Genomic DNA, 72,089 nt, shown 5'->3' with positions numbered 1-72,089 from the left:
CACTGCTACACCACATGGATTATAGTTTACTGCGGTCACCCCTCGGGCTGAAGCGTGGTTTGCTGGCCTGGCGGGGGAGCGGCCACGGTAGGCCAAGCCGCTGCCCCCATAATAGGGTGGCTGGTCGAACTCACCGCCACCCCTGAAGGAAGCTCGGCATGGGCGCAGAGTGCCCTCGGGTCTCCCCTTCTCGGCAGCCATGCTTCCGCGGCCGCCCCTCCTCCCGGATGGCGCCACACGATGCCTTCTTTCTCCCTGCGCAGGCGCAGGGCGGAAAATTCCAGTATGCCCTTTTCCCCTCCCCCGACAGCAACAACAGCCAGGCGTGGGCGGAAAAATCCAGTCTGCCCTTTTCCCCTCCCCCGACAGCAGCAACAGCCAGGCGTGGGCGGAAAAATCCAGTCTGCCCTTTTCCCCTCCCCCGACAGCAGCAACAGCCAGGCGTGGGCGGGAAACTCAAGTCTGCCCTCCACCCCAGCAACAGCAGCCACCAATCCCTAAACCCTGCCCCTTCCCCCAGCAACAGCGACAGCCAATCCCTAACCACCACCCCTCCCCCATCCGGTACCGCCCACTGAGCTTTCGCCGGCAACCAATCAGAACAGGGCATGGCTTCGACCAATCAGCCTTCCCCAGCCCCTATAAAACTGTTGCCTCTCCCTCAGTAAAGTGGACTTGCATGTTTACCTTGTCTCCGCGGTAGTTCTTCTGCCGTGCGCCCTCCAGTCCTGAGAGCCCCCAACAAGGGCTTGGCCTCCCTTGTCCCCAGTTCGTCGCCTGCTTCTCCGGGCGACCCCTTCGTCGCCGGCTTCGCCGGACAACCCCGTCAGCCGAACCGCGCAACCCCTTGTGAGACCGATCCCTCGTCTGCTGCCGGACCGACCCCTCGTCCCAGGTGGGACCGACCCTTCATCCCAAGTGGGACCGACCCCTCGTCCAGAGCTGGACCGACCCCTCGTCCGCAGCCAGACCCCACCTCTACTGACCGAGCAAGCCGCCGCAGTTGGCGCCCAACGTGGGGCAGAGCACCCCCACCGCCACCGACTGAGCAAGCCGCCGCAGTTTACATTGTAGTTTACACTCTCCCCCAGTCCATTCAGTGGGTTATGGCAGAATATATGATTTCCAGGATCTGTCCCTGCAATATCATTTAGGACAACTCCAAGTCCCAAAAATTCCCCCACATCACATCTATTCTTCCCTCTCCCTGCCCTCAGCAACTACTGTGGCCACTGTCTCCACATGAATGATACAATTTCTTCAATGCTAGAGTCACAATAGTCCTATAGTAGAATACTAATAAGTTCATTCTGATCCATATTTTATTCCTCCATCCTGTAAATCCTGGGATGGCAATGCCCACTCCACCTCTAAATTGAGAGGGGGCTCAGATACCATATGTTTGATGGATGTGATTCTCTTACTTACACTTGTAGGCACTCTCAGTAACCTGGTATGGTGGTTGAACATCTTCACTTCCTTGATAACTGACTTGGGTAAGTTCAATGAACCATAGAGTAGTGGTTCATGGGCAGTCCAGAGATTCAAGTCTCCTGAATATACACCAACCCAAGCGCCAACCACAGGTTCAGTAAATGTGACAGAAGGGGCATGTGTAGAAAGGTCAAATCTGAGGACAACTCCACACTGAGGAACAGAAATTACAAAGTTGGGCATAGTGATAAGGCACAGAACTCCAGAATCATTTGCCAAGACCATAGAACCTGTGTGTCTCCATAGCCCTCAGAAGCACCAGTACCTAGGGTTGTAGCTATTTTGGCTGTCTGTGGGATCCTGTGGAGACGTCCATAAGCACAACCCCTCTGATGACTTCCCAACTCTTTTTTGAAGACTATTAGCCATATAAACTCATTGGTCTTTACCATTATATCCCTTTTATTCAAGGTCTTTTTCTAGCTGCATCACCAGCTAGTGATTGGTAGTAATCCCTTGGCACCAAGGAGGCTCATCCCTGAGAGTCATGTCCCATGCTGTGGGGAAGGTAATGCATTTACAGACTGAGTTTGACTTAGAGAGTGGCCATGTTTGAGCAACATGGAGGCTCTCCAGTATTAACTCTGAGGCACCCTGCAGTTCTAGGAGAAGTTGAAATTTCAGCCACATAGTCTTATAAGCATAGTCATCAGTATCAAAGGCTCATCATAGAACCATCATTCTTTGCTGGTCTTTGACCTTGCACACGAGGATTGTTGCTGTTCCATTGGGGAATGTGACAGAACTACCCTGGCTAGGAACTCAGCATTCCATTAGCTGTTATTTGTAACTGTAACTACTATGTAAATAATCAATATCCAAGCAGTTTTTCTTTCTTTGTTTTTTTTTAAAGATACATAGATCACAAAAAAATGTTACATTAAAAAATATAAGTTCTCACAAACTCCACACACCACCCACCCAATCCTTCCAGATCAAAAATCTCTTTCCTCATTGTGGCAAATTTATTGCATTTGGACATACATTTTGGAACACTGCTGCACTGCATTGATTATAGTTTACGTAGTAGTTTAGTCTCTTCTACAGTACATTCAGTGGGTTATGGCAGGATATATACTCTTCAGCATTTGTCCCTGCAAAATCATTTAGGGCAACACCAAGTCCCAAAAATGCCCCCACATCTCATCTCTTCTTCCCTCTCCCAGGCTTCAGGAAATACCATGGCCACTTTCTACAGATCAGTGCTACAGTTTCTTCCATTATTAATCACAATAGTTCTACAGTAGGATAACAGTAAGTTCACTCTAATCCATAGTTTTTCCTCCATCCTGTGGACCCTGGGTTGGTGATGTCCACTCCACCTCTATATCAAGAAGGGACTTAGGTCACATATGGTTGATGGATGGGATTCTCCTGTTTGCAGTTATAGGCACTCTTAGCTCCCTGGTGTGTTGGTTGATCATTTACACTTCTCTGTTAACTGACCTGGCTAAGTCCAACAAAGAGGAGAGTAGGAGTTGCAACTCTGCTGAGGCTCAGGCCCAGTGGGCACATGGCCAGGCCAAAGATGCAAGTCTCCTGAATATACACCAAGCCAAGTGCCAACCACAGGTTCAGTAAAAGTGACAGACGGAACATGTGTAGAAAGGTCACATCTGAGTTCAACTCCATCACACTCAGGGACACAAATTACAAATTCAAGGCCACTCACAAGGCACTGAACATCAGAGCCATTTGCTATGACTGTAGAACCTGTCTGTCTCCATAGCCCTCAGGAACACCAGTACCTGAGTGAGGTTGTATCTACTTTGACTCTATCTGGGATCGGCTGAGATGTGCATAAGCATGACCACTCTGATGACCACCCAACTCTTTTCTGAAGACTCTTAGTCATATAAACTCCTTTGACTTCACCATTACACCACTTTTATTCCAGGTCTTTTTCTAGTTGCATCGCCATCACCATCTAGTCATTGGTGATCCCTCGGCACCAGTGAAGCTTATCCCCAGGAGTCATGTTCCATACTGGGGGTGAAGGTAACATATTTACAGGCTGAGTTTGGCATAGAGAGCGGCCACATTTGAGCAACACGGAGGTTCTCTGGAGGTAACTCTAAAGCACCCTACAGCTCTAGGTCAAGTTGAAATTTCAGGCACATAGGCACATAAGCATAGTCATCAGTACCAAGGACTCATCATTTGACCATCCTTCTTCACTGATCTTTTCCCTTTCACTTGGGGGATTGCTGCTGTTCCATTGGAGAAAGCAACAGAACTCCCTTGGCTAGGAACTCAGCACTCCCTCCGTTGTTGTTTGTAACTGTAACTACTATGAAAATACCCAATGAATATCTGAGCATCTTTGTACACCCTGTATACATGCCCTCAAGAACTCCCTCACAACCATGTGTCGCCCATCAATAGCACCCCACAAGAACATTCCTCTCCTGCCACAGTTGAATCCCTTTTAGGTCGAAAACTTTTTCAAAAGTGAAGCCTATATATTACCAAATTCAATTAGTAAGATAATGAAAGAGTATTATAGATTTAAAGATTAGAAATAGGATATATATTAATTTATAAAAACTAAAATAAAGTAAAAAATAAATTGAGATATTAATGAATGAAAACTATCTTAAATCTTTGTTTTTTATTTTTGACTTTCATCACTGTAATAGGTGTTGCACTGTATGTACAGCAGCAAGTCAATTTCTTCCATTCTTGCTTCAGTGTCTACCTCCTTTTTATTTTAATTTTTAATTTTGTCTTCGAAAAAGTTTTAGATGCCAGTAAAGTCACCTATACAATATAGGGAACTCCCATGTATCCAACATCAAACCCTTTTCCCCCTTTCCCATCAATGATCTGTTTACATGTTCATGTTATATTTGCTGCAGCTGATGTACAGATATTCAAACATAGCTACCAAACATGGTTCCTTTTTGGTTGACATTATGGTTTATATTTTAGACTGCACAACTTTGTAAACTTTAGTTATGTTACAGTTTAAAATTTAGTCTATAAACTTTTATACATTTTTTATGAAATTTAACATGTCCTACATCCACCATTGCACGATCTTCTGGAACACTTCCATTGCCTCCCAGTTACCCCTGCGTCCATCTCTTCTATTCCTCTCTCCTATTACCCTCAGGATGTACAGAGACAACCAATCTTCACTTCTTGAAGGACCTGATTCACAGATACTTGCAACAATGCTCAGGGCTTGCACAAGACTGTCCTCCCCCAATTAGGACCCACTAATTTGATTGAAAGACACAATTCCTTATGCTTGAGAACATCAGTCCCTCCCCGCCCAGGATGTGGGTATACATATCTACTCATTTTAAGGGTCTCCACCCAATGATATAACATACTATGACAAGTTGAGCACTCACACAGTCCCTAGAAGCCTGTCCCTGTGCCAGATGTCCACCATTAACCATCTTAAACAGGTAACATTTCATTATTATATTTTCTAAGGAGTTATCTCAACATTACAGTTCAACCACATACCAAACAATCTCCCATGTTCATCTGTTCCCCCCAACATTCCAGCCAATTCCTTGGGCCATCTGACTCATCATCCCAAACCAAGCCCCCCTCAAGCCTGCAAAGACCCACCCGATAGAATTCCTATGTCCCCATCTTATCCCTTCCCTCTACAACTACTTACCTCCATTTCATCATAGATTTCACCCATGTAGTCATCAGCTCACAACGTTACTCTCTCCCCTCATTTCCCTGTAAGCCTATCCTCCAGTTTCTAGCTCTCTGAGAAAGTTTGGTTTGCTCATTTCATACCAGAGAGGTCATGTAGAGTCTGTCCTTCAATGCCTGGCTTGCTTCACTCACCATAGGTGCTCAAGATTCATCCATGTTATCCCTTGTGTTAGCACTGTATTCCTTCTTATAGCTGAGTAATATTTCGTTGTATGTATATACCACATTTTGTTTATCCATTCATTTGTTGGTGGATCTTTGGGTTGATTCCAACTTTTGGCAATAATGAATAATGCTGATATGAACATTGGTGTGCATATATTGTTTTGTCTCCTTGTTTTCAGGTCTTCTGGGTTTATACCTAGCAGTGGAATTGCTGGGTCATATGACAAATCTATACCTAGTTTTTTGGTTTTTGGTTTTTTAATACATAAAAAAAACTTTATTTAAAAGTTGTTTGAATTGCTTTCAGGGTTATAAAGCATGAAAATATCAGAGTCTGGGTATAAAATATTTTTTGTCTTTATTTTTTAATGTTACATTCAAAAAATATGAGGTTCCCATATACCCCCCCCCTCACCCCACTCCTCCCCCCATAACAACAACCTCCTTCATCATCATGAGGCATTCATTGCACTTGGTGAATACATCTCTGAGCACCGCTGTATCTCATGGTCAATGGTCCACACTATAGCCCACACTCTCCCACAGTCCATCCAATGGGCTATGGGAGAACATACAATGTCCATAGACCTAGTTTTTTGAGAAACTGCCCAAGTGTCCTCCAGAATGGCTGTATCCTTCTGCCTTCCCACCAGCAGTGGATGAGTGTTCCCATTCCTCCACATCCTCTTCAACCCTTGTAATCTTCAGGTTTTTTTTAATAGCTGCCAATCTAATGGAAGTAAGATGGTATCTCACTTTAGTTTTAATTTGCATTTCCCTAATAGCTAGTGATTTTGAGTATCTTTTCATGTGCTTTTTAGGATTTGTATTTCCTCTCTGGAGAAGTGTCTGTTCAAATCTCTTTGCCATTTTTTAAATGGGTTGTTTGACTTTTATTTTTAAGATATAAGATTTATTTCTATATGTAGGATATTAGTCTCCTATCAGATATATGGTTACCAAATATTTTCTCCCATCGAGTGGGTTGTCATTTCATTTTCTTGACAAACTCCTTTGAGGTGCAAAAGAATTTAATTTTGAGGAGGTCCTATTTCTCTATTTGTTCATTTTCTGCTCGTGCTTTGGGTGTGAAGTTCATGAAGCCATTTCCTATTACAAGGCCCTGTCAATGCTTCCCTACATTGTTTTCCAAGGTCTTTAAAGTCTTGGCTCTTATATTAGGTCTTTGATCCATCTTGAGTTGATTTTTGTATATGGTATGAGATGGCAATCTTCTTTCATTGTTTTGTATTTGATATCCAGTTCTCCAATCACCATCTATTGAAGAGGCCATTCTCTCCCAGTGGAGTGGACTTGGTGCCCTTGACAAATATCAGATGAGTGTATATGTGAGGATCTATATCGGGACTCTCAATTCAGTTCCACTGGTCAGTATGTCTGTCCTTGTGCCAATACCATGCCACTTTCACCACTGTAGCTTTGTACTATGTTTTGAAATCAGGTAATGTGATTCCTCCACTTTCATTTTTCTGTTTTAATATGTGTTCGGCTCTTGAAAGCCTCTTTCCTTTCCAAAGAAATTTCATAGTTAGTTTTTCTAGTTCATTTAAAAATGCTGTGTTGATTATAATTAAGATTGTATTGCATTTGTTGATCAGTTTTGGTAGGATAGACATCTTAATAATATTTACTCTTCCTCTCCATGAACAGGGAATATTCTTCCATTTATGTAGGTCTTCTTTGATTTCCTTGAACAGTGTTATGCAGTTTTCTGTTTATAAGTCTTTTACATCTTCAGTTAAATTTATTCCTAAATAATTGACTTTTTAATTTACTGTTGTAAATGGTATTTGTTTTTCGATTTCCTCCTCAGACTGCTCATTATTGGTGGAGAGAAATGCTGCTGATTTTTGCACTTTGATCTTATAACTTGCGACTTAACTCATTTATAAGTTCTAAAAACTTTGTTGTAGATTTCTCAGTACTTCTAGGTATAAGATCATGTTCTCTGCAACCACAGTCTCTTTTACCTACTTGCCCTCTCAGGGGAAAGAGGATGCAACATGCAAATCATTGCCCAATCTCTTAGTGCCTCCCATCTCTGGAATCTCCCTCAGTCTTCTTGCCTATTTAAGATTGTGTTAAAAGTACTTGCTAAAGCACTGTTGCAAGAACCAGATATAAAGGAATCCAAATTGGAAAGGAAGAAGTCAAAATTTCACTATTTGCAGACGACATGATCCTATACATAGAACGCCCTGAGAAATCTACAACAAAGCAATCAATAAAACTCACCCTGTATTGTACCAAATATGAAATGTACTCATAAAGATGCAACAGCAGTAAATTTACACTTTTAGATTGATATGTTAACGTATTTAAGAAGATAAATAAGTAAAGCCTACAAGAAAATTTGATAGAGAATGGAGTGCTCAGAGGGCAGAAATGCCATCTAGAAGACCCAGCTTGAATCATATAGAATTATTAGTAAATGCGTATATCCTCTCTTTGAGTTTCTCTGACTTCTGGGATTTTTACCTCAACTATAATTCATCTCACTCCATAAATTTAGATCAGTATTTTTCAACATTTCTTGCATTACTGTTGCATAATTAGGATTTTAGGAATTATAAATTGTATTTATATTATACAATAAAACTATTTTTGAAAGTAAATCTTATTGCTATTACTTCCATTTTATATTTTAATCTTAAATTTCAGTCAATAACATGCTTCCTTGAGTTGGCTAAGGGGTTGCATGTCTCCTCCAAGCTCACCCAGGGAGCTGTGGGCAGGAGGCCTCAGATTCTCAGGTCCTCACCACATGGGCCTTTCCCTAGGGATGTTCCACATGGTCACTGGCTTTCATCAAGCTTTGATCAGAAAGAGATGGGGCAATTATTGAAAGAGAAAGAGATAGAGAGCCACAGAGCTACCCAGATAGACACCACGGTGTCTCGTAGAACCTACCTAGGAAGGGTGCATGATCCCCTCACCACTTGCCTCTGGCCATGAACTCCTGGAAGCAGATACAACATCCAAGCCCTTGGATAGGAGACTTACATGAGGGCATGGCTCTTCTGAGATGCCCTCTGGAGACTCTCTTGCACCCTGGAATGCCTGTCCCAGCTCTATCTGAGCTTAACATCTGTTTCAAGACAGACCACATCCAGGAATCTCTGCTGTCTGTTCTCATGTAAAATGGTAGCTAATGGAGTTTGGCATGATCATTCCTGTTTTCTTTAGAATTGGGACCCAAGGAGTCAGCTCCAAAGTTAGGCTTTCTGACTGGTGCCTTTCAATATAATTTATCTCTATCATCCTCCTATCACAAAACAGGGATGGAGGGAGCATCAAGCTTAGAAGAACTCCCTTGTCTTGGAGGGAATGAGGAGAGGGATCCGTGACTGCTTTCCTTGCCTCAAGTGGAGGGAGTGTTGGATGCCATAGGTTAACTCATAAGGTTTCAGGGCATGTTGTTGAGTTATAGTGAATCAAGAGAAGAGAATTTGGGAAATAACAGTTGGAAAGAAATGACATGGCAATGAGACAGGCAGAGAGGGGCAAGGACTGCTGCTTCAAGGTCCCATATCTAAGACGTAGAAAGTGGATTTTACACTGTATGTGTAACCAGTATCAACAGAAGCCTCCACGTAAGGGAGACTAGGCTATAGGCTGTGACAGTAGAATGACACCAGGCCAGGGGCCACTTACCTGTGTGTCTGAAGCCCTGTGTGTGTTAGAATTATCATGCCATGCACAGCAGTGATAGGCAGCCATGTCCTTGGCCAAAAGCCCAGAGTTGAGCAAAAACCCTGCATTGAACAATTCACCTTTGGCTCCAGAGAAGTGACAGGAGACCCCATAGCCTTAGTGCTGGTCTTAGGCTGACTTGAATCTTAGAAGATACTGAGGAGGGCTCCCTGGTTTCTGCTGGAACAGCAAGTTATGTAGTAGCCACTGACATGAAGCTCAGGGTGCAGATGAGTCTCCTAGATGTTCCCAGAGATGCAGAGAGTGAGGGAGGCTGCATCAACACAAGCTGGGAGAGAGAACATGCAGACACAGACAGGGATGGGTACTGGGACAGGGGACAGGGGACAGGTCTAAGTTATTTGGAGTTGGGAGTAAGTTTGGCTGATTAAGGCCCATAATATCTGCCCTGGGGAGCTGAAGCCTGTCCCTACCCGAGAGGTGAGAGAGGAGCACAAAGAAGAAGAGTCCAGGCCATGGTGAGCACAGCCCCTGATCCACAGAGTGGAGCTGGGCTGCCCCAGGCCTCCTTTTCTCTCCCACTTTCTGCCAGAGGAGGGGTTCATTATGCAAATTTGCTTACATCCACTGCCTGCCCAGGCCCTCCCTGAGCCCTGATGCTGGAGCTCACCTCCCACTAGACCCAGAAGGATGAAAGTTTATTTGCTCTTTGAGAGAGCCCAGGGAGGAACCAACTGCTGAGACAACACCAAGGTCCATGCTCAGTAGACTCTACCAGGACAGAGGTACCCATATAGACTCACATGCACACCCACGTATCTGGAAGGTCCCACAGGAGCCTGGTGATGGCAGTTGAGTTAAGATCCTGGGAGGAAGCTACATACTCTTAAGGGCAATTGGTCTTAAACGTAATTAAAAAGCAATATTTCCTTTTTTTGGTATTTAGGCCTCTGTTTTCAGATATTTCTCTATTTTCTTTTAAAATCGTCAAAGTAATCACTGACAATGATATCTATTTCTCATGTTTCTTCGAAGTTTCACTTCTGTAGTGAGCTGCTAAGTTTACATTTACATGTAGAATCATAGTTTTTAAGTTAAAACTGCCTATTGTATCAGTAAAATATCAGATTATTTCAACAGATTATTAAACTGTGGCTACTCCAAATTCAGACTTGAAAATAACACACACATTCTCTTGCTAAGGAAATGATGGCTAGTCTGAATTCTCATGTGAAACACACACTCCCACACACATATAGGCATTTGTCATATAATTTTAGATTGACACTTTTTTTGAGGTACCAGGTACTGGGTACTTGTCCCAGGACCACACGTATGGGAAACCAGTTCTAAATCACTGAACATTATCTTCCCTGAGTTGGCTTAATTATTTTGTTTTGCCTGTACTTTTGTTTGTTTGTATTTTTCAGTAGGCACTGGGACCAAAGCTGCAATGTTCTATGTAGGAGGTAGGTGCTCAACTGCTTGACCCACATCCACTCCAGTTGGTCATTTTTGTCCATTTTTTTCAATTGTTGGGAAGGCAATGTACTGATTAAGAATAGCACATTGTTATCTTAAAACTATTACTAAATAAAACTTTTCTGATATGAGAATGAGTGTGTCTGACCCTCTTCCCTGGGTCATGGGGTACAAGTCTGCTGAGCACACACTAGGTTGGATCCAGCCACTGAGATAAAGAGGAGGAAGATATCAGAGCTAGGGGCCGAGGCTGAGTGGGGGGCTTGATTCATTTCCCCACCAACATTTCTCACTGTTGAAATGGCTGCTGTACCACAGAGCACAGTAATATTCAGCCTCATATTTGGGCTGGGCACCCATGAGGGTGAGGGTGGCTTTGTCCCCAAATAGGGAGCTGGGGAATCAGGCATGGACCCCTGTGACCCAATTGATGGGATTAACTATCTGACTCAGGGGAGCCTGGTAAGGCTTCTGTTGAACTCAGCTGGCATAGTTACTGGTGGTGATGGGCCCAGCACTGGAGCCACAGGTGAGTGTGACTGTCCTTCCATAAGACATGGGCATTGAAGGGTGCTGAGCCACCACAGCCTGGGAAATATCTCCTGAAACTGGTGAGAGTTCCCATGGTTGAGAGGAGATGGTGCAGGAAGTTTCCATATTTCCTGTCCACTCCAAGCCCAGAGTATGTCCCGTGACCTGTGCAGTGAGCCAGAGGGTGAGCAGCAGAGGGGTACAGGCCAGGGTGGAATGACCCCAGGACTTTTCTTCTCAAGAGGACTCAGCCCAGGTACAGATCCCCAGCTCCCCTTGTACTGCCCAAGTCCAAGTGAAGGGCTCAACATACATGCAAATAAGCTCCCTCCTTGGAGGACTCAGCTGTTTGTCAGTTTACAGTTTACAGTGTGGTTTCACACCTGTGGTCCTGTGTGAATGGATCCTCAAAACCATCTCCCAGCAGTGCTTGCTTCACCAGGGCCTGGCCCACACTGCCATCTGGTGTCCTTTGAGGGAATAGCACTGAGAGTAGGAATCTCTCCTTGTTTCTCCTCACCTGTTCCTCAGACCTTTAGTTTATAGTTCAAATACAGTCCCTCTCATTGCCCAGGCAGGAAACCTGATGGAGTAACGTTATGACCAGTTGGTTTGAGTGCTCCATAGTCTCCCTCTCAATTGCACACCACACTCACTTGAGTCAACCATGAGCTGTCCTGGTGCATTAACTCAGTTTCCCCCAAGAACCCAGTCAATCTTCTTCCTATCTAGTGTCAGAAACTTGGTCTCTCCCAGGGCCTAGTAGCATACAGATTTTATTTTAGAAATTGAGAAATAATTAATGTACCATACAGTCCACCCTTTTAAAATGAACCATTATTTGGATTTTAGTATATTCACATGGTTGTACAATCAACACATCTCTCATTCCAGAAGATAATGTCCTATCAGTTCTAATTTCTTAGTCCCACTTCTCTATGAAACTGGACAAACATTGGAATAATTTCTGTCTTGTTAGGTTTGTTTCTATGGAACCAGAGAATATAGAGCTCATTTTGTGTGGCTTCCTTAAGTTATAATATTTTCAGTATTTATCTAGATCAGAGGATCTATCAGTAAACCTTTCCTTTTTATGACTGAATAACCTCCTGTTTGTGGATATACTGATATTTGTTTTCCATTGATCATTTGAAGGACATGTGGATCATTTCAACATTAGGGCTATTATAAAAGATACTGCTAGGAACTCTCTTGGGCAAATTTTTATGTGGTCACATGTTTTATATCCTCTTCGGATGTATGCTTTGCCCTGGAATTGCTGGTTTTTATGGTAATTCCATACTTAGCTTTTTTGAGGAAGACTTAAACTCTTTTCCTAAGTAATAACATTTTTTAATCCAATCAACAACAGATGGGGCTTCAACATCCCCACAGCCTAGGGATATGGACTACCAATAATGGAAACACTCCTCTTTTCACCTATATGGTTTTTATTTGCATTTCCCTAATGACAAATGCAGTTGAGCATCTTTTCACTTGCTTATTGTGAAAACATGTGCTCCTGGTGACAAAAGAACTGTTCCACAGTGGCCAAGAGCATGCCCCCTGGACTTCTGGTCCCCTTAGGACCATCCATACTGTGAGGGGGAGGGTCTCTCCATGCAAATGCCTCCTGGTGCTGATTCTCTAAGGCTCCCAAAGGCTAGGTAGATAATGGAGTCCAGTGTGTCCCCAAATCATTCCACTAATCCAGGCCTACAGGCTGATTTGGAGATTAAAACAGCCCTGTCATGATTCCATTTCATCTGGATTCTATATGTAGAAAATCTGACCTGGGAGTGGGAGAGTCATCTCAATTGTCTTCCCTTCAGACCAGGATGTATCATGGAGCAAGGACTTGCTGCCAGACATGCATAGAGACCAATAATATAACTTTTTTTTTTAAGATTCTCTACTTTTTTAAATAAGGGAAGCAGATTAAACAATTTAATCATATGCATTTAAAAAATGCTATGGTACTAGGAAACTCTAAGAATCTTCACAAAATAAAATACAAAGGTGCACTATTAGGCCAATATTCATTTGAAAACATGTGGAAATTGTGGCCTTCTTTCTGTATATAGTGCGTCCTCTTACAATATCATTCTTTTAAAAACAAATTAATTTTATTGGTACATATTAACAAAGCATATAATTCATCCAAAGCTTACAATCAGAAGTGTTTGCTATAATCACATTGCTGTTCCTTCATCATTTCAATCATTATTAGAGCAGTTTCATTTATTTCAATAATATTAATAATAAACAAAAAACAAGCAAACAAATAAGAAAATTCATCACTTCTCGATCTCTCTATGCTTCCCCTCCTGTACAGAGCTGTTATTTCTGGCTATTCTTGCAAATTTTTTAATGTATTTTTAAACAATTTTATTTATATATATTCACTACCATACAATCTATTCAAATTATATAATCAACAGGTTTTAGTATAATCACAATGTTGTGCATTCATCAACACCAAAAATTTTAGAAAAATTTCATTACTCCAAGAATTAAATCTCCACACCCCTTAGCAATCACATGTGAATCCCTGAATCCTTTCTTCACTATACATAATCACTAATCTAATTTCATTTTTAATAAATTATTATGTATTTACATTTTATAAGAATGAGATGATGTAATAAGTAGTATTTTGTGTCTGTTTTTTTCATTTAGCATAATGTGATTTTCTCTGATGTTAATATCTTGTTGTATTAATATTCATTAGTTGATCTTTAAAGAAAAATGGTCATATATATGAATTTTACCCATATTCATATTTCACATTTAGTTTTACAATGCTATACAGTACCATATTACATTTTTAGCTTTCCTTTAAGTAGTAAACATGACAAGCCCAACCCTGTGAAACACAACTACTGGGGTGTTCTCTCCAAGATTTGGAGATTTTGAGAAAAGAGTTTTATTGCAAGGTTGAACAGCAAGTAGATAGGAAGCAGGGCCTCAATCTATCTTCCAGATCTGAGAATTTATGGGAGGATTATAGCATGAGCACTGTAGCAGTTTGATATTATTGATGAATTCCAAAAAGAAATATTGGATTAGGTTTGTAAACTGATCTTTCCTCTGAACATATTAGATTATATTGGATTCATAGGTTTACTTGATTAAGCAATTATGTAAACCTTTGTGCAAGTAGGGTATTGAGTCCTCACCCTTTGGTGAGTTGGGACTCACAGATAAGAGGCATGGTAAAGGACAGAGTTAAGATTTTTGATGTTGGAGTTTGATGCTGAAGCCTTAAGCTAGAGCTCTGGGAAGAGAGGAACCCTAAGCCTGGGAAGAAGAAAGCCCTGGAAAGAGAGGAAACCAGGAAGCCTGAACCCTCACAGATGTTGGCAGCCATCCCTGCTCCAACACGTGAAAATAGCCTTTGGTGAGGGAAGAACTTCTGCTTTATTGCCTGGTGTATGTAAGCTCCTACCCTAAATAAACACCTTTTATAAAAACTAACCAATTTCTGGTATTTTGCATCAGAACCTCTTTCGCTGACTAATACAAGCACTAAGGGAGGTGGGAGAGTGACTTATAGCCCAAAGGGTGAGGAGTTTCTTTGTGAGGTAAGAAAAATGTAGGCACAATGAATGTCAGTTAGGGTCACACAATACTGAGACTACAATGTCTGCGGCTGAACTGTACAATTGACTGTGGTAAAATGTCAAGTTGTGTGCTATACATTTGTTACTACAATGAAAATATAAAGGAAGAGGGTAAACAAACAAATGAAAAAATAAAAAATAAGAGAGAAAATTCAAATCTCCCTGGTGGAATTTCAAATCATTCCATTACTACCTCATCCACAGGAGTAGGGGTGTAACTGCAGGTTGTGCACAGAGAATTTCTCCAAAAATGTGACAGTAGAAAAATTTGACTTGAGATAGGCTTGTGTGGGGTAGCCCCCAGAATGCCCAACCTGCTATTTTCAGAAATTTCAAGGTCATCAAAACCAAGGAGAGCATGAGAAACTGACAAAGACCAGAGGAGCCTAAAGCAACTTGATGATGAAATGTCACATTGTGTTGGCTATGGAACCCTGGAATTAAGGATATCTCAATATGGATTTCAATTCACAATAATGGACCAACAATGGCTCATTATTTATAAGAAACGTTATTTGTTAATAATATGGAAACCTGGGTTCAGTGAATTTACGAATTATCCATACTAATTTCTCAATGTTCTCTAAATCTTAAGGTGTCCTAAAAGTAAATGTTATTTTGTAAAAAATCTAATATTGTTACGTGACAATATTGATACATCTCAAAAACATGTGATGAAAAAACTAGTGAAAAAGCCAGACAGAAAGGATCACATATTACCTGAATCTATCTATAAGAAATACCCAGAATAGGTAAATGTCCAGAAAGTAGAATATTAGCTACCTAGGAATGGGAAGATAGGAATGGGGACTGGGACAAATGGAAATGAGTTCTCTTTATGGGCTGATCAAAATCTTCTAACATTCCATTAGGATGATCATTGAACAAATCCATAAAATTCCTAAAAATCATTTCACAGTCCACTTTCAACTGGAGAACTTTATGCTATGTTAATCACATGTCAATAAATATTCGTTTTGAAAATTAAGAAGATGCTATTGTCACCGACCTTTTAATATTGTCCTGTGCTCTGAGTGTCAGACCCTGGAATGGGGATGCTAAGGGGCAACCACAGTCATTTTCCAATGGTGTCTGCCATATGTCATCAGAGGAAGGGCAAGCCAAAAGGGTAGGGTAGGTTTTTGTATCAGTTCCCCATGTGTCTGGAGCACTTGTTACCCTGATGCTTTTGTCCCATGTTGATCTGTAATAATGAGCCTTGTCCTCTAGCTGGAAGCCCGAGATGCTCAGAGAGGCTGTGTTCCTTAAATGGAGCCTGAGAACAGAGGTGAGATCCCTGACATTCTAGATGATCTGAGCATCCCAGTCTTGGCAGTGCTCCCAGGAGGCTGTTATATCCACTGCAATTGAGAGTGACCTTCCGACCAGCAGACCCTTACCATGAGGCCTCCTGGGCCAGCCCTGACCCTGCCCAGGACTATGGAGAGGGGAGATGGGGACACAGAGGGTGAGTCTGGGGCTACTGACCATATCATGTTCCCAAATGAAGGGGAGAAGTGGAGTCCCAGGTGCCTACCTACTGTCAACTCTCCTCTCCCAACAGCTGGTCACCCAGGAGGAGGTGAGAAGAGGAGTCCAGGCTATAGTGAAGACACCACCAGAGCTCTGCTTCCTGAGGCCCACACCTGGGCAGCATGAACCAAATTCTCTCTTATCCCTCATATGGGTGGTGAGAGGACCCCCGCATGCCCATTATTTCTTCTCCACCTGGATGTCCCTGGGCCTGAATTCGTTGCAAACCGAGTATGGTTGTGACTTTGGAACCTACCCTGGAATCCCAAGTGCTCATAGCTGGTGGGCCCCTGAGAAGGACAGGTCACCAGACAGACTGCCAAGCCTATTTCTCAGCTGAGATTCCCTTGGCACCCCAAGGGATGGGCTTCAAGTGCTCCTGCTATCTCAGCATTCAGGTTCCTTCATGACTGAGTGACCTGGAGCTGATAGAGAGAAAAAGAACGTGAAGACTCGCTCCCCCTTGCTCACCACCCTGATCCCCATAGCTGAGTGAAGGGGCTGCCCATCACACAGTGTCTCCTCATTGGCCTCTGTGGAGGCCACAACTCTGTCCTCTAAAGAAGGGGCTTGCTCAGCCTGAAGACATTCCCTCTCCTCCCACCATTTATGTGGTTTTTGGGGAGGGGGCAGAGGGCACTGACCCCTCAGAGGGGATTTGTCCTGCCCACAAGCAGCAGAAGGGCAGAGGGCATGAACAAACTGTCTACAGCCTCTATTTGGGAGCCGAAGGTCAAAACTCCTCTCTTCCCTCACACACCTCTTTCTACCATGGTGGATACAGTCTCCATAAACATCTCCAATTGTCCCCAACCTCAGCTTTGCTGGGACAGGGGTTCCCTAATCAAACTGTACAGGAAATTCAGGATACTATCTATGATGGCATTTTATAGGAACTGATACTATTTTTAAAAATATTTCATACAAATGTATAATAATCATGACATTCTTTCAAATTTCTTGATCTCTCTATGTAGAAAAATATACTTCATAACACTGCATACATTTTTAAAAAATGATAAAATAATATCAAACAATAATATGACATAAAGATATGAGCACTGTTAACTTTAATATTCCTGACAGATAAAATGCTGTTCAAAATTATTAAAGGATTATTTTATCTCATTTGAGAAGATCTCCCTTCATACTTGATATGGTCTTGACTTGATTCTGAAGCTCTGAGGTCTGGAAAGGGCATGGGACTGGATATTCTTCTGGGACCTCAGGGTGGGCAGCTGAGGGGGCTGTGAGGAGAGCTAAAAAGGGTGTTCTGGGCCTGGAGATGGGAGGCCCTCAGAAAGGCTTGCAGACCTGCTGTGTGGGAGAAAATTCCTCATTGCATGTGGTATAACCCTCTAGGGTTAATAAAATTCTCCATCCAGAATAAGGAGATAGGATCTGCTGCTGATAGAGGAGCAGTATCAGGTGAGCTCAGGTTAGGGCAGTGGGTCAGAGAAGGAAAAGCGGGGAGCCTTAAAGAATCAGATTTGGAAAGAACATGACAGAACTGGGAGGGGGAGACCAGGGACCCGCATGCAAATGCTGGCCTTCTCTGATGGCCTCTCATTGTTCATAGGGTCATGGCCAGGAAGACCCCAAAGGGGGCTTTGACATGACATATTCCACCTAATTCTCAGAACAGCTTTGGGAGTGTCCAGAAGAGAGAAAGACAGAAATTATGATGTGAATATGCTCTGAGGCTTCCCTTTTCAAACAGATCATGCTTCTATCTTTTTAAAGAGTTTAAAATGTGGGAAGTGGATGTGGGTCAAGCATTTGGGTTCTTGTCTACCATATAAGAGTTCCAGGATTTGATGCCCAGTGCCTCCTGGTGAACACAAATTGGCCGTTATGGTGAGCTGGCTTTGTTGGGGTGCTGGCCTGCACAGAGTACTGCCCCACACAGGAGTGTGGCCCCATGCAGGAGTGCTGATCTGCTCAGGAGGGCTGGCACATGTGGAGAGAAGGTACAGCAAAACAATGCAACAAGAAGAGACACAGAATAAGAGATGCAGCAGATCAGGGAGCTAAGGTGGCACAAGAGAATAAACACAGAGCAGACAATGGGGGATGGGGAAAGTGGAAAATAAAATAAATAAATCTTTATAAAAAAGAGTTTAAATTTGTCCCTCTGAATTCAATGTGCACATTTTAGAGGGCACTTCCTAGTTTATCAATGGGCTAATGCTGACATGTGCAACAATTCATTATCTTTTGGGAGAATGAGCAGGAGGAAGGCCTCTACCCCAAGGCCCTGTGCCCAAGGGAGGTCCCTCTGCTGGGGTCTGAAGCTACAGGGCACCTGGTGCTTATCCCCAGGGGTCCCTAAACAACTGGCAGGCAGATGGAGGGGACTCCTGGGCAGGTATGGGCCTCATTGTTCCTTGACCAGGAGTCCTGTGTGAGACCCGAGGCTGCTGTCAAGAAGGAGCATGGTCTCTGGTCATCCCTGGCCCATGAGCTGAGTGTGGCTGGGGCCATCCTCCTCCACCCCCTCCATCATCTCCCTGAGGGTCTCTGTGCCCTCAGCACAGGTTACCCAGGTGGGAAGATGAGAGCTCTGAGGATGCATTCATGGTCACGGCTCCCTTGAGTGATTACAGGGAAGCAATCCTAGCAGTTGCGCAGGGGAGAGGCTCAGACCCTCATGTGAGAGGGAGTCAGAATGAGTCTGGGCTGAGAGCCTCACCCCATTATATGGGCTTTGAGTCAGACCCTGAGAAGAGACAGCCAAAGTCTCCTGAGCTAGTCATGGTCCAAGGCACAAGGAGGGCACAAGGGGCCAGGCAGAGGCAGAGAGAGGTTTTTGTCTCACTTCTCCATGTGTCTGGAACACTGTGTGAATACCAGTGCCAATAATTTCTGCTGAACAGTAATAGGCAGCCTCGTCCTCAGGCAGGAGACCCCTGATGGTCAGGGAGGCCATGTTACCTGACTTGGATCCTGAGAACTTATCAGGGATTCCCGAGGGCCGAGTATCTCCAAGCATCACAGGCTTGGGGGCACCCCCAGGGTGCTGTTGGTACCAGGTTGCACCAACTATTGGAATGTCGGTGCTGCCACTGCTGTCCTGGCAAGTGATGGTGACTCTCCCTCCCAGGGACCCTGACACCGAGGCTTCCTGAGTCAGCACAGACTGTGTCCAGGACCCTGCAATGAAGGAAAGGGACACAAGGATAGTCAGACTGGAATCATGGCCAACTTACATCCCCAGAACAAGAGCAATGTGGCAGAGCCTGAGTGTTCTTTCTCTGTCCCTTCTCCTGACCCTCTGACAGCTGGTCACCTGGGCAGAGAGTGAGGAGGGTGAGGAGGAGGGGAGTCCAGGCCACGGTGGAGGTGCCCCCAGAGCTCTGCTTTCTCAGTCCCACAGTGGCCTCTAATCTGCCAACATCTCTCTTTTATCTACTGCCCCACTCGGGGAAGAAAGGATGCCACATGCAAATCATTGCCTGTCCCCTGGGAACCTTATGTCCTGTGCTCTCCCTCAGTCCTCTCTCCTTGGGTGGATAGAGCTTGGCCTGAGCTTCCTCAGGGGACAAGAGCATTTGGCTGCCCTGCTCCAGGGACTCTGAGCAGCAGGCCCCCCACAAGGAGCCAGGTGGCTGGTGCACAGGTGGACAGGCCCACAGCACCATCTGCTGCCTGAGTGCAGATTCACTCAGGTCTGGGAGGAAGAGCAGGGAACCTGGACAGACAAGACTGGCCATTGCCTTCCTGCCTGCTGCACCCTTCTCACAGGGAGGGGCATCTGCATGGCCCAGGAGCCTCCTCTTCCTGCTGCAGCCTTTTCACAAAGATTAAGCCCTAAGCTCAGTGTGGTGGCCTCCCCAGCAGGGAATATCTGAGGTTGTGTGTCCACCACGGAGCTCAAAGAAACAATTTGCTGTGAATTCAGCCACTCGAAGGACAAAGTACAGCAATGGACCAACTAGAACCTAGCAGGTTGGAAGCCTAGAATCCTGACCATCCTTTCTCTGATGCCCAACTCCCTCTGGGGTAGGGGTGCTCCCTTACAATCCAGGGAGGGTTCAGAGGAGCGGTCATCAGGAATAGTGAGAGAGAGCTCTCTTTGCCCTGTGGCTGCTCCACCAGGAGGAGGGGGGATGCACAACCCTCCCTAAGTTGAGTAGGGTCTCCTTGATTTGAGATCAGGCCTAGAGCTGAGTGAGTCCATGGTTCGGGGGTTCACAAATACAATCGGGAGACTGGGAAAGCAGCAGTTGAGAGTGGAGAAAAGAGAATCCAGACAGAACGGACACTTGGATGTTCAACTGGATTAAATCGGCCACAGTGGGAGGAAAAATAACCTTTTACGTGAAAATCTAGACCAGTTTTGAATAAACAAGACTCTCATATCATGTGACTGCCCCTGCCTATGCTTGTAAATAGAATTTATTGAAATACACCCACATGAATTCCCTTATATGTTATCTGTAATTGTTTTCTCATCTCATCAGTTGAGAGCCATGGCTACTAGAGGTCATTTGTCTTGAAAAAGGGGAAATACTTGCCAAATGACCTTTACTTAAAAAGTTTGCCTCCATCTGCAGCAGATCTGCTCTTCAAATAAGGGAGCCAATGGCTACATCTAACTGAAGTCACTTGAGCTGAGGCCTGTCTGAATTCAGATATCCTGGAAGTGTAAAATACTTCTGTTGCTAACTCTGTCTCAGGCACACACCCTCACAGGGGAGCTTTCTCAGTCTGTCTTGCACCCTTTAATTCTCTTCTTACAACTCCATACAGGGACTGGTAGGAAGAGGTGGAGATGTGGATCTAGAGGAACAATTGAGGAGCCAGAGTTCCTGAAACATCAAGAAGGTTTAATAAAGTTTGGCTGGTGCATCACCATCTCATTGCTAGTGAGCCAAGAAATGTGGCCTGTCTCCAATGAGATGGCAGATTAACCACTGCATTAGTCCTGGCAGGGAGGAGATCCTACATTCAAATATGTCCCTGCTCATTAACCTCCCCAAGGACCCATGACCTGGGGAGGGTCTTCGTGGCAGGGAGATGAAGAGGATTAAGAGAAAGTCAACTGAAAGGAGTAATTGGGTGAGTCCTATGCATCCTGGGTGACACTGACAGCTGTGGCACATTCACAACTCAGTGAACTCACTGCTTTCAACTCCCCTGCAACTCTTGAGGGTTTCCCAGTTGCCCAGTGCCCTCACCTTAAGATAGTCCCACAGAGCTCCCTGCTGTTCACATGACTCTAGGCACCACTAGGTCAGGGATCCACTTAATCACATGAGGAGATCAGACCTCCATCCTCAATTGACTGGTGGCTCCTCTGATGCCAGTACTCAAATGAGTGTCTGGGATTGTGGGTTATGTGGAAAGAGCCACAGGAAATGAATCAGCTGTGACAGGGAAGGGGCTCCATAAATCAGCAAGCATCACACTCTTCTTCGTTATGCTCTATTTTATAAATGAAAACAAATGATTGACATTTTACCAACTGGGGACATAATATGCCTCTCCTATGGATCAGGTGGTGCCCCAAAGCCTATGTTCAGGTAGAAGCCTTATGTTCCTTTATGTATTCAAGGAACTCTTTCTGTGGGCCCACAATCATCAGAGTTTGAAGATAACCCTTAAGTTCTCAAATCTCATGTCTAGTTATTTCATATTATGCTTATCTCTGACAAACTTAAACTCTGGTTTTCTGAGTGTGTATATACTCATGGCAGATGAATTTGGAGCTCTGTGCCATGTCAGAGGGCCCTACTTTGGCATTTGGGCTCCTGAGTGTGATGGAGCTGGACTCAGATGTGACTTTTCTATACATGCCTCTTCTGTCACTTTTACTGAACCTGTGATTGGTGCAGGGGATGGTCCATACTCAGGAGACTTGAATCTCTGGACTGCCCATGTGCCAGCTGGACCCTGAGCCTCAGCAGAGTGGTGACTCCTACTCTCTGGTTCATTGGTCTTACCCAGGTCAGCTAACAGGGAGGTGAAGATTGTCAACCACCACACCAGGTAACCAAGAGTGCCGACACCTGCAAGCAGAGGAATTGCATCCATCGTCATGTGGAACCTAAGCTCCCTTCTTCATCTAGAGGTGGCGAGGGCATTATCATGCCAGGAATAAAATATGGACTAGAGGGGCTTACTGATATTCTACTATAAAACTATTGCGACGAGTAATAGAAGAAATTTTAGTATCAAGGTGTAGAAAGTGGCCTCAGTAGTTGTTGAGGGCAGGGAGAGGGCAGAAGAGATATGTGATGTGGGGGCATTTTTGGGATTTTGAGATGTCTTAAATGATAATGCAGGGTCAGATGCTGGACATTACATATCCTGCCATAACCCACTGAATGTACTGGGGGAGAGTAAACTACAGAGTAAACTGTTATCTATGTAGTGCAGCAGTGCCCCAAAATGTGTTCTTCAAGTGCGATGAGTGTGTCTCAATGATGAGGGAGGTTGTTGGTGTAGGAGGAGTGGGGTAGGGGGGTGGGGGGTAAACAGCAACCTCATATTTTTTAATGTAACGTTTTATTTGTGATGTATATATATCTTCAAAAAAATACAATTTACAAAAATGATGTGAGGGTGGGGAGTGGGTTTTATGGGAACCTTTTATGTATTATATTTTTTTATGTTTTTTAATATAACATTCCTTGTGATCTATTCACTTTAATTTTAAAAGTTTAAAAATAAAAATTAATAAATCAATAGATAAATAAATAAAATAATTGTACACAAATACATTCTTTCTGACTTAGTCATATTTTCTTTTTTTATTTTTTAACAACACTTTGATTTGGGTATTTATCCATGCTACACTATGAAAATTTATTTATGTACTCCCAACTGCTGGGTGGATATTTATTGTGGAAATGAACTGGGTGTAACTAATTAATTTTTAAATTTGCCTCTTAGCCCTTCATATGTCATATTTTCTTCATCATTTTGGGTTTTTTCTCTTTTAACCTTGTATTTTAGAACTTGCTTATAATTTCAAGATATAAGTCTTTTAGCCTTTCATCCTTCTCTGTGGCTTTTGTATTTATTTCCCATAGGTCCCTTTTGATGAGAATACATTCCAAGTCTGATGAAGTTTTAATTATTTACATGCTTAATGCTTTCTGGTTTCTGTTTAAGAAATCTTTGCAAAACACCAGGTAACAAGGATAGTTCTTAAGTTACTTCTAAAACACAGTAGTTTTAGGGTGAACATTTTGGTCTCTTATACAACTCAAATTTAGTTTATGTGTGTGGAGTAAAGTAAAGGTCAAGATTCCTTTTTGTGTCTCAGTGCAACGCTCCAATTGTTTCAACACTGTTTGTTAAAAAAACAAACAAACATGACTTTCTCCTACTGAATTACTTCTTGCCTTTCCAGAAATCAAGCAGCAATTAAGCTATGGATCAACTACTGGGCTTTATTTTGAGGCTTTGTGTCTCATAACAATGTTTCTTGGCTATTTTCCATTTTTGGTATTTCCATTGAAAATCAAGAATCAGTATTTCAATCTCAATTCATAAAATCCTATAGGTGTGATATCTGAGAGCCTCTTCAATCAATGTTGGAGAAGGACATCTTAAAATATTGGGTGTTCCAGGTCGTGAATGTGGCAGATCTCTCCTTTCATGTAGACATTTTCAGTTTATCTCTTGATTCAGATTCTATTTCTTTCATATCTGTTATATCTCTTAATTCAGGTTATACTTCTCACATGTCTAATCTAGTTCTCAGGCCCTTGCAGACTTCCAGCTTCATTCCACTGTGGTCAGAGATATTATTTTGCATGATTTCCATCTTTCTGAATTCAATAAGACTTTCTCTGTGGCCTAGCATGTGGTCTATCTTGGACAATAATCCATGTGTGCTTTAGAAGAATTTATATCCTGCTGGTTTTGGGTGTAATGTTCTGCATATGTCTATTAGGTCCAAAACCACTAATATATTGTTCAAAGTCTTTGGTTCTTTACTGACTCTCTGTCGAGGTGTTCTGTCCAATGGTGATAATGGTGTATTAAAGTCTCACACTATAATTGTGAAGGCATCTATCCCTTCACTTACTTTTTCCAGTGTTTGCCTCATGTATTTGGAGGTGCCCTGGTTAGAAGCAAAAATGTTTATGATTGTTCTTTCTTCTTGAAAGATTATCTCTTTTACAAATATGTAATGTCCATCTTTGTCTCTCACAGTAGTTTTGCATTTAAATTCTCTTTTGTTTGATATTAATGTAGTTACTCCTGCCCTTTTTTGCTTAATGTTTCTGGTAAGATTATTTTCCTGCCAATCACTTTCAGTCTCCTTAAATCCCTGGGTCTCAGATGGGTTTCTTGTAGACAGCATATAGATGGGTCATATTTCCTTATCCATTCTACCAATCTGTGTCTCTTGACAGGTGAGTTCCATTCATTTTCATTCAGGGTTATTACTCTCAAGAAATTATTTACATTATCATATTTTTTTTGGATTTGTGTATCTCATATGCTCTTTTCATTTCACTTTTTGTCATAGTAGTTGTTTTTATACTCTCCTCTAACTCTGTCTCTCCTGTTTTTTTCTTTCCTCCTGCAGAATACCCTTTAGTATTTCATGAAGAGCAGGTTTGTTGTTGGCATACTCTCCTAGTTTCTGATTATCTGTGAATAGTTTTATATCTCTGTCATTTTTAAATGTCAGATTTGCTGGATAGAATCTTCTTGGCTGGAAATTTTTTTCTTTTAGTACCTTGACTAGAGCACACCTCTGCCTTCTTGCCTCCATGGTTTCAGATGAGAAATCATCACAAGCTTATTGAGCCTCCCTTTTTAGATATAAGAAGCCAGAATAATTGAGGTTTAACAGAGGTGGAATGTGAGAGCAACAAGAGAAGATGGAAGATAGAAAGATGTTAAGGAAAGCGATAGGATGGTTAGCCAAAATCAGTACACACAGAAAAGTGGAAATCGAGGATGAGGCATCACAGCAAAAAAGAAACACTGCCTGCAGCACCTAATAAAAAAAGAAAAAGGAAAAAAAAAAGTGTGGTTGGGATAAAGAGGAAGGAAAGACAAGAAACAAAAGAATACAAAACAAAAACAGACAAGCCCTCAAGCAAGGACTTCTGTTTACAACTGAATAAACTGCTTAGGAATCTGTCTTTCTCCCTTTCTCCCTTCCTCACTTCTCTTTCTCCCAGGGCAGCAGGAAGGCCCTGCGACAGCTCCCCTCTGAGATTCAAATGGGACCCTGGTGAACCAAATCACCACAGAAACTAGCACCCACACCTTACCCGGAACTCCAAAAAAAACAGTATTGGAAGCCTACCAAGCATGTCCTACTGTCCCTTAGGTGTGTTGCTCAGGACTGGTTAATTGCCTGACTCCACCTTCTCACAGACCAATTTTCCCATGTCCCAGGGCATTGAGGTAAATCAGGCTGCCTTAGCAGATTCACCTCTCTTCTCCTCCTAGCCCCTCCCCAAGCCAGCTGAAGTGCTCCTCCAAGCTCAAAAAGGGAGGGATGAGAGAATTGAACCTGCACTCCTCAGGCCCCTCTGCACCCCTCACCAGAACCCTCCCACTCTCGGATTTTGTCTGAGACCAGCAAGCTAGGGAAGTGCTGGGGTTCAGGGAATGCTGGGTTCAGGGAAAGCAGGCTTAGGACATGTGGGCTTGGAGAACACTGGTTGGGGAATATGGGGTGTGGGCAACACGGGTTCAGGGAACACGGGTTTCGGGGAAGGTGGCATTTGGGGATCGCAGTTTTGGTGAACAAGAAAGTCAGAAAAACTGCTGTGTGAACAAGGGTGTTCAGGGAATGCTGTGACCACCAGCCCTAAGGGAAGGGTGTAGCCTTCCCACAGCTTTGGGCACAATTGCCAAAAACCTGCAGTTTAACCTTGAGCAAGCACTACTTTTGTTGCACTCTCTCCAGATCAATGTCCAGAAACCTGCTTTGTGGGTTCCCCAAACAGTTCACTCAGGCAGGATTCTGTCCCCACTCAGCTGGTTTTCTGCAGGAGAGATGAGGAGGGTGCATGCACTCAGATGCCATCTTGTCCCTCCTCTCCCAGTTTGTCCTTTCTAAAATTTTTATTTTCTTTGGAGGGAGCATACCTAATTAACTTAATTTTGTGAGAATTTCCATTTTTAAATATTTCTGGTTCATGACACTCTATATCTTTTCATTAATTACAAAATCCCTTCCATTATTTAATATGTTTCCAGGGTATGTTGTTATTTCCAACATTTCACCTTTATACCAGTCTTATTCATCATTTGTCAATTGACAGTTTCATAATTTCCTAGCAATATTGAGGATTGCACATTCATTTTAGTAGTAGTATATGCATGGATCATATTTTAAAGTATATTATTTCTTTTTTTTGTTTTTTGTTTTTTATTGTCCTTTTTAAAAGTTAAATAGATCACATAAATCATTACATTAAAAAGCATAAGAGGTTCCCATATACCCCACTCCCCACCCCACCTCCGATCCTTCTAATTTGTCCTTTTAAGTTTGGTTTTTTAAGGTCTTGAAGATTGATCCATTTTTAGCTGGAGCTGCCATTCCCAAGCAGTGAGTAAATGGTCAGCCATGGCCTGGGGACTGCTGGGAGTGGCTGCTATGATCCTTGACTCTTCTGTCATGTGGCAAGGCCTGGGGTGGTATTCCCTTGTCTCTTTGCTCTTTTCTGGCTTCTGTTGAATTTCACCTTCTTGCTTCCATGACTTTCTCTCTCTATGTCTGAAAATTTCATTCTGCTTATAATGGACTCCAGTAATTGGATGAAACCCATCCTGGCTGGTTGGGTCACACATGAACTGAAGTAGTCCCAAGAAAATGCCCTAGTCGAAATGAATTCACATTTATAAAAATAGATTAGGTTTAAGAACATGTTTTTCTCGAGTACATAGAGTTTCAAACCACCAGATCAGTTCTGACTGAATTGAAGAATGGTTCTCCAAGTGCTAACATTTCCTTTATATCATTGTTTTTTCTTGTTTCTCTTGTTGTTTTTTAAATTTTTCCATGTCATCACTAAAATGTACCATCTTTTCATTCATTGCAAACATACTTTACCCTATATCCTAGAACTGAGGCTATGGATCACTTTGGAGAGAATTGCTATGTTCATCTCATTGATGGCAGTAACCAATAAAGTAGGCATATCTACCTTTATTTAGGTCTTCTTTAAATACTTTTTGCAATTCCTTACAACTTTCACATTTTTGTCAGATATATTCTCAGGCATTCTGTATTTTTGAAGCTATTCTATGTGGTATTTCTATTTATTTCTCGTTTTCAAGAGTTCATTGATAACATATAGAAAAAAAATATATTTCTGCATATTTGTATTGAATCCCAGATCAAAAACTCATGAGAAAAGCATTTCTGAGTCATTCCTTGAAACTGAGCTGGGAGTGGCTGGAAGTTAAGTTTTTTGGCCTTCTCTAGCCCTTTGTGGGAGGAATTTTAGCTTTAAGCAAGGAATTTATTTCTGAAAGGGGAATGGAGAGACTAAACCATTGGATCAATTTAAAATTTGAACTTGAGCAAATAATATGACATTTTTCCTTACTTGGTCTGAGGAAAACAGGCTCTTGCATGGAAAGTAAAACAAAAACTGTCAGCCACTGAGCTAGACTTGATCAGAGCCACTGCCAGGGTTTTGTGCAGGAGGCAGTGAGGGAGAGGGAGAGTCCTGCCCATTTCCCCATGGGTCTAGAGCTCTGTGTGAGCCTCAGTGCCCTCGTGGCATATATTATAGTAATATTCAGCCTCGTCCTGGGGCTGAAGCCCAGAGATGAGCCCTGCATTGGCTGAAGGGTTTTTGCTCCAGAAACACAGCTGGGGCCACAGAGCCTTGCTGCTTGCTTGAGTCTGTTTGGTAGTTCAGGAGATACTGGGGAGGGCTGCCTGGCTTCTCCTATTACCAGCATATCCTGAAGGCAACCACTCTGAAATCACTGCTCAGGGTGTAGTGAGTCTGACAGATGTTCCCAGGGACACAGAAAGGGAGGACAGTTGAGTCAGCACAGGCTGGGAGAGGGAACCTGAAGACAGAGACATGCATGAGTGATGTGAAAAAGACCAGGTTAAGGTTCTGACATCTGAGCCGCCTCTGAGGTCTGTCCCTACCATCAGAGTGGGTGAGGAGCACAAGGTGCAGAGGAGTCCAGGCCCTGGTGGACACAGCCCCTGATGCCCCAAATTGAGAGCTGGGCTCCCTAGACATCTTCTGCCCTCACACTGGACTCATGGAGGAGGCGTGAGTCAGGCAAATATGTGCCCTCCAACTTGGGTTCCCATTTCTTTCTGAGTTGGGGCCCAGGAGGGAAGCTCTGAGGTTGCCTCTTCAGAGAAGCCTGCATGAATGTAGTGACTGATGGGACAATCTACAAGACCAAAAGCAGGAGAATGTTCCAGAGACCATAGCTGTTGAATCTCTATCAGGGAACTCAGGTCCGACCACGTTTAAGTCAGTGGGACAGGCTCCTATTGGGATCTCCCACTACAAGGAGAAACTAACACAGACCACATGGTGCCCCCTACTGGTTAAATGGAGAGTTTCAGTCCTCACTGTCCTGGGTCTTTCTACCATTTCAATATTTCAATTTAATTCCACACATATTGATTGTGGCATCAGTGTGCCAAGCACTGAGCTCAGACACAATATAACTAATATAAAATTATTTTCCATATTAATGACAGTGTGGGGATCAGAAAGCTGGGGATCTCATTTGCATTAGTGGGCCCTCCCTTCTCTCAGAATGGGATGAGTGCCTGGGAGAGATTTGAGGAAGCTCCACCTCAGCTGTGGGACCCCAGAAGACAGGACTCAGGGAAAATCTCCACCAAGGCCCTGTCCCCTCTCCTCATCAGATGATTGTATGCATGGCTATGGAAAGAGACAGTGCAGAGCCACGAGGGGCACTGATTTCTCCTCTTGCCTCCAGAACCCAGAAGCACCCTCTCTCTGTGTCTCCCCCACTTCCAGGGTCCTTGGGCACAGTCAGTGCTGACTCAGCCACCCTCAGTATGTGGGGCCCTGGGCTAGTGGGTCCCTAGTATCAGGGGAAATTATGCACACTGACACAAAATCTCCCAGGAAAGGCTCCCAGGTTCCTCATCTATGAAGAGAGCAAAGTACTCTCAGGGGTCCACAATCACTATTCTAGCTCCATGTCTGGCAACATGGCCTTTCTGAGTATCTTGGACCTCCACTCTGTGGATGAGGCTGTCAATTACTGTGCACCTGGGCCCTGGTTAGGCCCCCTCTCTATAAGGAGAAGTAGGGGTGTGGTGTGGGTTGAGGCTCTTTAGGTCCCAGGGGTTGGGGAGGTTTCAGCTCCAGCCCCCTGAGCCTTGTCAGCAGGCACCAGGCACTGCAGGTGACTGCTCCCCACTCTGATCACCCCAATGGCTTCAGGAACATGCTCTGATTGCCCCCCTGGTGGCCATGTCCTTGTACAGCTGTGAGTGAGGAGGTGACCTGAGACCATCAGAGCAGCTCCTGCCTTCCCACTGCTTCCCACTGATCCTCTCCCTCAGGGCCAGACCAGGAGTCCCTGTATTTGGCCTCCCCATTCCATAACTTGGTTTGAATTCTCTACCTGGGCCCCTCAGGGTGAAACTGCCTCATGATTTCCTTGGCTACTCACTGGATCACAATGGAGAAGGTTTCTTTTATACAAGTTTTGAGTTGTACAAGTGTCTCCCTTGCTTACCTTCAGCATTGGAGGAAGGGGGCTGCAATGTAGTGCTGTGAAGATGAAGGTTGCTTGAGCCTAGTTGAGGAGGGAAACAGGTGAGAGGAATTGAGTGGACACATGTAAGACTGGAAGAATATGTGTGTTTAGTGAGGTTGGAGAGAATTCCACAAAGTAGATAGAGACAGAGCAGCAAAGAGATGAACAAGAAGATCCAGGAGTAGGAGTCTCTCAGTATCCAGTGATTGGGATTCAGAAAGAAGGAGACATTTAACACATCAAGTGCCTTAGGAATCCAGGGAAGATGTTCCTGGGATTGTCAGATCAAGGAGTTGCTTCCTGACTGTGACGTCATGATCTAAAGATGCCACTGGGGCAGTCAGGGAAGGTGAGCTGAGATCATATGTCAGAAGGATGAGGCATGAAGGATGCATGACATGATTGACAGAGGAAGAATTGATTACAATATTGGAAAGCCTGGATGCCAAGCGTCAGAGAAAGAGCAGAATACAGCGATGCTTCTCTGGAATTCTCATATAAATGGAATCATGTTAAGTATATTTTTGTCAGAGGAGAAGTTAAATGCTAAATATAAATCTTTATTACACTGTATGCCATTAATAAATTTATCACAAACAAAGAATACTTATTTTAAAGGTAACCATTTAGGAATTAATACTGTCTTGTAAAATGCTCTTTGATTAAGATTTACAATCTTACAAGTCTCCTCAATAATATCTGAGTTAAAGAGTATACTGAAAGCACGTTCATTTGCTATTGAATGAGTAGCATGTGCTCATATTAAAATGATATTCTGAACATTTCAGAGTTGATCCACTTTGATGCTCAAAGTGACTACCTACCTTCCAGTATTTTTAGTGGAAGAGGATCAGTAGGAAGCACTTGGCACATAGGATTTGGCACAGAATAAGGACCCAGTAAATGGTAACAATGTTCAAGTTTAAAAAATAGAATCTGCCTAAACCCTGAAATTAACAGGCTGCATGGCCAGAGAAGTTGCTAAGGAAAGAGGGACATGTTCCCTAAATGTCCTCAGGAGCATGGTCATCCACCGTCTGCCCAGTGGTAGGGTCAACCCTGAGGTCCAGATGAGATGACTAGAGCAAGCAGCAGGCACTGAGACTAGCTGCACCCTGAATCAGACTGTTGTTTTTTCACTCTATGACATATGCTGATCCATGATTCCAAAATGAACAGAAATATAGGCCAAAAATGAGATGCTCTTTTAAAATGAACTGCTCTCCTAATCTCATCATTTCCCAGTAGGAATGAAGCAAGACAATATGTATTCTCAAATCATTTCAGTCGGTTTTGAAATTGTACATAGCTGGATATCCTGCCATGCTTCAAATTCTTAGAAAGAAAAGAGAAGGTCTACAGGCCAGGAAATGGAAAAGAAACAGCAGGAGGTAACCTCAAAAGTGAAAAAGCTAATCTGGCATACATTTATATATAAAGTTTTATAAAAGTAGACAGTGCAATTCTCAATTAATTTCATCTGAGTCCCTAATCAGGTTGGGCTAGAAAGAGATACAAGCAAATGAAACACAAATATAATAGATGCTGGAAACAGAGATAGAGACACTGCAGGTTTAGATGGCTCTCTGTGAGGGACAGGCAGGTCAGCATCAGAAGAGACAGAGGGTCAAAGCACCTCCTTTGCTGTCTAAGAAGCCCCTCAGAGCAGTTTTTCTGGGTTTGCTCTTGTTTACTGAATCCATGTTGCTACAAAAAAGCATCATTCATTCAGGAGGAGAGAAGCTTTTATCCCAAAAGTCTAGAGACAATTTTGCATTAAAACTGGAACATGATAGACCCAGTTCAATATCTTGAGTACACTGTCAAAAGAGATGAATTCATGAACAAAAACCTTTCTCCTAAATAACATCTGTTTGTATGCAAATTGAATAATGGCCCTTGACACAGTCTTCCAGTGGAGGCCAGATTGACAATAGGTTCTAGTATAACAATCTCTATGTGTTGGTATGATGATAAAAAAAAACATAGTCATGGAAATGCTTGAATCCATTAAAGCAGGAAACACGCATATGCCTATATAGTATATATTATAAGTAATCACCAGAGGCAAGCAAAGACATTTGTTTTTCTTTTTCCTTGGTGTTCACCTTTTATCCCTATCCAGACATGAGATATTATTGGATATAATAATTTGTGGTAAAACTTTGCCTTTTACAATAGAATGAGAAAAAAAAAAAGTGACTTATCTACCAAATCTCTCTTAGCTTTTGTGTCTTAAGGGTCAACACTGCTAAAAGTTCAGCGATTTCTTTTCTTTGAACCCAAGTGATACAAAAATTTCACTTTTACGGAACCCTGGTTTTTCTAGAGAGTCCCCTATATCCATAGCCTGGAACTAAAGGTATCTGAATATGGACTTCATTCAACAACAATGTACCAGATTTGGCTCATTACTTCTAACAAATATTATCTGTTAATAATATGGAAACATGGGTTCAGTGCATATGGGAATTCTCTGTACTATCATCTCAGTTTTCTCTAAATCTCTATATTAAATGATATTTTGTAAATAAGTGAGAACTGAGCCATTCTATGACATAGATCATCCTCAATAGCATTATGTGAAGAAATTAATAAAAAATCCAGTGATAGATGTTCACATATGAGCCCATGTATAAGAAATATCCAGAATAGGTAAAAGTCCAGACAGTAGAATATTGGTTTCCCTGGAATGAGAAGATGAGGAAGGTGACTGAGACAAATGGGGATGGATTCTCTTTAAGGGGTGATCAAAATGTTTTAACATTCCATTATGATGATGAATGCACAAATCTATAAATATCAAATGGGGTCCTGGATGTTTCCACTCTCCTCTCCTGCTTCCCAATGCCAGTCACCTGGGAAGAGAGAGAAGGGTGGGGAAGAGAGGAATTCAATTCATGGTGGAGACACTCCCAGAGCTCTGCTTCCTGAGAGCCACACCTGTGCAGAAGGGCCCACAGTCTCTCTTATCCTCTTCCCTCATTTTAGGGGAGAGAGGACCCCTTGGTGTCCCCCAGGGTGATGCAAATTACTTTTCTCCTTTGGTATCCACGCGCCTGACTTTGGTACAAACTGAGAATGGGTTGTTGCTGCAGGAGCGTTTGCTAGGACCCAGGAGGTTATAGCTGTTGGTCCCCAGGGAGTACAGTGCATAGGACACTGGACAGGCTGCCAGACCTGGTTCCAGCTGAGATCTCCCCATTGATCACCAAGGGTCAGGCTCACAGAGCTCCTGCAGTCTCAGAGTCCGGATTCTTACATGACTGAACCAGCTGGAGCTTACTAGAGAGAGGAAGAGTCTGTGGACTCACCCACTCTGACTCACCATCTTGTCCTCCCATAGGGGAGTGGAGGGCTGCCCATCGCCCAGGAACTCCTCTCTGGCCTCCACATGGAGGCCACAATTCTACCCTTCAAAGGAAGGGACTCCTGAGACTGAAGACATTCCCTCTTCATTCATCATTTAGGTTATTTGGGAAGGGGTAGAATTGGCTGACCCCTCAGAGAGGATTTGTCCTGTCCCTAGGGAGCAGAAGGGCAAAGGGCAGGAACAAACCCTCCCCAGCCTCTACTTGGGAGCCGAAGGACAGACTCCTTTCTTTCATGACACATCTCACCCAGCCATGGCAGATCCAATCTCCAGAATCAACTTCAATTGTCCCCATCCTCAGGCTTGCTGGGAGAGGGGTTCCCTAATCAAACTGCACAGGAAAATAAGGATAATGTTTTATATGTACATGTTTTAGGAATTGGTACAAATTTTAAAATTATTTCTTTAGAAATGTATAACAATCATGGCGCTATTTCAAATTTCTTGATGTCTATAGAGAAAAGTATACTTCATAATACTAGGTATAGTTTTTAGAGAAATAATAAAAGCATATCAAGCAATAACATAGTATAAAGGAATTGGCAAATATGACATTTTATTTTTTTAATTATCTAATTTAAATTTTCCTGTCCTGCGCAATGCTCCTGTTCAAATTTATTAAAGGATCTATTATTTTATTTCAGTGAGAAGAACTCCCTTCCTATATTTGATATGGTCTTGACTGAGACTCTGAAGCTCCTAGGTCTGGGAAGGGAAGGGGCCTGGATATTCTTCTAGGACCTCAGGGGTGATTAGCTGAGCGGCTGTGATGACAGCTGAGAAGGGTGTCCTGGGTCTAGAGATGTGACCCTCAGAAAGGCCTGCAGAATTATTCCATGTGGGGGACACATATAGTTGTAAGGATATTCTGGAAACAGAAACAAGAGGTCTGTTGCTGGTGTAGGAGAAGGATCAGGTGAGCTCATTGAGGAAGGTGGGTCAGGGAAGGAGAAAATGAGGAGCCTCAAATTATCAGATTTGAAAAAGAAAGTGACAGAATGAGGAGCTGGGGTTACCTGGGAAGCCATGTGCAAACACTGGTCTTCTCTGATGGCCTTTTGCTTTTCACAGGATCATGGCCAGGGAGATCCCAAAAGGGGCCCTGACATGACATTCCACCTAATTCTCAGAACAGCCTTGGAAGTGTCTAGAATAGAGAGACAGAAATTATGAGCTGAATATGCTCTGATGCTTCCCTTTTGAAATAGAAAATACTCTTGTATTTTTAAGAGTCTAAAATTTGCCCTCTATATTCTATGTACATAAGTCACAGGCAGTTTCCAGATTCTCCATGGGGTCATGCTGATACATACAACAATTTAGTATCTTCAGGGGAAAGGGTCAGCAAGAAGGCCTCCAATCTCAGATCCTGAGCCCAGGGAACACCCCTCTCCTGGGGTCTGAAGCCAAAAAGCATGTGGCACTCATCCCCCAAGAACACTAACTGACTGCCCTGCTGAGGAAGGGTTGCCCTGAGAAGGTCTGGGTCCCATTTCTCCTTGGGCCAGGAGTCCTGTGTGAACCCTAAGCTGCTGTGCCAGGTAGGACTGCAATCCCTGGTCATTCCTGTCCCCTGAGCTGGGTGAGTCTGGGACTTGACCCCTAACAGCCTTCATCATCCTCTCAGGGGACACTGTGCCCTGAGCACATTCTCTGCAGGTGGGAAGATGAGAGGATCTGAGGATGTGTTCATGGCCATGGCTCCCTTGAGGATTTCTACGGAAGTTATCCTAGCAGTCAGGCAGGGGAGAAGCTCAGACTCTCAGGGGAGAGTGAGTCAGAATGAGTCTGGGCTGAGACTCGTCCCATGATAATGGGCTGGGTTTTGAGCTCAGGCCCTTATTACAGACAGCCAAAGTCTCCTGAGCTAGTCCTGATCTCAGGCAGTAGGAGGACATGAGGGGTCAGGCAGAGGCAGAGGAAGGTTTTTTACTCACTTCTCCATGTGTCTGGAGTACTGTGGAATGCTCTGAGCTGGAATCATCTGCTGAGAAGTAATAGGCAGCCTTGTCCTGAGCAGGAGGCCTGAGATACTCAGGTCAGGCTCCAAGTCAGGCAACAAGGGCCAAGAACAGATATAGGCTCCCTAAAGGCTGAGTAGTTCAGACCATCAAAGACTTGAGTATGCCCCTGGGTGCTTTTGGTACCAGCCTGCACTATCTGCTCCAATGCTGGTGCTGCTGGTGCTGGTCCTGCAAGTGTTGGTGACTGTCCCTTGCCAGCACCAAGGCTTCCTGAATCAGCATAGACTGTGTCCAGGACCCTGCAATTAAGGAAAGGGACACTGAAACAGTGAGACTGGAGTTATTGCCACATTGCATTCCCAGGACAAAAGGAACATGGCAGGGCCTGAGTGTTCTCTCTCTGTCCCTTCTCACCCAATAACAGCTGGTCACCAAGGCAGAGTATGAGGAAGAGGGGAGTTCAGGCCATGATGGAAGTACCCCCAGAGCTCTTCTTCCTGAGGACCCACAGCTGCCTCCAAGATGCCTAATGTCCCCTTCACCTACTTTACCACTTGGGGTAGAGCAGTCCCCACTTGCAAATCATTGTCCACCCTCTAAGCACCTTCTGCCCTGAGCTCTCCCTGAGTTCTCTCTGCTTGTGTCTGGGTAGGGCCTGGCTTGAGCTTCTTCAGGGGACAAGAGCACTTGGCTGATTGTGCCAGGGGTACTGAGGAGCAGGTCCCCCAAAAGGAGCCAGTTGGCAGTTGTACCAGCTGGGAAGGCCCACAGTGCCCCCTGCAGCCTGAGTACAAATTCACTCAGGTCTGAGAGGCAGAGCACAGAACATGGAGAGAGAACTGGTCCCTGCCCTCTTGACCACTATCTATCCTCAAAAACAGGGGTGTCTTCATGGTCCAGGAGCCTCCTCTTCTGGCAGTAGCCTTTTCACCATGGCTAAGCCCTGAGCTCAGTGTGGTGGCCTTCCCAACTGGCAATATCTGAGGACCTGCACCCACTGAGGAGCTCAGTGAGGGAATTTGCTGTGGATTCAGAAACTAGAAGGACACAGGACAGTGACAGGCCAACCAAGTCATAGTTGGGAAGCCTAGAATCCTGACTATCTTCACTCTGATGCTCAGTTCCCTCTGAAGGATGAATGGGCCCCCCTGACACCAGAGGAAGAGACTGAAGGAGCAGCTGTTAGTAATAGTGAGAGAAAGCTCAGCTTATCCTGTGGCTGCTCCACTCAGGAGCACAACAGAAACTATAGGCCACCCTTAGCTGAGTATGGTCTCTTAGGTTTGAGACTGGGCTGAGTGCTGATTGAGTTCATGGTTTGGGGTGCACTAAAAGAATGGGGAGAATGTGGGAGTAGAGGATGGAATGGAGAGTAGGGATTCCAGGCAGAATGGACTCCAGGATGTGCATCTGGGTCAATTTGACCATGGTGGGAGGAAAAAAAATATGTGAAAACCTAGATCAATGATGAGGGATCAGTATAAGGAGATCAAGTCAGGACCCTATCATGCTTGTAAATAATAAAATATTCCAGCCTGCTTATTTATATTCTGTAGTCATTATCTCACTACGCTGGTCAAAATTTTCCTTACAACTTTGGTCGTTTGGCCTGAAAAGTGGGAAATATTTGTAAAATTGCCCTTACCAAAAAGATTGCCTCTCTCTGCTCAAGACCTGCTCTTCCAATATGGGAGCCACTGGCTACACACCAGAAATAGGAGACATTAAATTAAAGAACACAGAAAGTGTCATTAATGATTTTGTAGTTTGATCAGTTTGAAATTCCAAGTGGATATCTTTAATAGAATAAAATATATGATAAAATTAGTTTTCTCTAATTTTTATTTTTATGTTCCATTTAATTTTCTTTTTGCCCTTTTTCTGTGGGAATATGTTTCATTGCTGGTTCCCACACACTTCTCCACTGAGGAGAGACCACCAGGCTGGTCTGGTTTCAGTTCTCAAGTGTCCTCTTCCTAGAATGTGGAAGACCCAGGACTCAGCACAGATTGAATTCATTGATGGAAACTCTCTCTTGTCCTCTGTGTGTTAGATCCTGTGCTACACACACACATAAGACAAACTCACACACTGAGTTCTATATTTTATTTCTTAAAGCCAACTATTGCTTCCTAATATGGAAAACTTTCAAATTTTAACATCTTTACTGAGATAAAGTTTGTCTACCAGAAAACTCTTCTCATTTTGCATACAATACAGTGTTTTTTAGTAAATTCACAGAAGTGTACAAGTATTACCACAGTCCTCTTTTAGAAATTCCTGTCACCTCAAAGGATCCCTCAGGCCTGTTTGCTGGTCACCCTCACACCCAGGTCCCAGCAACGTGACCCTAATTTCTGACTCTATAGATTTGACTTCTCTGATTATTTCATATATACCAAATCATACAATGAAAGGCCTTTGCATGTTGCTTTTGTTCTCTTTGCTTAATGTTTCTGAGGCTCACCCAAGTTAGTTCCTTTTTTAAATCACTATTATCTTCAGATACTCCATATCCACCAAAATTGCACCTCCATTTCCCACTTCCCCATCAGTTTTTAGTTGTTTTTATTGATGGGTTCGATTCCATTGTGTGGATAAACTGTTTTGTTTCTCTAACCACCAGTGGGTGAAACTTTTGATTGTTTCCATTATTGGTTCTAAGAAATGAAGCTGCTGAGACCTTTTGTTTATAATCTGTCCAGGCTTATCTTTTCATTTCTGCTCAACTCAAAAATAAGATTGGAATTGCAAGTTTGTATGATGACTCTTTTTATAAAATAATTTCATTTTCTTAATTGTTAAACAATAAAACTGATCTTTCAACTTTTGAAGGTTCAGGTATATCACCTTTAATGCCACTGTAGACCTGTGTCACCTCCAGCACAATCAGAACACAAGGCAGCTCCACCAAACTTCCCTCTGACAATCCCCCCGAGCTGCCACTTTACAGTGACACCCTCGCCCCACTCCTAACCACTGTTAACAGCTAACCTGTTCTCATCCTGGAGTTTTGCCCTTCTAAGAATGTCATTAAAATGGAAAGATGTTGGGTCTCACTTTTTCAGACAGCCACCTGCTCTCCTGGGAACTCAGGACTGCAATCCCTGGGCATCGGCATCCCCTGGAGGAATAAGAGGACAGCATCCAATGCTTCTGATTGTTCAGGACACCAGACACTCTTCTGGGAGCTTTTCCCAACCTTGAGGAGGGCAGAGAAAAGGTATTGTCTCACTCCTCCACCCATCTGCTTCACTGTGTAATACCCATTGTTATATGGTACACCACAGAGATACTCAGCCTAATCCTCAAGTTGAAGGTTGGTGATGGATAGGTAGTGGTTTGACCCAGTGTTCAAGCCAAAGTAGTAACTGGGGATCCTGTTCCCCTACCCTGACTTCCATCAGTCTTCATGACATGCTGAGACCCTGTCCATGGCCTCTGCTGGTATCATTCAATGATGTAGCTTCAGTGCTCATGGCTCATGGTACGGGTGAGCTTGACTGAGGCTCCCAGGGAGGCAGATGCAGATGGCAACTGTATCAGCACAGGCTGGGAGAGGAACCCTGCAAACACAGACACTTGTTAGAGTCTGGAGGAGGGAAAGTAGGGAAGGATATTCCTGATATTGGGTGTGGGATCTTCCCCTGCTCCGGGGCACCAGGATGTTGAGGACTGGCCTGACCTGTGCAGAGAATGAGGAGGGTAAGGAGGCTGAGTGGCATCCAGGCCAGAGTACAGACTCCTGAGCTCTACTGAGGCAGACATGCCCCACCTTGCTCTTATCCCCTCAGTCCTCAGGGGAGAGAAACCTGCATGCAAATGGGGTCCTCTTCTCCTGCCTAGCTGATCTTTTCCTGTGACTAGTGTCAATCCTGGGAAGGCAGGGCCTGAGCTGGGCATGTCTGAGGCCCCCACAAAAAAACAAAAGAAGACCAGTTGTGGGGCTTAGTGAGCACTGAACAGAGACAAGGAGACAGGCTCTGGTGTCTCAGCTGAGAGCCAAACAGACCCTCAGCAACAGACACACAGCTCCCCCTACTGACCAGGTCCTGCTCCAGGATTCTCTGGCCACAGGACAAGTGACCCTGACAGAGACTCCTGCTTCCTCGACCTGGACCCAAAAGCTCATATAACCCTTGACTTTTCTATTGGGGCATTTCCATAAAAAATGAGAAATTCATCCCACTTTTTAAGGAGTCCAGGGGGACAGCACATCTCACACTAATTGTTCATGGATTAGAGAAACTAATTACTGACTGTTGGGCTATTTCAGCTATGAACTCAGGTTCTAGCTGCTCACAAACCAGGGTCCCCCTTCCTTCTTTATTTGACACATGATTGGGAAACAGGGGTACAGTTGGAGGCTTCAGGCAAATAAACTAACAGGTTGTTTACTTTATCAGATTCAGTGAAAAATGAGGACAACCCAGGAAGTAGAAGGTACTAGTCAGTTCAAAAAGAAGAATCAAACAACTTGTTTCCGTGGAACTAAGGGATTACAGAGGGTATAAAAGAGAAAGTGTGTATGAGTTTCAACCTCCAAGGAAAGATCTGGAAAAAGGTCAGTGGTTTCTTTCATGCTATGACCGTGGTATTTAACTGAGGTGGTCACAGGGATAACTAGAGGGGCAGAAAGGCAGAGAGACACCTGAGAATTTAGAAGGGAAGTTTAGCATCAGAAATGGGGACAGTGAAGGGGTTTGGAGAGTAAGGCTTAAGAACATGCTGGAAGAGAAGGAAACCAGAGATGGACAAGAGGCTGTGGAGAGTTCTGGAAGAGACGAGTATTATTTTGGTTTTGCTTGTTGTGTTTAAAGAATGAGAAGTCTTTCCTACTTTTGCCCACTCACCTCTTCCCTCTCTGGTTGGTTTATGTGGGCATTGTGGGCTTCTTCTTTAATCCAATTCACTCATTTTCTCCATTAGAAGTTTCCCTAAGTAGACTTTTCGGCAGAGGACTCCCTTTCTCCTTTTCTGTGATTCTCAAGGATTGTTATTACTAAAAATGGACGTAGCTTTTGTCAGTGGAGTTTTCTGATTAGAAATGCAGAATCTCAGGCCCAACCCCAGACACAATGAATAGTAATCCACTTTGGAAAAACCCACCTCCCCCCCTCCAATTTACATGAGTACTTAAAACTGAGAGGCATACTCCAACCTTGCCTCATGTGGTTTGGTTGTGAATTGTTCCTAACACATCACTCTTCCAGCCCACAGGACTAGGAAGGAACTTCCAGGCTTCCCATTCTGTCCCTGATCCATCAGGAATTGTGTTGGTGGCTTCCCATGGGTCTGGGACCTTCTCCAGAGATTCATGCAGCAGAGTTACTACATGGAATATCTGGAGTTCCTGCTTCCTGGGGGTCCACAGACTCATACCAACAAGCTGAGAGTAGCAAAGCTCTAATGGGGTGTGAAAGGAGAGGCAGGTATAAATCATTTCCTGTGGACTCGACCTACACCAACCACAGGTATTCTCAGGCTAGCACCTAATCTACGGCATTCTGTGCTTTGCCCTCAATGAGCAGAGTCCATATTGCCAAGGAAATTCCATCTATTGGAGCATCGTTAGGCCTCTTAGAACAGGCGAATTCAAGCTCACAAAGAGTTGATTTCTTTTTGGAGTAGAAATCCTACACCACTTGCTCTAATTTTATCACATTTGAGCATCTGGGGTAGAATTTTTTCTTGTCATGAGAGCTATTTTTTTTTTTATTTGTTGATTTGCTGTTTTTACTTTGTTTTTGGTTTCCCTGATAATTCAGAAACATTGAATGAGAAATTGGGAGGAGATGCATCCTTGTCCTGGAGCTATTCCTAGGTATAGTGAATGTGTAGGAAAGCCATTTTCCTAAGAATAAAGAGTCATTATCAGATTCCCTGAGAAGGCCAGGTTTTTGTCCCACTTCCCGAGCTGCCTGTGTCATTGTGAGAAGCACTGCTGTGACCTATGCTGCAGTAATAGGCAGCCTCATCCTCAGGCTGGGGCTCAGAGATGAGCAAATGGGCTGTGTTACTTGACGTGTCTTTAGGTCCATATACTCACTTGGGACCCCAGGCCCCAGCTACTTGTGTGAATCTGAGTAGTAGTACAGGAAGAACTGGGGAGCACTTCCTGGCTTCTGCTGATAATATAGCCTGTGCATAAATTAAAAATAATCTAATTCTATATCCAAGTGTGCCTAGTCTCTCGAAATCCAAGTAATATAGGCCCTACAGGCTTCGAATGTTCAGAAAAGATGTAAGACTGAATGTGTATTCAAAGTTGCATCCAGACAAAATGAGGGGAAGATTTTAATTCAAGCTCACCTGAAATGTGGGGGATATGCTAATTCAAGCTCACCTGAAATGTGAGGATACTTTAATTCAAAACCTATCTGGTACTCAAACAATTAACTAATAAGGGAAGTTATTTTCTTTCGTAAAAGTACCACTTAACTCCCCACCCTTATATCTGTTCTGTACATAAGGGAACCCAAAATTCTATTTGGGGCTCATTATTTCTTAGAACAGAAGTCCACCATGTCTGGCCAGGGAAAATGAATCAAATTCCTTCTCAGAGTTCTCCAGTCCTGGCCTTGGATACCACGTACACTACTCTTCTCTACTACATTTCTGGGGGCTGATCAGGATTATGCCGAGATTGTCAGAGGTGGCAACGATTGTTTTCCACTACCAGATGTCTCTGGGGAGACCAGGAAAGCCTGGGCAAAACCGAGCCCTGGGTCCCCTGGACACCCCATTTGAGTCCAGAAAGAGGTGTGGACTTTGCTGGAGCCCTGCTGGATGAATCAGAGGCACCAGAGGGTTTAAGAGACCCCGAGAACGAAGTAAGGAGATCCACACAACAGATGGGTAAGACCCCTGAGGGCATAGTGCAGGAAAAGCCTAATTCTAAAATTAGGAGGGAGCCTGATCTACTCTCTAAAGGAGGAGGCCCCAGTACTCCTGAGAATATGGGAGGAAGCCATGTCCTCTCCAGGTCCTAGAAAAGGAAAGGGGAGTGGTTGTATGATTATGGGACTGAGTGAGATGCACAAAATCACTTCTGCAGGGCAAGTGTGGACTCCTGATCCACGGTTCTGTGGTGACCTCATACAATCAAGGGCAGTATGGAGGGTCCCCACAAAGGGACCCTTTTCTGAGTCAGGGTTTATACCGATCTGCTAAGATCAAAAGGCACTGAAATCTCACACAAGGGACGTGGCCAGAGTGAGTATTGTGTACCATCCGCACAGGGTGGAAACATGGAAAACACACAACTTAGTCACCCGTTAGGTTGTATGCTGAAAAACTTACCCCATGCACTCCGAGAAGATGTATACAGCATAAGGTTCCAGACAGGAAAGTTTAGGATGCTTTGTGAATTAGAATGGCCAACTTTCAGTGTGGGCTGGCCCCAGGAGGGCACTTTACATCCCTAGATCATCTGTAAAGTCCACAGTGCAATAACTGGAAACCAAGGACACCCAGACCAACTCCCCTACATTGATGCTTGGGAAAATGCTGTGAGTCAAAATCCACCCTGGTTAAGGAAGTGTGGGACTAAAGAAGCCAGGATTTGCCTAATACAAAAACCGAGGAGTGCTCTCCCAGAAACCAGACCAAACAATCACCGTGCAAAGGGCCCAGAGAAAGTGCGCCCCAAGTCCAATGTCAATCCACCCATTTCAGAAGGATCATACAAACATGACATCCCATTACATTGCGCGATTGCTCCTACCCTGGCAGTACTAAGGAATGAAAATCAACTAGTCTCCCTCAGCAGTGCCCCATTATTGTCATCTGTGCGGGAAAGTGTGACTCCCACACCATCCCCACCGCTGCTTTTGTCACCATCAGAGAGGGCACCTATACCATCCTCGCAGTTGGCTTTATTGCCATCTGCAGTAGAGAGCCCTATGCCATCCCCGCAGCTGCTTTTCCCATCTCCACAGGGGTCTTTGGCACCTTCCACAACAAAATGAAGACCAGCTGCTTTTACAGGTGGTTGCCCCTGGCAATGCAGATGCAATGCTGAGGTTCAGTCAAAAGGGAGACACTGAGAGGTGGCAACACAAACCACCGGAAGCCCCGGGTGGCAGAGGAAGCAGAGAGAAAGGCTGCCTTCCAGTTACCTCTCTGTGAAGACCATACCCCAATTTTTTATGATGCAGATGGTCAGGTTCAGGGGGGAACTTGGACATTCATCTATCAGCCCTTTACCATAATGGACCTGTTTAACTGGAAAAGCCACACCCCACCTTTCTCAGAGAAGCCTCAAGCCATGATGAACCTTTACCAGTCCATCATACAGACCCAAAAACCCATCTGGGCTGATTGTAAAAAACTTATAATGATGTTATTAAACTTTGAAGAAAGAATCCGTGTCATTCAGAGAGCTCTAACCTGGCTTAGAAAAAACCCACCTGAGGGAACTTTTGACAGTGACCAATATGCCGACTTGCAGATCCCAGAGGAGGACCCCCTGTGGAATAAAAATAGCTCTGCCAGGCTCAACTGACTAGAAATCTTCCATAGGATCTTAATTGAAGGATTCAGGGCCGGGATCTGGAAAGCTGTAAATATGGCAAAAACTGTCCAAATTCTACAGGCTCTTGATGACAGTCCAGCTCAATTCCATGAGACACTATGCAAAGCATTTCATGTATACACGATGTTCCTGAGAGCCAAACACTGGTCAATTCTGCGTTCGTTGCCCAATCACAGGCTGACATCTGAAGAAAGCTGCAGAAGTTGGATGTGTTTGCTGAAATGAATATCTCTCAGCTCATGAAAATAGCTACAAAAGTCTGTGTCAACCATGATATAGAAACAAGGCGGGGAGGGAGGGCAGGGCAAGATGGTGGTTGAGTGAGTGCTCCTGATGGTCTCTCCTGCAAAGAGGTGGCTGGGCAGCATTGGAAATTCTTCGGGACCAGGCTGTTTCAGGATTTTGCAGGGCAGGAGGTGTCTGGACATCGATTTGGTGGGAAGGTAACAGAGAAAATTTGTGTATAAGATTAAGTTGAGGCTCTCTTACACAGAGGTGGGGGCTGTGCACCGGACTCTCCCTCCTGGGGTGGGCTGAGCCATGGCACCCCAGCAGTGATTTCTCAAGGCTCTGCAGTACTGGGGAATTTGTGAGCCCTGACCTGGCTATTGGGGGGCTAACAGGGCAGGAGGCCTTCGCAGACCGATTTGGGGAGACAAACGGGAGTTTTGTGCAAGATGGGCAATTTTTGATTTCTGACATGAATAATAGTGCTTCTGGCTGGAGCCCCACCCCCTGGGCCTGGCTGCTGATCTGCAGCATCATTAAATTGGCTGCAGTGTAGATACGCCCCCAGGTGGCTGTTTCGGGGGCTTGCAGGGTGGGAGGTGTTCTGAAGTCGAATTGGTGATACAGCCACAGAAGAGACCCTAGTGAGAGGGTGAATTGTGGGGTTCTGACACATAGGTCAGAGTTTGCAGATGTGACCTCCCCCATAGGGCTGGCACCCAGCTGTGGGGATCCCTGAAGGCTTTGTTGCACTGCAGTGCTCCCAGGCTCCCTGTTAACCAGATTTGAGGTTGTGTCCCCTAAACCCTGGTGGCCCACACCCCAGACACTCACACCTCTTGAGTCTGCAATATCACAGAATTTCCATCCCTGAATCCACCACGCCCTTGGGTCCATCTCAGTTCCTTGAATGTCCTAGCCCTCAACGTTTGTGTTTTTTTCTTTTTTGTTTTTTGTTTTCTTTGTTTTTTTAATTTTTTTTTATTGTACTGATTGCTAACATTGCATTATCTCCCAGTCTTTTCTCCCATTGTATCCCCCAAGGTCTTTTTTTTTTTTTTTTTTAGTTATTTGGTGGTGGTGGGGGGGCGGTTGCTGTTGTTGTTCTATATCTTTTTTCTTTTCCTTACTTGTTCCCCTCCCTTTACCCACCCCCCTTTTTCTTTCTTACTTTCTTTATCCTCTTTTTATTTCTCTCTTGTCCCTCTTTTTCTTCTTATTTTATTTTATCTTAATTATACAATAGGTGCTACAGGGAACACCTCACATTTGCTGGGTTACCTCATCCTCTGTTGCCTCATTTCTGTGTGAATTGATATTGGTTACCTACACTATCCCCTTTCCCCCATATTTTGATATCCTCCATCATCCACTGTCTCTCCTACATTCCACCTTTTCCTTGATCCCCAAATTGTCTAACTCTTAATTTCTAACACCCTTGTTTTGCTTTCTGTCTTTTATCCACTCTTGAAACTATTGCCTTTCTTTCCTCTTTCCCTCTCTCATGAAAACAATAGCTTTTTAATTCATACCATATTCCTCCCATATTCAGTCGACTACCTCATTATAGGTACTCTACTTATTATATAACTCTATGCAACTTACATGAATGTAATATCCATCCTCCTAGATTTCCTATTGTTGCTCTGTTAACATTTATTACCAATACTACTTTACACTTTTTCCTTTTTTACACAATTGCCTTTCCCTGGCCCTAATACTTTCCTTCAAAGTGAACTCACCCAGCAATAAGAAATTACAATAACAAGAGCAAAGTGACAAAGAGAAGATATAACACTTATGCAAAAACACCAGCTAATTAATCCCCAAGACGAGACAAACAAACTAAGGAACTGATTAAACCCATCAAGATAAAATGATGACCAGACAGCAACAAAAATCTAGAAACCAAACCAGTAATCAGGAAAACATGGCTTAATCCAATGAACAAACCAAAAACCAGGAAGGGGAACAGAACTTCGCACAAGTAATTAAAGATCTCAGAACATATATCAGTAACAAATTTAATGAAGTAAAGGAAGAGGTTAACAATAGGAAGACAACACTTGGAGGGGAAATTGCACACATACACAAAAAGATAACAGATATAATGGGAATGAACACCACAGTTCAAGAAATCAAAAATACACTCGCAGCAAATAGGAGCAGATTAGAAGGCGCAGAGCAGAGAACTAGCGATGTGGAAGACACTACATTGGAAATCAAACAGACAGTAGAATTGATTGAAAAAAAGATAGAAAAAATCCAGCTAGGACTTAGGGACCTGACTGACATGCAAAACATACAAACATACGTATTATAGGCATTCCAGAAGGAGAAGAGAAGGAAAAGGGGTCAGAAGGAGTGTTGCAAAAATAATGGCTGAAAACTTCCCAAATCTACTGAAAGAGACATATGTACATATCCAAGAAGCACAGTGCACCCCAAACATCATAAACCCCAAAAGGCCCACCCCAAGACATATACGTGTCAAATTATCCAATGCTCAAGACAAAGAGAAAATTCTAAAAGCAGCAAGAGAAAAGAAAACCATCACATACAAGGGAAGCTCCATAAGATTAAGTGCTGATTTCTCATCTGAAACCATGGAGGCAAGAAGGCAGTGGTGTGATATAGTCAAGGTACTAAAGGAAAAAATTTCCAACCAAGAATACTCTATCCAGCTAAACTAGCATTCAAAATGATGGAGAGTTCAAAATGTTCACAGATAAACAGAAGTTGAAAGAGTATGCCAACAAGAAACCTCCCCTTCAAGAAATTCCAAAGGGAGTTCTGCAGGAAGAAAGGAAAAAACAGGACAGGCAGAGTTGGAGGAGAGTGTAAGGGCAACAAAAAAGACAAAAAGAGAAGAAAACAAACAAACAAAATATGACAAACACAGGTCAATCAAAATATGGCTAACATAAATAATTCCTTGAAGTAATAACACTGCATGTCAACAGATTAAACTCACCTATCAAAAGATTCAGACTGGGACATTGGATAAGGAAATATGACCCATCTATATGCTGTCTACAAGAGACACATTTTAGACCCAGAGATTCATGGAGGCTGAAAGTGAATGGTTGGAAAACAATCTTACAAGCAAACAATAACCAAAAAAAGGCAGGAGTAGCTATATAAATATCAGACAAAATAGACTTTAAATGCAAAACAATTTTGAGAGACAAAGAAGGATACTACATATTAGTGAAAGGGACACTCTATCAAGAAGAACGAACAATCATAAATATTTATGCTCCTAACAAGGGCACCTCTAAATATGTGAGGCAAACGCTGGAAAAACTAAGTGAAAGAATAGATGCATCTACATTTATAGTGGGGGATTTTAATACACCATTATCAACTCTGGACAGAACATCTCAAAAGAGAATCACTAAAGGAACAAAATATTTGAACAGTATATTAGAGGAGCTGTATCTAATAGACATATACAGATCATTACACCCAAACACAGCAGGATATACATTTTTCTCAAGTGCACATGGATCATTCTCCAAGATAGACCATATGCTAGGCCACAAAGAAAGGGTTAATGAATTCAAAAAGATCAAAATCATACAAAATAATATCTCTGACCACAGTGGAGTTAAGCTGGAAATCCACAAGGGCCACAGGCCCAGATTTCACACCAAGATATGGAAATTAAACAGCACACTCTTAGAAAACCAGTGGGTCAAAGAGGAAATCTCAAAAGAAATAATGACTACCTTGAAACAAATGATAATGATAACACAACATACCAAAATTTATGGGATGCAGCAAAAGCAGTACTGAGAGGGAAATTTATACGCATAAATTCATACATCAAAAAAGAAGAAAGAGCAGAAATTGAAGAACTAACTGCACATTTGGATGAATTAGAAAAAAAACAACAAAGTAATCCAACAGGAAGAAGAAGGAAGGAAATAACAAAGATAAGAGCAGAACTAAAAGAAATAGAAAATAAGAAAGCACTTGAAAAGATAAACGAGACCAAGAACTGGTCTTTTGAAAAGATCAATAAAATTGACAAACCTTTAGCAAGACTAACAAAGAAAAAAAGAGAGAAGATGCAAATTCTCAGAAATAAAGACTATCATAAGAGAATACTTTGAAAACTACATTCCAACAAAAATGACAATTCAAAGGAAATGGACAAATTCCTAGAAACACATAAGCAGCCTATATTGATGAAAGAAGAAATTGAAGATCTCAACAAACCAATCACAAGTAAAGAGATAGAATCAGTCATTAAAAACCTCCCAACTAAGAAGAGCCGAGGGCCAGATGGCTTCACAGGTGAATTCTACAAAACATTCCGGAAAGAAATAACATCAGTCCTGCTGAAACTCTTCCAAAAAATCGAAACAGAAGGAACATTGCCTAACTCCCTCTATGATGCCAACATTACCCTAGTACTAAAGCCAAACAAAGACACCACAAGAAAGGAAAATTACAGACCAATTTCTCTAATGAACCTAGGTGCAAAAATACTTAACAAAATACTTGCTAATCGTATTCAACAACACATTAAACGACTTATATACCACGACCAAGGGGGATTCATTCCAGGTATGCAAGGAAGTTTCAACATAAATCAATCAATCAATATAATACACATATAAACATATTGAAGGAAAAAACCTCACATGGTTATATCTATAGATGCAGAAAAAGCATTTGACAAAATACAGCACCCTTTCTTGATAAAAATAATCCAAAAGATCGGAATACAAGGATATTTTTTAACAGGATAAAGACTATATGAAAAACCCACAGCCAACATTGTTTACAATGGAGAAATCCTAAAATCCTTCCATCTAAAGCCAGGAACAAGACAAGGATGCCCACTCTCTCCCCTTCTATTTAACATTGTCTTAGAAGTACTTGCTCGAGCACTGAGGCAAGAACCAGATATAAAACGCATTCAAACTGCAAAGGAAGAAGTCAAAATTTCATTATTTGCAGATGACATGATCCTCTACATAGAAAACCCTGAGAGGTCTACAACAAAGCTTCTAGAACTCATAAATGAGTTTAGTAAAGTCGCAGGTTATAAGATCAATGCGCAAAAATCAATAACATTTCTGAACACCAATAATGAGCAAGATCAGGAGGAAATCAAGAAACAAATACCATTCACAATAGTAAATTAAAAAATCAAACATTTAGAAATAAATTTAAGTAAAGAGGTAAAAAAACTTATACACCAAGAACTATACAAGACTGTTCAAGGAAATCAAAGAAGACCTTAATAAATGGAAGAATATTCCCTGTTCATGAATAGGAAAACTAAATATTATTAAGATGTCTATCCTACCAAAACTGATCTACATATTCAATGCAATCCCAATAAAAATCAACACAGCCTTCTTTAAGGAACTAGAAAAACTATGACATTTATTTGGAAATGAAAGAGGCCCCGAATAGACAAAGACATATTGAAAAACAAAAGTGAAATTGGAGGAATAACACTACTGGACTTCAAAACATACTACAAATCTACAGTAGTGAAAACAGCATGGTATTGGCATAAGGAGAGACACACAGACCAATGGAATCGAATTGAAAGTTCTGATATAGAACCTCATATATATAGCCATATAATATTCGATAAAGCCACCAAACCCTCTCAACTGGGAGAGAATGGCCTATTCAACAAATGGTGCCTGGAGAACTGGATATCCATATGTAGAAGAATGAAAGAGGATTACCATCTCACACCTTATAAAAAGATCAACTCAAGATGGATCAAAGACCTAAATATAAGAGACAAGACCATAAAGACCTTGGAAAGCAGTGTAGGGAAACATCTACAAGACCTTGTAATAAGAAATGGCTTCATGAACATCACACCAAAAGCATGAGCAGCAAAAAACAAATAGATAAATGGGAGTTCCTCAAAATTAAAGCCTTCTGCACCTCAAAGGAGTTTGTCAAGAAAGTAAAAAGGGAACCCACACAATGGGAGAAAATATTTGGCAACCATATATCTGATAAGAGACTTATAACTCGCATATATAAAGAACTCCTATATCTTGAAAATAAAAAGATAAACAACCCATTCAAAAATGGGAAAAAGATTTAAACAGACACTTCTCCAAAGAAGAAATGCAAATGGCTAAAAAGCACATGAAAAAGTGCTCCAAATCTTTAGCTGTCAGGGAAATGCAAATCAAAACTACAATAAGAAACCATCTTACTCCCATAAGATTGGCAGCTATGAAAAAAGCAGAATACAAATGCTGGAGAGGATGTGAAGTAATGGGAACACTCATCCACTGCTGGTGGGAATGCAGAAGGATCCAACCATTCTGGAGGACAGTTTGGCAGTTTCTCAAAAAATTAACCATAGATTTGCCATATGACCCAGCAATTCCACTGCTGGGTATACACCCAGGAGAACAGAAGGCAGGGACACAAACCGATATATGCACACCAATGTTCATAGCAGCATTGTTCACTATCGTCAAAAGTTGGAATCAACCCAATGCCCATCAACGGATGAGTGGATCTATAAAATGTGCTATATACATACAATGGAATACTACTCGGCTTTAAGAACAAATACACTACAAACACACGTGATAACATGGATGAATCTTGAGAACCTTATGTTGAGTGAAGCAACCCAGGCATTGAAGGACAAATACTACATGACCTCAGTGATATGAAATAAGCAAGCTGCCTCAGAGAGCTAGAGACTGGAAGATAGGTTTACAGGAAATCGGGGGGTAGAGGAAGGATGTAAGCTGACATCTACATGGGTGAAATCTGTGATAAGCTGGAGGTAATTATGTGTTCAAGGAAGGGATAAAATGGGGCATAAGGTTACCTTTGAGTGGGGCTTTGCGGGTTTGATGGGGGCTAGGGATGGGCGGATGGGTAATATTGCCCAAGAAATTGGGGGGAGGGGGAGGCAGCACACGAACATAGGGGATTGTGAGGTGTTGGTTGAGAGTATAATGCTGAGAAAACCTTTCAAAATATAATTAGGAAAGCTACCTGTTTAAGATACTCAAAGGGGATAATCTGATGCAGGACAGACTCCTAGGTAATATCTGAATGCTCATTTTGCCAGAGTGGGCTATATATACCATTGGGTAGAGACCCATATAATGAGAGTGAAGGTAGACCCACAACCTGGGGGAGGACTAATGCCATCAAATAGAGGGAACTGTATCTCTCAAGAGAAATGGTAGCTCCCAGGGCATTAGGGCAGTTGAGCAACTCAAGCCCTCAGCACTGTTGCAAGTATCTGTGAACATGGCTCCTCAAGAAATGAAGATTGACTGTCACTGTAAACCCCAAGGGGAGGGGGAAATAGATATTGAATAGATGGAACCAAAGTAAATGTGAGGGCAAAAGAAGTGTTTCACAAGAGTACACAAGGAAGGTCATAAAACATGTAATATTACACCAAAAACATATAGGGGATGACAGACTAATAATGTAAACCATAATGTAAAACATAGGATAACTAAAAAATTTAGAAAACTGTGTAGCCTAGAGTATAAACCACAATGTAAACACAAATGTTACCTTGTTTGAAAGCTATTGTCTCAATATCTGTACATCAGTTTCAGTAAATATGATATGAATATGTTAAAAGATTACCTCTGTGGAAGGGAAAAGGTTTTATAATGGATATGTGGGATACTGTATATTGTATATATGAATTACTGTGATCTAAGGCTCTTGTGAAGAGAAGCTCAATAATTAGGGAAAAAAGAAAAGAAAAAGATAGGATGCAGAATTTTTCCAAATCAATATATATTCTATATCTAACCTTTAAACTCATCGCTATAGTCCATTTTACTATTAAGGGAACCTGACATTATATTGGGCTTCACTTTTCAGGAAGTTTTGGATCACAGAGTGGTTCAACAATGGCAGTGGAGGAATACTGGTATGGGATGTTATGGACAGGGGACATATGGTTGACAGGGAGTTATACAGGGCATGTGTCCAGGGTGCAAGGAAATGTTTGGATATACTCAAAGTGGAAACAATTAAAAACAACAGCTGGGGTGGGTACTGGGTTCCTGACTGGGGGGGGGAGCTCTATCACGGTCCCTAGGTTGACAGGGAGTTATACAGGGCATGTTTTCAGGGTGCATGGAAAGGTTTGGATACACTCATAGTGGAAACAATTAAAAACAAAAGCGGGGGAGTGCTGGGTTCATGGCCATGGGGGGCTCTGTCATGGTCCCTAGGGAAGCAGCGGCAGTCCCCCAGGTACAACGGTAAGGACCAGGAAGGAATGAGGGTCCAACAGTGAGTCCCTGATACTAATGACTATGCTTGTGAGCCTTTACACCTGAAATAAGAACAAGGCCCAGAGCAACACTGTGTCTAAGAGTTCCCTCCTGACAGCCTCCGTGTTACTCAAATGTGGCCAGTCTTGAAGCCAAACTCAGCATGTAAATGCAATGCCTTCCCCCCAGCATGGGACATGACACCCGGGGATGAGCCTCCCTGGCACCGAGGGATCACTACCAAGTACCAGCTGATGATGTATCTAGAAAATGACCTTTAATTAAAGGTTCAACATGGATCAGCAGAATATCCCTGTCTACTTATAATAACAGGAGTTAAAAATGCTGTTTGACCCAAAGTAAGGAGGAAATGGAAAGGACAAATGAGTTTATATGGCTATGAGTCTCTAAAAAAGAGTCTGGAGGTTGTCAGAAGGATCGCCCTTATGCACACCTGAGCAGAGTCTCAGAGACAGATAAAGTAGATACAACCCCAGGTATTGGTTCTTCTGAGGGCTAAAGAGACCCACAGGTTCCATGGTCATGGCAGATGGAGTTCACTGTCATGTCAGTTGGCCCTTCTTTGGAACTGGTGTTTCTGTGTGATGGAGCTGGACTCAGATGTGATCTCTTTTCACAAGCCTTTCATGCTACTTTACTGGAATTGTAGTTGGTGCTGGGGTTTAAGATATATTTAGGGGATTTGAATCTCTGGGCTGACAATATGATAGCCAGGCACTGAGCCTCAACAGACTTCAGCTCCTACACTCTGATTTATTGGACTTACCCCACTCAGCTAACATGGAGTTGAAGAATGTCCAGCACCACACCATGGAGCCTAGAGTGCCTACAACTGAAAGCAGGAGGATTGCGTCCAGCATCCATGTGCAATATAAGCCTACACTCTGGTTTATTGGACTTACCCCACTCAGCTTTCTTCACTATACGTGATCACTAATCTTATTTCATTTTTAATAAATTTATATGTATTTACATTTTATTAGAATGAGATCATGTAATATGTAGTATTTTGTGTCTGGCTTTTTCATTTAGCATAATGTGATTTTCTCTGATGTTAATATCTTGTTGTATTAATATTCATTAGCTGATCATTAAAGAAAAATGGTCATATATATGAATTTTACCCATATTCATATTTCACATTCAATTTTACAATGCTATACAGTACCATGTTACATTTTCAGCTTTCCTTTTAGTGATAACCATGACAAGCCCAACCTTGTGAGACAAACCTACTGGGGTGTTCTCTCCAAGATTTGGAGATTTTGAGAAAAGAGTTTTATTGCAAGATTGAACAGCAAGTAGACAGGAGGCAAGGCCTCAATCTATCTTTCAGATCTGAGAATTTATGGGAGTTTTATAGCATGAGCACTGTAGCACTTTGATATTGTTGATGAATTCCGAAAAGAAATATTGGATTAGGTTTGTAAACTGCTCTTTCCTCTGAGCATATTACATTATATTGGATTCATAGGTTCACATGATTAAGCAATTATATAAACCTCTTGTGCCAGTAGGGTATTGAGTCCCCATCTTTGGTGGGTTGTGACTCACAGATAAAAGGCATAGCAAAGGACAGAGTTAAGTTTTTTTATGATGGATTTTTGATGTTGGAGTTTGATGCTAAAGCCTTAAGCTGGAGCCCCGCGAGGAGAGGAACCCTAAGCCTGGAAAGAAGCAAGCCCTGGAAAGAGAGGAAACCAGGAAGCCTGAACCCTCACAGATGTTGGCAGTCATCTTGCTCCAACACATGCAAATAGACTTTGGTGAGGGAAGAACTTCTGCTTTATTGCCTGATATATGTAAGCTCCTACCCTAAATAAATACCTTTTATAAAAACTAAACAGGTATACCCACATCCTGGGGAGGACTGATGCCATCAAATAGAGGGAACTGTATCTCTCAAGAGAAATGGTGGCTCCTAGGGCATTAGGGCAGTTGAGCATGTCAAACCTTCAACACTGTTGCAAGTATCTCTGAACATGGTCTTTCAAGCAATGAAGATTTACTGACACTGTGGGTCCTAAGGGGAGGGGGAAAGAGGTATTGAAGAGATGGAACCAATGTAACTGTGTGAGCAATAGAAGTATTTCACAAGAGTACACAAGGATGGAGATAAGACATGTAAAATTACACCAAAAATATACAGGGGCTGATAGGCTAAAATGTAAATCATAATGTAAAACATAAGATAACTAAAAATCTAGAAAATTGTATAGTCTAAAATATAAATCACAATGTAAACACAAATGTTACCTTGTTTGAAAGCTATTGTCTCAATATCTGTACATCAGTTTCAGTAAATATCTTATGAATATGTTTAAAGATTATTGCTGTGGAAGGGAAAAGGTTTTATGTTGGATATGTGGGAGTACTGTATATTCTATATATGAATTACTATGATCTAAAACTCTTGTGAAGATAAGCTTAATAATTAGAAAAAAGACAAGAAAAAGATAGGACATAGACACTGAGGAAAAGATGGAAGTAGATGCCTAGCCAAGTTGCATACAGGGCAACACGTAGTGCAGTGATGGAAGGCAAAACATCAAAAACAAAGCTTTTGCATTTTTTAATTTTTTGATACCCCAATTTATTTTTACCTTAATTTTTCCAAGTTAATATATATTCTATATCTAACCTTTAGACTCATCGCTATATCCCATTTTACTAATAAGGGAACCTGGCAATATATTGGGCTTCACTTTTCAGGAGGTTTTGGATCACAGAGAGGTTCAACAATGACAGCAGAGGAATACTGGTGTGCAATGTTATTGACAGGGGACACATGGTTGGCAGGGAGTTCTATAGGGCATATATCCAGGGTACATAAAAATGTTTGGATATTTTCATAGAGGATACAATTAAAAACAACAACTGAGGGAGTGCTGAGTTCCTGGCCAGGGGAGCTCTATCACAGTCCCTAAAGGAACAGCAACAATCTCCCAAGTGCAATGGCAAAGACCAAAAAAGAATGGAGGTCCAACAATGAGCCCTTGATACTAATGAATATGCTTGTGAGCCTGTGCACCTGAAATAAGAACAAGGCCTAGAGCTTCAGGTGCCTAAGAGTTACCTCCTGAGAGCCTCCATGTTGCTCAAATGTGGCCAGTCTCAAAACCAAACCCAGCATGTAAATGCGTTGCCTTCCCCCCAGCATGGAACATGATTCCCGGGGATGAGCCTCCCTGGTGCCAAAGGATTACTACCAAATACCAGCTGATGATGTAACTAGATGTAACTAGAAAATGACCTTGAATACAAGGGTCAACTTGGACCAGCAGAATATCTCAGTCTACATATAATACCAGAAGTTAAAAATGCTTTTTGACCTGAATCAAGGGGGAAATGGAAAGGGCAAAAGAGTTTATATGGCTATGAGTCTCCAAAAAAGAGCCAGGAGGTTATCAGAGGGATCACCCTTATGCACACCTTAGCAGAGTCCCAGAGACAGATAAAGTAGATACAAACCTAGGTATTGGTTCTTCTGAGGGCTACAGAGACCCACAGGTTCCATGGTCATGGCAGATGGAGTTCAGTGCCATGTCAGTTGGCCCTTCCTTGGAGCTTGTGTTTCTGTGTGATGGAGCTGGACTCAGATGTGATCTTTTTTCACAAGCCTCTCCTGTTACTTTTACCAGAACTATAGTTGGTGCTGGGGTTTAATATATACCCAGGGGACCTGAATCTTTGGACTGACCATATGATAGCCTGGCCCTGAGCCTCAACAGACTTCAGCTCCTACACTCTGGTTTATTGGACTTACCCCACTCAGCTAACATGGAGTTGAAGAAGGCCAACCACCACATCATGGAGCCAAGAGTGCCTACAACTGAAAGCAGGAGGATTGCGTCCAGCATCCATGTGCAATATAAGCCTCCTCTTGATATAGATGTGGAGTGGACACAACCAATTCAAGGTCCACAGGATGGAGGAACAGAATATGGATTAGAGTGGACTTACTGATATTCTATTCATGAACTATTGTAATTAGTAATTGAAGAAAATGTGACATTGGTGAGAAGAAAGTGGCCATGGTGGCTGCTGGGTGTGGGGAATGGGAGGAAGAGATGAGAGGTGGAGGGGTTTTGGGGACTTGGAATTGTCCTGGGTGGTGCTGTAGGGACAATTACCAGACATTGTATGTCCTCCCATGGCCCACTGTATGGAACGTGGGAGAGTGTGGGCTATGATGTCGACCATTGACCATGAGGTGCAGCGGTGCTCAGAGATGTATTCACCAAATGCAATGAATGTCTCATGATGATGGAAATTGTTGCTATGGGGAGCGTAGTTGGGTGAGGGGGGTGGGGGTATATGGGGACCTCATATTTTCTGAATGTAGTAAAATAATAAATTAAAAAATAAAATAGGAAAGGAAAAAGGAAAAAAAAACTAAACAATTTCTGGTATTTTGCATCAGATTCCCTTTCGCTGACTTATACAAGCACTAAGGGAGGTGGGAGAGTGACTTATAGCCCAAAGAGTGAGGAGTTTCTTTGTGAGGTAAGAAAAATGTAGGGGCAATGAATGTCAGTAAGGGTCACACAATATTGAGACTACAATGTCTACTGATGAATTGTACAAGTGACTGTGGTAAAATGTCAAGTTGTGTGCTGTACATTTGTTACTACAATGAAAATATAAAGGAAGAGGGTAAACAAACAAATGAAAAAACATAAAATAGGAGAGAAAATGCAAATCTCCCTGGTGGAATTCCAAATCATTCCATTATTACCTCATCCACAGGAGTATGGGTGTAACTGCAGGTCATGCACAGAGAATTTCTCCAAAAATGTAACAGCAGAAAAATATCACTTGAGATAGGCTTGTGTGGGGTAGCCCCCAGAATGCCCAACCTGCTATTTTCAGAATTTTCAAGGTCATCGAAATCAAGGAGGGTATGAGAAACTGACAAAGACCAGAGGAGCCTAAAGCAACTTGATGATGAAATGTCACATTGTGTTGGCTAGGGAACCCTGGAATTAAGGATACCTCAATATGGATTTCAATTAACAATAATATACCAACAATGGCTCATTATTTATAAGACATGTCATTTGTTAATAATATGGAAACCTGGGTTCAGTGAATATGGGAATTATCCATACTAATTTCTCCATTTTCTCTAAATCTTAAGGTGTCCTAAAAGTAAATGCTATTTAGTAAAAAATCGAATATTGTTACATGTTACAATATTGATAAACCTCAAAAACATTATGTGATGAAAAAACTAGTGAAAAGGCCAGACAGAAAGGATCACATATTACATGAATCTATCTATAAGAAATACCCAGAATATGTAAATGTCCAGAAAGTAGAATATTGGTTACCTAGGAATGGGAAGATGGGAATGGGAACTGGGACAAATGAAAATGAGTTCTCTTTGTGAGCTGATCAAAATCTTCTAACATTCCATTAGGATGATCATTGAACAAATCCATAAAATTCCTAAAAATCATTTCATAGTCCACTTTCAACTGGAGAACTTTATGCTATGTAATCACATGTCAATAAAGCATTTTGAAAATTAAGAAGATGCCATTGTCACCGACCCTTTAATATTGTCCTGTGCTCTGAGTGTCAAACCCTGAAATGGGGATACTAAGGGGCAACCACAGTCATTCTCCAATGGTGTCTGACAGGTGTCATCAGAAGAAGGACAAGCCTCAAATGGTAGGGCAGGTTTTTGTATCAGTTCTCCATGTGTCTGGAGCACTTGTTACCCCTGATGCTATTGTCCCATGTTGATCTGTAATAATCAGCCTTGTCCTCTGGCTGCAAGCCCGAGATGCTCAGAGAGGCTGTGTTCCTTAAATGGAGCCTGAGAACAGAGGTGGATTCCCTGACATTCTAGATGATCTGAGCATTCCAGTCTTGGCGGTGCCCCCAGGAGGCTGTTGTTTCCACTGCAGGTGAGAGTGACCTTCTGACCAGCAGACCCTTACCATGAGGCCTCCTGGGTCAGCCCTAACTCTGCCCGGGACCCTGGAGAGGGGAGGTGGGGACACAGAGGGTGAATCTGCAGCTACTGACCATACCACGTTCCCAAATGAAGGGGAGAAGTGAGCTCCCAGATGTCCACCTACTGACAACTCTCCTCTCCCAACAGTTGGTCACCTGTGAGGAGATGAGAAGAGGAATCCAGGCCATGGTGGAGACACCACAAGAGTCCTGCTTCCTGAGCCCCACAGCTGGGCAACATGTCCCACATTTGGGTGGTGAGAGGACCCCTCCATGCCCATTATTTCTTTTCCACCTGGGTGTCCCTGGGCCTGAATTTGTTGCAAACTGAGTATGGTTGTGACTTTGGAACCTACCCTGGGACCCCAAGTGCTCACAGCTGGTGGGCCCCTGAGGAGACTGAAGAGAGATCTCCAGACAGACTGCCAAGCCTATTTCCCAGCTGAGATTCCCTTGGCACCCCAAGGGATGGGCTTCAAGTGATCCTGCTATCTCAGCATTCAGGTTCCTTCATGACTGAGTGACCTGGAGCTGATAGAGAGAAGGGGACTGTGAGGACTCGCTCCGCCTTGCTCACCACCCTGAACTCCCATAGCTGAGTGGAGGGGCTGCCCATCACACAGGGGCTCCTCATTGGCCTCTGTGGAGGCCACCACTCTGTCCTCTAAAGGAGGGACTTGCTCAGCCTGAAGACATTCTCTCTCCTCCCACCGCTTATGTGGTTTTTGGGGAGGGGGCAGAGGCGACTGACCCCTCAGAGGGGATTTGTCCTGCCAACAAGCAGCAGAAGGGCAGAGGGTAGGAACAAACTGTCCCCAGCCTCTGCTTGGGAGCCCATGGTCAAGACTCCTCTCTTCCCTCACACACCTCTTTCTACCATGGTGGATACTGTCTCCCTAACCATCTCCAATTGTCCCCATCCTCAGCTTTGCTGGGACAGGGTTTCCCTAATCAAACTGCACAGGAAATTCAGGATCCTATCTATTATGACATATTATAGGAACTCATACCATTTTTAGAACTATTTCATACAAATATATAATAATCATGACACTATTTCAAATTTCTTGATCTATGTAGAAAAATATGCTTCATCATACTGTGTACTTTTTTAGAAAAATGGTAAAATGATACTAAACAATAATATGATATGAGGATATGGGCACATATGACATTATTTTTTAAAATTTGTTAGCTTTAATATTCCTGACAGATAAAATGCTATTCAAAATTATTAAATGATTATTTTATTTCAGTTGAGAGGATCTCCCTTTATCTTTGATATGGTCTTGACTTGACTCTGAAGCTCTGAGGCCTGGAAGGTGAGGGGACTGGATATTCTTCTGGAACCTCAGGGTGGGCAGCTGAGGGGACTGTGAGGACAGCTGAAAAGGGTGTTCTGGGCCTGGAGATGGGAGGCCCTCAGAAAGGCTTGCAGACCTGCTGTGTGGGAGAAAATTCCTAATTGCAAGTGGTGTAACTCTCTAGGGTTAATAAAATTCTCCACCCGGAATAAGGAGACAGGATCTGTTGCTGATAGAGGAGGAGTATCAGGTGAGCTCAGGTTAGGGCAGTGGGTCAGAGAAGAAAAAGAAGAGGAGCCTCAAAGAATCAGGTTTGGAAAGAACAGGAGAGAACCGGAAGGGGGAATCCAGGGACCCGCATGTAAATGCTGGCCTTCTCTGATGGCCTCTCATTCTTCATAGGGTTATGGCCAGGAAGACCCCAAAGGGGGCTCTGACATGACATATCCACCTAATTCTCAGAACAGCCTTGGGAGTATCCAGAAGAGAGAGAGACAGAAATTGTGATGTGAATATGCTCTGAGGCTTCCCTTTTCAAACAGATAATGCTAATAAATTTTCAAGAGTATAAATGTGGGAAGTGGATGTGACTCAAGCAATTTGGCTCTTGTTTACCATATAGGAGGTCCAGTGTTTGATGCCCAGTGCCTCCTGGTGAACGCAAACTGGTCCTTATGGTAAGCTGGCTCTGTTGGTGTGCTGGCCTGCACAGAGTACTGCCCCACTCATGGGTGCTGCCCCATGCAGGAGTGCTGGCCTGCTCAGGAGGGCTGACCCATATGGAGAGCTGGTGCAGCAAGACGATGCAACAAGAAGAGACACAGAAGAGATACAATAGGAGATGCTGCAGATCAGGGAGTTAAGGGGGCACAAGAGAATGAACACAGAGCAGAAAATGGGGGTTGGGTAAATGGGAAAATGAAATAAATAAATCTTTATAAAAAAGAGTTTAAAATTTGTCCCTCTGAATTCAATGTGCATATTTTAGAGGGCACTTTCTAGGTTATCAATGGGGTCATGCTGACATGTGCAACAATTCAGTATCTTTGGGGAGAAGGAGCAGCAGGAAGGCCTCTACCCCAAGGCATGCTGCCCAAGGGAGATCCCTCTGCTGGGGTCTGAAGCTACAGAGCACCTGGTACTTATCCCCAGAGGTCCCTAAACAACTGGCAGGCAGAGGCATGGGCCTCCAGGGCAGGTGTGGGCCTCATTGTTCCTTGACAAGAGTCCTGTGTGAAACCTGAGGCTGCTGTCAGGCAGGAGCATGGTCCCTGGTCATCCCTGGCCCATGAACTGGGTATGGCTGGGGCCAGCCCCCATCATCCCACCTGTCATCTCCCTGAGGGTCTCTGTGCCCTCAGCACAGACTACCCAGGTGGGACGATGAGAAGCAATCCTATCAGATGTGCATGGGAGAGGCTCAGACCTCAGGGGAGAGGGAGTCAGAATGAGTCTGGGCTGAGAGCCTCACCCCATTATATGGGCTGGGTTTTGAATCAGACCCTGAGAAGAGACAGCCAAAGTCTCCTGAGTCCTGTTCCAAGGCACAAGGAGGGCACAAGGGGCCAGGCAGAGGCAGAGGGAGGTTTTTGTCTCACTTCCCCATGTGTCTCGAGCACTGTGGGAGCACCAGTACTGTCAAATGCTGAGCAGTAATAGTCAGCCTCATCCTCAGGCAGGAGGCCTGCGATGGTCAGGGAGGCTGTTTTGCCTGAATATGAGCCAGAGAACCTATCTGGGATCCCCGAGGGCCGAGTATCTCCAACCATCACAGTCTTGGGGGTACCCCCAGGGTGCTGTTGGTACCAGTCTGCACCATCTTCTCCAATACTGGTGCTGCCACTGCTGTCTTGGCAAGTGAGGGTGATTGTCCCTCCCAGGGACCCTGACACCGAGGCTTTCTGAGTCAGCACAGACTGTGTCCAGGACCCTGCAATGAAGGAAAGGGACACAAGGATAGTCAGACTGGAATCATGGCCAACTTACATCCCCAGAACAAGAGCAACATGGCAGAGCCTGAGTGTTCTCTCTCTGTCCCACTGACAGCTCTCCTGACCCACTGACAGCTGGTCACCTGGGCAGAGAGTGAGGAGGGAGAGGAGGAGGGGAGTCCAGGCCATGGTGGAGGTGCCCTCAGAGCTCTGCTTTCTTAGCCCCACAGCTGCCTCTAATCTGCCAACATCTCTCTTTTATCTACTGCTCCACTCAGGGGAGAAAGGATGCCACATGCAAATCATTGCCTGCCCCCTGAGAACCTTATTTCCTGAGCTCTCCCTCAGTCCTCTCTGCTTGGGTGGGCAGAGCTTGGCCTGAGCTTGCTCAGGGAACAAGAGCACTTGGCTAATTTGCTCCAGGGATGCTGAGCAGCAGGCCCCTGACAAGAAGCCAGGTGGCTGGTGTACAGCTGGGCAGGCCCACAGCACCATCTGCTGCCTGAGTGCAGATTCACTCAGGTCTGAAAGGCAGAGCAGGAAACCTGGACAGAGATAACTGGCCACTGCCCTCCTGCCTGCTGCACCCTTCTCACAGGGAAGGGGCATCTTCATGGCCCAGGAGCCTCCTCATCCTGCTGCAGCCTTTTCACAAAGGTTACACACTAAACTTAGTGTGGTTGCCTCCGCAGCAGGGAATATCTGAGGTTGTGTGTCCACCAAGGAGCTCAAAGAAACAATTTGCTGTGAATTCAGCTACTGAAAGCACAAAGGACAGCAACATAACAGCCAGGACCTAGCAGTTGGGAAGCCTAGAATCCTGACCATCCTTTCTCTGATGTCCAGTTACCTATGGGGAGGGGGGCTCCCTTACAATCCAGGGATGTTTTGGAGGAGCAGTCATCAGGAATAGTGAGAGAGAGCTCTCTGCCCTGTGGCTGCACCACTCAGGAGAAGGGGGGATGCACAACCCTCCCTAAGTTGAGTAGGGTCTCCCTGATTTGAGATCAGGCCTAGAGCTGAGTGAGTCCATGGTTTGGGGGTCCACAAATACAATGGGGAGACTGGGGAAGCAGAGGTTGGGAGTGGAGAAAAGAGAATCCAGACAGAATGGACACCTGGATATGCAACTGGATTAAATCGTCCATAGTGGGAGGAAAATTAACCTTTTACCTGAAAATCTAGACCCCTGCAACTCTTGAGGGTTTCCCAGCTGCCCAGGGCCCTCACCATTAGGACAGTCCCACAGTGCCCCCTGCTGTTCACAAGACTCTAGGCACCACCAGATCAGGGATCCACTTAGCCACATGAGGAGACCAGACCTCCATCCTCAATTGACTGGTGCCCCTCTGATGCCAGTACTCAAAGGAGTGCTTGGGATTGTAGGTGATGTGGAAAGAGCCACAGGAAATGAATCAGTGTGACAGGGAAGGAGCTCCATAAATCAGCAAGAATCACAGTTTTCTTCCTTATGCTCTATTTTATAAATGAAAACAAATGATTGACTTTTTACCAACTGGGGACATAATACGCCTTTCCTACGGATTAGGTGGTGTCCCAAAACCTGTGTTCAGGGAGATGCCTTAGGTTCCTTTATGTATTCAAGCAACCCTTTCTGTGGGCCTCACAATCATCAGAGTTTGAAGATAACCCTTAAGTTCTCAAATCTCATGTCTAGTTATTTCATATTATGCTTATTTCTGACTAACTTAAACTCTGGTTTTGTGAGTGTGTATATACTCATGGCAGATGGATTTGGAGCTCTGTGCCATGTCAGAGGGCCCTACTTTGGCATTTGGGCTCCTGAGTATGATGGAGCTGGACTCAGATGTGACTTTTCTACACATGCCTCATCTGTTAAATTTACTGTACCTGTGGTTGATGCAGGGGATGGTCCATACTCAGGAAACTTGAAGCTCTGGACTGCCCATGTGCCAGCTGGGCCCTGAGCCTCAGCAGAGTGGTGACTCCTACTCTCTGATTCATTGGTCTTACCCAGGTCAGCTAACAGGGAGGTGAAGATTGTCAACCACCACACCAGGTAACCAAGAGTGCCTACAACTGCATGCAGAGGAATTGCATCCATCGTCATGTAGAACCTAAGCCCCCTTCTTCATCTAGAGGTGGCGAGGGCATTATCATACCAGGGTCCACAGAATGGAGGAATAAAATATGGACTAGAGTGGGCTTACCGATATTCTACTATAAAACTATTGCGACGAGTAATAGAAGAAATTTTAGTATTGAGGTGTAGAAAGTGTCCCCAGTAATTGCCGAGGGCAGGGAGAGGGTAGAAGAGATATGTGATGTGGGGGCATTTTTGGGATTTTGAGATGTCTTAAATGATAATGCAGGGTCAGATGCTGGACATTACATATCCTGCCATAACCCACTGAATGTACTGGGGGAGAGTGAACCACAGAGTAAACTATTATTTACGTAGCACAGCAGTGCCCAAAATGTGTTCACCAAGTGCGATGAGTGTGCCACAATGATGAGGGAGGTTGTTGGTGTGGGAGGAGTGGGGGGGGGTATACAGTAACCTCATATTTTTTAATGTAACATTTTTTGATGTATATGTTTTTGAAAAAATACAATTACAAAAATGATGTGAGGGTGGGAGGGGTTTATATGGGAACCTCATATGTATTATGTTTTTTATGGTTTTTAATATAACATTCCTTGTGATCTATTAACTTTAATTTTAAAAAGGTTAAAAATAAAAATAAATCAAAAGATAGATAATAAATAAATAAATAAAATAATTGTACACAAATACATTCTTTCTGAAGTATTCACACTTTCTTTTTTTATTTTTTAACAACACTTTGATTTGGGTATTTATCCATGCTAGAGTATGAACATTTATTTATGTACTCCCAACTGTTAGGTAGATATTTATTGTGGAAATAAACTGGGTGTAACTAATTAATTTTAAATTTGCCTCTTAGCCCTTCATATGTCATATTTTCTTCATCATTTTGGTTTTTTTCTTTTAACCTTGTATTTAGAACTTGTCTGTAATTTCAAGATATAAGTCTTTTAGCCTTTTGTCCTTCTCTGTGGCTTTTGTATTTATTTCCTATAGGTCCCTTTTGATGAGAATACATTCCAAGTCTGATGAAGTTTTAATTATTTACATGCTTAATGCTTTCTGGTTTCTGTTTAAGAATCTTTGCAAAACACCAGGTAACGAGGATAGTTTTTAAGTTACTTCTAAAACACAGTAGTTTTAGGGTGAACATTTTGGTCTCTTATACAACTCAAATTAGTTTATGTATGTGGAGTAAAGTAGAGGTGAAGATTCCTTTTTTGTGTCTCAGTGCAACCCTCTAATTGTTTCAATACTGTTTGTTAAAAAAACAAACATGACTTTCTCCTACTGAATTACTTCTTACCTTTCCAGAAATCAAGCAGCAATTAAGTTATGTATCAACCACTGGGCTTTATTTTGAGGCTTGGTGTCTAGTAACAAGGTTTCTTGGCTATTTTCCATTTTGGGTATTTCCATTGAAAATCAAGAATTAGTATTTCAATCTCAATTCATAAAATCCTATAGGTATTGTTATAGACCAGTGGGATTGACCAGACTCAGACTCTGAATAAAGTTCCAATTGAGAGCTTCATTAGCTGTACGGTGACTGCCTCATCCTATGCAGAGGGAAGAGCAGCCCCAAGTCATGGGGGGAGTTTGCTTATACAGGCTTTTAGGTTCAGGGTGGGCGGCAATAGCTCAGCAAGCAAGCACGTACAGAAGCAGATGTTTGCTGTTAATCAAGCACTCGGAATTCTATCAGGGGAGACAAGCGGTCGGGGAGTTCCTGTTATTTACAAGGGTCTGGGTCAGGTTGGTCTTTTGGCATGGGTTAATGACACTTTCTACAGGAGGAGGCCTTGAGATAAGGTTTTACAGTCAAGCAAGCTTGTTACAGAAGTGAGATATAAGTGGTTAGGGGGCTGTGGAATTTTCCTCTTGGGTGGGGGTGGTCACAGGCTCCTACTTCTCCACATTCCCTCTTCTCTTTTGGGGCATTTCAAACCTTTGAATCTGAATACTCTCCAGTGTTCTGCATAGGTAAGCTTTGGTATGGGGTGTTCAGGATTAAGATCTTAACGGTTTGCACTCTCCCTCACATAAATTGAACTAAATGATTGATTATGAGTGAGCTGCAGGTTAACAGCAATAATAGGAGGAGTAAGGGGCCCAAAAGGGCAGTGATAAGGGTTGTAAGCCACAGGGATTAATTAAATAAATTTTTATACTAATTTTTGGTGGCTTGCTGAGACTTTTCTCACTCTTCTAATTGTTTTCAGACTAAGTTTAAGCTTTTTTAAATGATGCCTGAGTGGTTAGCATATAAGCAACAAGTTTCTCTTAAAGCTAAACAGAGGCCTCCTTGTTTGAGGAATAATAAATGCAGTCCCTGCCAGTTCTGGAAGTCTACCTCGACTAAGGAATCAAGTGCCTCTTTTAAATGTGAAATTTGATATTCCAGGTTCTTGAGGTCCTGGGTAACTAGGGCTGACAACAGGCTGACATCATAGTGACTTTTTATGAGAGCTGCTGATTTTACCACAGTTGACCCAGCAATGCTCAGCCCAATTAAAAGGGGAACTAGGATTGGGGCCCTCTTGTACTGGTGGTGCTCAAGACTCAATGTTTCAAGATATTCTCTCTCAGTTTTTTTAGAGAAGTAATGTATGGACCACTATGCCTCAGTTTCCAACATTTCCCCCTTTTTGTTTTAGTTGAGGTGACTGTGCCTGTCTTAGATTGCCCTCCTCTGAGAATCTTACCCGTCATTGGCTACTGGCCAAGCTCTTCGACCTGGGGAAGTTACTGAAGTGCTTTTGCCAGCACCGGACCACTTACATGTCCCATGGCTGTTACCCTTTGCAATTTTCTCCGAAAACACCGTCTGGCACAGGTGAAAATTATGAGCAACAGAACAAACACGATCAGCCCTATTCTCAAAGCTGACAGGAAATGCCATGACCTCCATTAATCAACTGGGTTAAACTCTGCAATATATGAAATCATACCCGAGAAAACATTCTTACCATTGGCTATACGAATTTGATTTTGAGACTTTTTTTATATTTTTCTTTGTAATTCTACCATTTCCAGAGAGATACTACTTTCATGGCCTAACAAATGATTCTTAACCCTTTCTATACTATATCTGATGAATTACATGCAGAGTTATACAGAAAATTTCATTCCAGTCACACTTCAATTCTTTCAACAAGTTTAAACTATACAATTGATCCTCAATATGCAAAACAGCCGATTTTAATTTATTAACTCAATTATATAACTATTTATTAATGTGATCTTGGCTATGTCATAAATCACTAGCATTTTATGCTAATCATGCCATGTATTGTTGAGTCTGTACTTTTACATAAAGTTACCATAGCAGTAGCAGCAGCTGTAATGATTCCAATCAGTCTTAAAATGCTTATAATAAGCATTCCAATAAAGTGTTTAGTCTGTTTCAAGAATTCTTGTACCATATGTAGCAATAACTGACTTTCAGGAGACAACTGCCAAATCCGCATTATTCTTGCAAGTATCCAGATGCCTTTTTTCCTTCTGGCCACTATTGTTTCTCCATCCTGCAACACACTTTCTGGTAGACATGTATACAAGGCACCATTTTCATAAAACAATGAGTCATTCTTAATAGTTACTTTATGAGTCATGAAAACGCATGGGTTTTTAACACAGGCTTTAAAATGATATGTTTAAGGGTTAAATACTGTCCTGTTTTATTTATATTTCTCAGCCATTAATACAGAGGGGCAATTCCAAGAAATATTTTCCACAAACTCCTCTGCAGGTTGTGACTATGAGTGCTATTAGTTCAAGGGGCCAGTATTTACCTTTCTTTGCAATGTCAACAGTTCCTGCTACAATAGCATAAGGAGAGAGCACACAGGCCCAAAGCCCACAGGCAGACACAAGTTGCAAGCTCACAGTTCCAGAATCTGCAAAGCCAATGTGATGCATGGCAGCAATTGGCACAGGTTTTCTGAGGGCTCATTTTTCTCAAGAGCAGGAGGGACTCGACGTTAGTTATTGGCATTGGTGAGTAACAGGCAGCTAGAACTGCTGGGCTAGGCACCACAAGGTTAGGTGCCTGTTTTTTTTTCAGTGGAGCCAACCTGCCTTTTCCCAGGTCTCAGCAGTAGGGCCCTGGATCTTTACAAAGGCATCTGCATTAACAGTTTTAAAAGGGATGTTAGTGGGGTGGGCAGAGACATGACAGGCAGTTACCCGTTACTACTAGCAGGTATCCCGGATGTTTTTTCACAGGTTTCAGGGTGATTTACAGTAGTTCATTATTTCTGTCTTGCTTTAGTATTTGCAATCCACCCCTGGATAAGGATGGCAGTTTTCAGAGTGGCCAGACACTATTGGGTTAAATTTTTCACTTTTAGCAGGACCTCTTATGCTGCACATAATTGCTTTTTTATATTGTACTTTTGGCTTCTTTCCAGAATTGTGATTAAAACCCAAGGGGTACTTGTTTAGAGTTTTGCCTTTGCTACAAACTCCACTCAAACCAAATATTGGTGCTTGCTACATTTAATTTATAGGCTAAGTTAATGTCCACAATTTACTTTTTCTCTATTATTTAAAGCAGTTTGCTGGAGGTTTTTCCACTTTTATGAAGGATTTTTCCCAATTACTACGAACAATGGCTTCAATATTTGAGCTAAATGAGGGATGAAAGATTTTTAGTATTTTAATAATATTACAAATTCTATTAACATGAGAAAACATTGTACTTTATCAATTACAGCAGAAAGTATAGTTTTATTTTACCCAACCAAACAACACTTAAGAATTTGATAGAGCAGCAGGGACTTTGCAGCTTGTTCTAATTGTTTGCGTAGTTGAGGCTCTTAAGATACTACTGTCTCTGATGTTTTTTTTTCAGTCTTGAAAAAAGGATTACTGGTTAGTAACATTATCAGTAGGGTTTCAGCCACAGATTTCTTCCACACAGCCAGACTACCATCACCATGCCAGGAGAGATGGTTGGTCTATGCACATAGCCCTGAAAAGCACTGCAAAAGTCCATTGTTGGGTTTTTCACAGATAGAGGAATGCAGGCTGGCTTGACCTGTCCAAGAAGACACTAAAGAAAGTCTTAGCAAGTTTTAAAACAAAGTGATAGTGACACAGCTGGACATTAACTTTTTGCAACAAACTAGCAATATTTGGACTGCTGCATACTACAGTGTTGTTATTTTAATTTATGACAAGAGGTTGTTTCTGTGACAAATACTTTTTTATAATAATTAAAACCATAATTAACCACATTGTACTTCTGTTTAATATTATGCTGAAATATTGGTAAATTTATACACTCTTAAGTATTTATTTGAACCTTTTATTCATTCAACTTTAACAGAGGGTTAAAGAAAAAAACCTGTTAATTTTATAACACTTTTAAACACTTTCCATTTGACTTATAACATGTTAAATGAACTCAACTATTACTTTAATTTTTCTTTCAAGGTAAAACAACAAATCTTTTGCAATTAGCCTGAAATAAAAAGCTACTTTTCAGGATTTGATTCTGAGAAAGCAGGCTTGAATATTATGTTCCTTTAAAAGAGATAAGACCTTTTCTTTTTCAAACACTGAGAAAATGATGAGGTTAAAGCACAAGAAGCTGTTTTGATAAAACAGACTTTCTTTGTATACTGATTAGTCAGGAAACTTTTACCAAAACAGACTAATGACTTGAGAGATTTTGAGAAAGAACAAAATTTCCAACCTTGCATCAGTATACTACCTGATACCAAACCCTTCAAAACTCTATGGACAGACCCACTAAATCTCGTTCAACCTTAATCACAAAAATTTCCCTTTCACAAACCTTCTACAGTTCAGCATTCACCCAGGCTTCGTCTCACACTCTACTGTTCCCAATTATCAATCATTTCATTTCAGGACAAAATCTCCTCCCATTTCCCCAACAACAAAAACACATTCCACACATCCCACATACACAAGTTACCAGGCAAACTTCTTATAACATACAATTGCCATTAATATTAAACTTTTCTTCACTTTAAACTTAGTAGAATGCAATAACAAAAATAGTCTCCCAGAAGCAAGTTGGCAGGGGAGGCTGGCCGCCAACAAGCTTTCCTGTTATAAAATTACCTTTTATTATTATTATTATCAATTCAGTTTTTGTTTAATAGTGACTTTCTGGATTTAGCCATTTAAACACTTTAATTTAAACAATGCTTCGTTAAACTTTTTATAATTATTTATAACTATATAGACTACAATTATACTACTTTTGTTGTAGAATTTGAGAGAGGTTCAATTATTTGTCTACAGAAAGGCCATTACTCAGGAATGATTTTGAGAAGGAAAAATGGTTTATTGACAGCTGGTCGGACTCGGGTGCTTTCTGTTTCAAACCCGAACCCCAAACAAGATTTTCAAGTTCTTTTTATACAGGGTAGGGAGTCAAATGGTGCTTTTAATCAAAGAAAACTACTTTCTTTGTTAGTTAAGTCTTCGCCTGAGTACCAGGTAGGTTTTGAATTAACATATCACTCACACCTCAGGTGAGCTTGAATTAGCATCTTGCCCACATTCCATCTGGATGCAACTTTGAATACACATTCAGTCTTACATCCTTTCTGAACATTTAAAGCCCATATTACTTAACTGGATTTCTAGAGACTAGGCACACTTGGATATAGAATTAGATGATTTTGAATTTATGCACAGGCTATATTATATTTTTTATTCGAGGCCAAGTTCAAGTTCCCTTAAGTTTTGGCATTACCACCATTAGAGTTTCCCTGGACTGACTGGTATGTATAGAGTTTGCATTGCTAAATTGCCTCTTGGAACTGGAGTCGTTGCCATGGTCACCAAGAGCAGGACTGCAGCCTCTTACCCGTCTTACCGTTCCCACACTCACAAGTCAGGACAGACAGTCTAGGTTAAGGTTATTTCTGAAGAGACAAAGAGCTTCCCACCCATAGCCCACATCACTTTAAGACAAATTTTATTTTCACAGAACACATTCTCTTACTTAAAATTACCACAATATCTTCTACAATTCACCACAGGCATTTAACTTTCATGAGTTTATGAAAATTAGCCATCCTATTTTAGGGCAAAACACACCTTTTTGAAAACCTTATTAAATTTCAGTTAGCATTCCCACAAATTTTTAACTTTCTTTAATATGCATTTTTTTACATCCATTTTATTCTGTGAGGAAAAATAAATTATTCATTTTAATTTAGGCAAGAACTATTTTTTTAATGAAAAGACACAGTAATTTTGTTAAGACTTACAATTTTTGTCATTGTAGAAATCCCATTAACATGCAAACTTATGTATTAATATAAGCGCTTATTTAATATTTGGCCATTTGAATAGAGCTCTTTTTTAAAAATCTTTATTTATTAATTTATATCACCATCCAGAGGTATCAAAATACACACTGACATTGGATAAACAGACAAATACAAAACAATTACAACACATTAGCAGAAACATACAGTTTACAATTGACTCATAATTCTTCACAAATTACACAGAACAGAAATACAAAAAGACAAACAATTAAGACAGGTGAAGAGACAAACCAGACAACCTGAATTGGAGTCAAGAGCAACGTGTGGCTATGACCGGTGGGTGTGATCTATTTGCTGCATCCAGCAGATCCACTTCCCTACTATCCAGACTCTGCAGAGGCTTTCCAGAAAACAGACTCACCTAGGGACGTCCCATTTGCTGATCCTGGGCCCAGGAACTCCTGACGTTCTCTGGATATAATTTAGGTGGAGACAAGTTCTAGGGCCGGGCGGCATCTGGGGTGGAGGAACATCTCTCTGAGGCCTTCCCCTAGACCGCCGGTCTGTCCCAGAACGTACACCGTCTCCCTGAGTCTGAGGAGATGAACCCCGCTGGAGTGGAGGATCTTGTCGATCTATCTCGCTGGGGCCTCCAAATGTTATAGACCAGCGATATCGACCAGACACAGACTCTGAATAAAGTTCCAATTGAGAGCTTCATTAGCCATGCAGCAACTGCCTCGTCCTGTGCAGAGGGAAGAGCAGCCCTGCATCACGGGGGAGTTTGCTTATATAGGCTTTTAGGTTCAGGGCAGGCGGCAATAGCTCAGCAAGCAAGCATGTACTGAAACAGATGTTTGCGATTAATCAAGCGCTGGGAATTCTATCAGGGGAGACAAGCGGTTGGGGAGTTCTTGTTATTTACAAGGGTCTGGGTCAGGTTGGTCTTTTGGCAGGGATTGATGACACTTCCTACAGGAGGAGGCCTTGAGATAAGGTTTTACAGTCAAGCAAGCTTGTTACAGAAGCAAGATATAGGTGGTTAGGGGGCTGTGGAATTTTCCTCTCGGGTGGGGGTGGTCATAGGCTCCTATTTCTCCACAGTATATGATATCCAAGAGCCCCTTCAATCAATATTGGAGAAGGACACCTTAAAATATTGGGTGTTCCACGTCGTGAATGTGGCAGATCTCTCCTTTCATGTAGACATTTTCAGTTTATGTCTTGATTCAGATTCTATTTCTTTCATATCTGTTATATCTCTT

At 42.8% G+C, this 72,089-nt stretch overlaps 1 long non-coding RNA gene across 1 annotated transcript; it reads right to left on the bottom strand.

The window, feature by feature from the left end:
• Nucleotides 1–32,349: 32,349 nt before the first annotated feature.
• LOC111760245 (uncharacterized) lies at nucleotides 32,350–34,528 on the bottom strand. Its single transcript, XR_002793997.2, has 3 exons — nucleotides 34,284–34,528; nucleotides 33,515–33,598; nucleotides 32,350–32,752 (listed from the first exon to the last, which is right to left on the bottom strand). It is a non-coding gene; the product is annotated as an uncharacterized lncRNA (long non-coding RNA).
• Nucleotides 34,529–72,089: the final 37,561 nt, after the last annotated feature.

Source organism: Dasypus novemcinctus, chromosome 19 (genome assembly GCF_030445035.2).
Source record: "Dasypus novemcinctus isolate mDasNov1 chromosome 19, mDasNov1.1.hap2, whole genome shotgun sequence".
In the NCBI taxonomy this organism is placed as follows: domain Eukaryota; kingdom Metazoa; phylum Chordata; class Mammalia; order Cingulata; family Dasypodidae; genus Dasypus; species Dasypus novemcinctus.
The sequence above is the reverse complement of the archived record's forward strand: the minus strand, read 5'-3'. Positions and strand labels throughout refer to the sequence as shown.